The 70,475-nt window shown below is 52.8% G+C and overlaps 1 protein-coding gene across 5 annotated transcripts; it reads right to left on the bottom strand.

Moving 5' to 3' along the window:
* Positions 1-25,727: 25,727 nt before the first annotated feature.
* Positions 25,728-57,430, bottom strand: CHST1 (carbohydrate sulfotransferase 1). Of its 5 annotated transcripts, XR_007156451.1 has the most exons (5): positions 44,264-45,420; positions 43,272-43,398; positions 40,278-42,056; positions 26,044-26,218; positions 25,728-25,894 (listed from the first exon to the last, which is right to left on the bottom strand). XR_007156451.1 is itself a non-coding variant. In XM_047878979.1 (4 exons), the coding sequence occupies exon 4, from the start codon at positions 42,012-42,014 to the stop codon at positions 40,779-40,781; it is 1,236 nt and encodes a 411-aa protein (XP_047734935.1). In that variant the 5' UTR covers positions 42,015-42,056; positions 43,272-43,398; positions 44,264-44,385; positions 57,006-57,430; the 3' UTR covers positions 39,863-40,778. The 5 variants fall into 5 exon arrangements, 4 of the variants coding, with proteins under 4 accessions (XP_047734935.1, XP_047734934.1, XP_047734937.1 ...); XM_047878979.1 differs by lacking the exons at positions 25,728-25,894; positions 26,044-26,218 and adding an exon at positions 57,006-57,430 and having other exon boundaries at positions 39,863-42,056; positions 44,264-44,385; XM_047878978.1 differs by lacking the exons at positions 25,728-25,894; positions 26,044-26,218 and adding an exon at positions 57,006-57,430 and having other exon boundaries at positions 39,863-42,056; positions 44,264-44,603.
* Positions 57,431-70,475: the final 13,045 nt, after the last annotated feature.

Below are 70,475 nucleotides of genomic sequence, written 5' to 3' on the forward strand. Positions count from 1 at the left end.
CTCCTGGTGTGGTGGGCCGATTGATGAGTAATGGTCGGCCACGATCCATCCCGGAACTCTGGGCGCCACTGATGCTGTTACAGAAGCTGAAGCTCAGGAGGTCAAGAAGCAGGTGGAGAGAGGTGAAGAATGTATTGTGCCACAGAGCGTGGTCAGGGCGGGGAGTCGACAGGCCAGGTGCCTGGCCTTGGGAAAGTCCTCTCCCCTCTCCGGACCTCAGCCTTCCATCTGAGCAGCGAGGGCCTTGGACTAGCCACAGCTCCCAAAATGGGTTCAAGGGGAAAGGGGAGGGAGTTTCACTTAAAAAAAAAAAAAAAAGTTTTAACTACCAAAGTGATTGGAACCATTGAGCTGACCAGGTTTCTTTCTTGTAGGATTTCTCAGAACATTAACTAAGTTACTATGCATTATATTTCTCCAAAGGTGATCATAATAAACACTAGGCTTCATGTCCACGAAACCCTTTTTTCCAAGAGGCGTGGTACAATTTGGGACACACTGGAAGAGAGGGATTTTTTAAGGGCTCACGCAGCTCCAGCCTTCTCTGCTCCGTGAATGTTACCTGAAGACAGAGATTTCCTGCTCACTGAGTCACTCCACACGTCTTCCGGGACCACAAACCATCCGCGTCTGAGCCACTGGGCTGCAGGCAGAGTACGCAGAGGTGCACGAAATACAGATGCTGTGAGTCCCCACCCTACGCCCTCACTTCCCATGTATCCCTACCTATTCCCACCTCGCCTTGCCTGAACGCATTTTCCAATTATGGGAGCACGTTCTCCCCAGCCAGAGGCCAGCATTAACACCCCAGGCATAACCCTCAACTAACAAGGCATGCGAGCTGATGAATAAACATCCTGGCTGCCTTGCTTTTAGGGAAAATTTAGGGAGAGTTCTGCAAACTCTCGGAGGATCCCCAACGAGACTGAGGTCCAAGCTGCCCACAGCAGTCACCCCCTGACTAACGGATGCTTGGCTGACTTTCCTCCCTTCCTGACTCCCTCAGTACAGGCATTCTGGGATCACCTCCCAAATAAAATATTTGCACAAAAGTCCTTGTCTCAGGCTCTACCTTTGGGGGAAACCCAAGCTAAGACAGCCCCTACTCTCATAGATCTTACAGGCTGGTGGCGGAGACAGCAGGAAATGAACCCTTGAGGACACAGATGTATGATCCCAACTTGTAAATCGAGATATGTAGTGACAAAACAGTGGCGAGGCACAATGTGAGGTGAAGAGAGCTAATCCAGAGAGCTTCTCGTGATGTTCACTTTGGCCCAGCCACTGGGGATTGAAGACTCAGCAACTCAGCCTCATGAACGTGGCAGACATTTAAATTCTGCTGCACTGTGAAAGAAGCAATAACAGGAAAGGGGAACAGAAGAATAGAGGAAGGATCACCCAGGATGGTGATTCTGGGACATAGGATAGCCCACTGCCTGAGACGTCATCCCACCGCAAGGAAGATCTAAGGACCTCATTCATACTAATGTGTAAATGACTAACATCATCTGGGATCTTTAACTTTCTGCAAGGATGTGTGTCTCTCTCTGCACTGGCCCCTGGAGAGAGCTGGGATTTGCCTCCCACGGGATCTCTCCAGTGCCTTTCAAGGTATTTTATTTTATGCCTGCTTCACCAATGTGGATGTCCTTTGCCCACCGACTCCTGCCGGACTGGATTATGGCATTAGAGGACCTTCTCCTCTTAGCCTCCAATTTCAGATCTCTGCCTCTGCAGAAAGAGGGACGTACCAGCCCTACGTGCCCAGGCCCTGAAACACTGAGAGTGGCTTCCGCCAGAACTGAAGAGGAAATCAGAGTGTTTTTTCCATCTGTAAGTTGGGTCTCACTCTGGAAAATTTGGAAGGGGAAGAGGACCAAGGACAGCACTAGGGTCCTGATTGAAAACTGGGCTTGCCGACAGAAACACTGAGAGACAGAGAGGAAGAGAGGAAAAGGAGTGACTCACGGAAATTGATGTGCTTGGGTGGGATTATCTATGAATTTTACTTATTTCTTAGTGATTTTCTGTTTACCAAATTTTCTCCATTGAGCATGTGCCAATGTTCCTTTTGAACAAACGTACTATCTCAGACAGACTCAACTGGCCTGGGATAGTCACTCAATAGTGTTTTAGTAAATAATAAATGTTTGTTGATCTTTTTTTGAAAATGGGGGTCACAGTGCCCCCAGACTCTCAGCTCCTGCGCAGGTGCCTAAGTTTTGGAATGTTGGGGGTGGGGCAGGCAGGGAGGAGTTTGAGAAGGCACCTGTGTCCCTAAAGCTACCACACTTTTTCAGCCTTTGATTTCCTCAAACCAAACCTTCCTCAGAAGCCCAGAGAAGAGAAGAATAGGTCTGGGTAAACTCGAGGAAGGGAGAGGAAGTAGGGGCTCCCCGATGCCCTGAGACCCCACCTTGCTATTCCATGACCTCCGTGTGACAATTGCAGTCTTGCTCCCATCCGATCCCCCGGGACATACGTTTTTCAAATTTGGACTCAGGAGGCTCAGGCTGAAACAATGGGCCCAAGAGCACACAGTACATTGGAGGCCAAACGAAATTACAGCCAGAACTTGCCCCAGAGTGGCCTCCCTTTGGCCTTGACCGACCTGACTGTCCATCACGAACAAATCGTTGTGGCCATGGGAGGGGGGGTGGCTGATTACCTGAAGTCCGTCAGGGCCCGCCCTTGATGCCAGGGGTCGGTGAGCCTCTGGGGGTCAGTGACATTCTGACACAATGTCAGTGGACTGTTGGTTATGGAAGGGAAAGAGGCACCAGAGGGAGAGGTGACCGAGCCAGGACTATAGTCCTAGAAGCTCCTGTTAGTTCTATTGGACCAACGTCCCTGCGTCTCCGCGGCCATATCTACAATGTGGAGGTGAAGCAGACCCTCTACCATGGCCTCTCCCACCCTGGGGTCAGCAGGTGGCACAGGAAAGCCAGGAGACGAAGCTCTGCCACTTAGCTGTGTGCCTTTGGGCAAGTCGCTTCACCTCTCTGGGCTGCAGTTTGCCCAATCTGAGGAAGTAAGACTAGATCAGGGATGGCAAAGAGGTTTACTCACCTGTCAATAGTAGGTGATTGGTGGAGACTGCCTGGAGAGATTGCTGAAAAGGATACCGAGACTACATCTGAGCTCCCCGGGAAGGTGACGCGGCTATACCTTTCCCCAGATCTATAGCACATAGAGTTACGTGGACCATAAGAATCAGCGGCACTGGCTCAGGGGACTCGTGTGAACCCCCTGGAAGTGCCAGGACCTCTCAGAAGACCTCCCTCTCCCCTGCAGATTTTTCTCCACCCCCCCCCCAACCCCCGCCGGCATCTGCCTGACCCGGAGGCTCAGGATCATCCATCCAGTCAGAACGCAAAGAGAGGGAGCTCTTGAATGGAAGGGCCTCAAACGGTCACCTGTAGACGATCCCAAAGCTGCCCCAGGCCCTGTGCCAAGATGCAGGCGAGAATGGAAAGGAGAGTGTTGCTCACAGGTTGACCTTACTCTGTACGGTAAGTGTGTGTTCCCGAGAAAATTGCACTCAAATTGAATTTTTATAAATGGAATCCTATTTCGGCAATGATTTACAACACTATTTCTGAGATACTTTGTCTTCATTTTGAAGTAATGTTCCTAACATTTTAGTTTTAGAACTCCCCTTCCTTTTGTAAGCACTAAGAATGTTCCAGTTGGATGGAGCCACGGAAACCACCAAGTCCTACCTTTTCCGCTTCTGGGAAACTGAGGCTCGGAGAGGGAAGAAGACTAACATTTGTCAAGTACCTGCAAGGTCTCATGTGCCATTTTTTAGTTCTTTATATGCGTTGTGTTGGCCAATATTCCAATACCATGAAATGGCCTTGGCATCACCCCACTTTGCAGATGAAGAAACTAAGGCTCAGGCAGATTAAATAGCTGACACAGAGACACCCAGCTGGTAAGTGGCTGCTTCAAATCCTCCAAGGAGTTCCACTGCCTACCTTATTATGGCCTATGAGGCTCTGCATGGCCCAGCCTCTCACTCACACCCCTCTCTCCAACCTCATCGGCTCCCTTTTTGTCCTCCAACCACACCCCAGGGCCTTTGCATTTGCTGTTCCCTCTGCTTTCTCACTCGTTTTGTCCTAGCTGGAATCTCCTTCGTTCAGCTATCACTCCTAACTCCCAAGGGATCCTGCCTCCCCAACCATCCACACACCCTCCATTCCACTATTTTCCTTTATTTCCTTCGTAAACTTTCCACTATGCCCAATGATTTATTTAGTTTACTGTTTATTTATTTACTGTCTCCTCCACCAGAATAGAAGCTCCATGAAAACAAGACGACGTGCCTGTTGTTTCCTGCTGCATCTCTAATCCCTACAGGACCCGGGATCCTCAGTAAACACTTGTAGAACAAAAGAATGCAGTGTCTACACAACTCTGAAGCCCAGAAATATTGTCATTGCACCAGAAATGTCCTTCTTCCCGTATTTGTAAAATTGTTAGTATTGGCAAATAATTTCTCAATAGAAAAGTCCTTTTGTAAAACAAAAAAAACCTTTTTTAACGTTTATTTATTATTTTTGAGAGACAGAGACAGAGCACGAGACGGGGAAGGGCAGAGAGAGAGGGAGACCCAGAATCTGAAGCAGGCTCCAGGCTCTAGGCTGTCAGCACAGACCCTGATGCGGGGCTCGAACCCGCAGACCGTGAGATCACGACCTGAGCCGAAGTCGGATGCTTAACCGACTGAGCCACACAGGCGCCCCGATAGAAAAGTCCTTTGAAGTTGTCTTAAAATTTAGTTCTTTGGGGTTTTGTTTCTTACCACATATCTGGGCCATCGCAGAGGAGAAATTCTTGCTCAAATGAAAAAAAAAAATCCAAGTCCAGAGGTAACCATTGAGTCTTGAAAACCCAAGAGACTGACTCCACGTCCCTTGCAAGGACCTCAGAGAAAGCAAATGACTTATCCCCTAAACTTTTCCTGTGACCAGCTACTCACAAGCCTTGCCCACACTGCCAGGAATTGCTTGGATCATAACTCACCAGCCTGGGCTCCCACTAGCTGTAGAAGAGCCTCCTTCTAGAATCAATGAAAAGTCCGCGGAGTCAGCAACCCTTTTTCATGCGCCAGAGGGTGACGGCTGGCGTAAATAATCGTCAAGAGGCCCAGGGTGGGAGGCCTGAGAAAGAGAAGGGACTGTGCCCTGGGGAAGGGGTGGGCGCCACCCCGGGACTCATGTGTAACAGTAAGAACCGTGGAGATCACGCGACACCAGGCACACGCTCTGGAAGCTTTATACCAGTGTTGACCCTGCAAGGAAGGCAATCCATTTTACAGAAGAGGAAACTGAGGCTCAGAGAAGCTAAGAGAATGGCTCCAAGTCATCCAACTGGAAAAGCAGAGTTGAGAATCAAACCATTATCGTTATAAAATGTCCCTCTTTCATCCCCGGCAATATTCTTCCTTCTGACTTTGAATGAGTTATCTACTTGGCCTGATGTTAATATAGCCATTCCAACATTCTTACAATTAGTTTTTGCGCGGCACCCCATCTTTCATCCTTTGCCTTTTATCCTGTGTCTTTTTACCGGAAATAATGTTTCCGTACGCAGCGCGTTGTTTGGTCTTGCTTTTCCATCCAGTCTCTGAAATGCTGAGTGAAATGTTCGTCCGTTCTTTATTCCTCCTTCCTCTTTTCTCGCCTTCTTTCGGATTAGGTGAGCGTTTTTCTATTCCATCTTATCTCCATTGGCTGATTACCTGTACCTCTTTGTTTTATTTTTAGTGGTTGCTCTCAGGTGTAAAATGTATAGCTTTACATTTGTGTAAGAAAGCTTGAAACAATACACTTTCATTTCTCCCTCTGTCCTTTAGGCTGTTGCTGAAAACGCTTTATTTCTATCTGTACTATAAACGCCCCGATATGAACTGTCCTCTGAAGAAATTTTAAAATGAGAAAAAAAAAACACCTTATATTTACCCATATTTTAAACATTTTTAATTTTTTTTTTAATGTTTATTATTTATGTTTAAGAGAGTGGAAGACAGAGAGAGAAAGAGAGAGAGAGAGTGCAAGCAGGGCAGGGGCAGAGCGAGAGAGGGACACAGAATCCGAAGCAGGCTCCAGACTCTGAGCTGTCAGCACAGAGCCCGACGCGGGGCTCGAACTCACGGACCGCGAGATCAGACACTCAACCGACTGAGCCACCCAGGAGCCCCTCCCATATTGTTACCACTTCTGACACTTTTGGTTCCTTTATGTGGCTCAGCTTTGCCATTGTTTTTCTTGCATCTGAAGAACTTTCTATCACATTTCTCATCGTGCAGGTTGTCCAGAGACAAATTCCCTCAGCTTTTGTACGTCGGGAAAAGACTTTTTTGTGCCTCCGTTTCTGAAGAATGGTTTCGAGGGCTGTACAACTCTTAGGTAACGCAATTCCCATTATCTTCCGACTTGCATAGTTTCTGGCCAGAAGTCTGTGATCGTTTTGATCATGTTCCTCTGTTTTCTTGTTCTCTGGCCGCTTTGAAGATTTTCTTTTTAACACTGGTTTTGACAAATGTGATAACGATATACCAATAAGTGTGTGTGTGTGTGTGTGTGTGTGTGTGTGTGTGCACGCGCATGTGTGTGTCTTGTTTGGATTTATCGTACTGCTTGGATGTACGGATATGTACTTTTCATCACATTTGGAAGGTCTGGGGCCATAGCTTCCGATGTTTTTCTCCCTTCCTCCCTATCCTGTGGAATCCAAATGACACGTGGGGGTTCGCAGCCAGGCCGCCTTGCTCCTGCCGCAACACTTCCTGCCCATAGCGGTGTGGGTCCTGTCGGCAGGTGGAATGGGAGGCATCCGCAGAACCTCCACACAGACCAACCACAGGCCAGCAGCCCGCACACCCACATCCTGATGACAGCCCCGTCCACCTGCAGGCACCAGGGTAGGACGACTGATCTGCGACACCGGGCCAGGAAATCGTCCTTCAAGTCAGACTTGGAGGCTTGGAACACAGTTACCCTGAATAGAGGTTTTTCACGCGGGGCTTTCTTTACAAAGCAACTTTTCTTGCTCCCCGTGGGAAACGAAGACACCGTCGTGCTGAGCGCAGAAAATTGGCGACGCATTTCATTCCCAGAAGAACTCTGACACAGATATTGTTGACTACGTGACATAGATGGGGAGAAGGAGCTCCCCCAAAGTCACGCAGCAGGTCAACGGTGGGGTCTGGACTCGAGTCCGGAACTATCCGACGCCAAACCCATGGTCTCTATTACCTGGATCTTGGAAAGAGGGCTGGGCGAAGGCTCTGCTCTCACACCTGCCGTGACTGTGCCAGGCCCTCCTTGGCTTAAGGGTCGATACAAGAGGGGCCAAATAGAAGCAGTCCAAGATGGGAGAGGAAGAAACTTTCATTAGCATTTTTTTTTCGATTCTAAAGGTAAACACGTTTATCTTAGACGACTGAGAAAGTACAGAATGATGCACAGGAGAAAGTGAAGGTCACCCCCACACCCCCCTCCCTGGGGGATGATGATGTTGGGAGGGCGGAGCTGGCCCCGTGCTCCCCAAACACCTCCCCACCGACCCGCCCCCAAGATTGCTGTTTGCTCTGGGTGATCATTCCTCCACCACAAAGCCCATCTGGGCCTCTCTTAGAACACAAAGGCTTCATATTCTAGTCTGACAACAGCTCACTGGGACCTGTGGTGAGGGCAAACCCCTGCTTGAGACTCACAAGTGTCCAGAGGGAAACTGGAAAGCTCACAGGTGGGGCCCAGGTCCTTGCGATGGGGGGGGGGGGGGGTGGAACCCATCTGCTCCCCGGGATGGGGAGGAGGGGGAGAAGGACGCCTGCCCCGTGACAGTGTCAGGACGAGCTGGGCCGAGGGCAAGAAAGGAAGGGGAGCGGGTGGCTCTTGGGAGAAAATGAGCCTCAGAGCGGCCCTCTGTGGGTGCATGGCAGATGCAGGGGGGGGGGGGCGGGGGGGGGTGGGGATGGCCAGAGCCCGGACAGGCCTGAGGCAGGAAGGAGAGAAGCCAGAACAAAGCCAGCCAGCCCCAGGGAGGAGTTCAGATCACCCGGCACTCCTTTCTCAGGGCCAGAGGAGCTGGGGGCAGCAGGGACAGAGCCTGGATTCAGGGAAGAAGCCCCCTTGGTCCATGGATCCGTGTGTCCCACCCCAGAACTCCCCAGGCCTGCTCACAATATCTTCTCCAGGTAACGAGGGCGGAAATGTGGGCTGCCCCTCCCAGCAGGGCCCTAAGGCAGTCGAAGGGAAGAGGCAGGAGAGATGGGAAACAAAACCTCCCTCCCCCTGTTCCCTTCCTCCCTTCTTCCCTCCCTCTCGTCCTTCCCTCCCTCTGATACCCTCCCGTTCTCTCCCTCCCTCCCTGTGTCCTCTCTCTTTCTTGGCCTCTTAGGGGCGAATCCTTTTCTCCCAAGAGCTGGGAAGCCACCCTTGTTTCTCTCACTTTTGCCTCCTCCCTCAGGCAGGCCCCTGTCTCTGCTAGCCTCTAACGCGGGTGGACTGTTCACCGGCTCTTTATTTCCTCTCCCAGGTCTCAACTGCCCAGGCACACAGGCAATCCCGGGGCACACACGATTTCACGGTCTGCTTTTTCACGTTACCCCAACATTCTGCCACGTGTCTGCATCGTCATAGCTACGATCTCCTGGGCTCCCTTTCCCTTTGGCACAATCATCGCATAATTCTCCATGGAGAGGACAGACCCAGCTGGCTGACCCAATGCCCAAAGGCCCGATGCTTAAATGGTTTCCAGTTTCTTCACTGGTGTAGGGGACCCAGCTGTCTAGGATCTCGTGTGTTTTTCTCTGAAGCCTGATGAGCTGACACTGTCAGAGCGGCCACTTCCCAGCCTCCCCTCCGGCCCTCTGGGGGCGCCGTACTCTGCCCATGTCACCACCTCCCCCAGGAGACTTGGCCCAGGACAGATGGGGGCCTCGTTCATTCGCTCATTCATTCCACAACTCCTCCTGTGCCCAGACCCGAGCCACACACCGAAGGTGCGGTTCCCCCCGAGGGAGAAGGCAACAAGTCAAGGGGCAGTTCTATCCTAGGATGATACGTACCCTGATGAGAAGACCGTGTGCAGGGAGCAAAGAGGGGCTCCGGATCCTTCCATGAGCTTCCCAGGGAACACACCATCTAGGCTAAGAAAAGAGTAATGAGTGGAAGGCGGCCAGGTAAGTACACAGAGATGTCCAGGAAGAGAGAACTAGCACAGGCCAAGGCCCAGGGGTGAGTGTGCACCCCTCCAGGGGCACTAAGACTTTTGGTATGGACAGAGTCCAGGGGGTGAGGTGAGAAATGGCAGGACAGGAGACGAGGGAGTAGAAGGGAGCAGGTGCCAAGAGTCTGTAAGCAGTGATAAAGGGTTGGCTATTATCCTGAGGGCACTAGGGAGCCATTGAAGGTTCCTAATAGAGGAGACACCTGATCAAATTTGAATTTGAGTAAACTCATTCCTCTCACATTCTTTCCCTGGCAGCATCTTGGGCACGAGGGCAGTTCGGAAGGCCTCCGGGAGCATCCTGAGTCAGAGTTGCTGTGGAGGACACACAGGGAAATCATTGCGAGGTCTGAGAACAGAGCAGGGACCCGGGAGGAAGGACAGATCACAGCCAGGCTCCTGGTGAGAGACCTGTGAAGGACGAGAGCCAGGCAGCCGGGGCACCCCGGCAGCAACGAGGACAGGGGCCTCGGGAAAGCTGGGTCGTCCCTGAGCACCCTGGCCCTTCGCCTCACCCCCCCACCCCACAGCTGGCTCAGGCACCTCAAACCAGACCGCAGCGCTGCCTTGGAAACTCAGGCCTCCCAGCTCCAATTCAGGCCCGCCCTGCTCCTCCCTGGGCAGCGTTGCCATGGTAACCATTAGAGGTGGCGGAGAGTCTCGCTGAGGCTGCAGAATGACATTAATCCTGCCTGAGCGTGGGCGGGAGGGTGGGAATGTATCCTGGCATTCCCCATTCGGATGGAGAGTCCTGGCCCCACTCACCTCTCAGGACAAAAGGCCGAGGGCCCACGGGCTTGTGACGAGCGTGATGGGATAGGGGTTGGGGTGCAGAGAATGAGCTCTGTTGGGTCCATGACCCTGCCCCTTCTCTAGGCCACAGGCTCACCCCCTAACCCTGGCTGTCTGCTAAGAGGGGCAAGAATCATTGTGACCCTTCTCAAATGCCTGAGTCACATACCCGACAGTCCTCCTTCTGGGGATAATCTTAGGGCAATAATAACGATGCCTATGACGTGGTGAGCACTCACCGAGCACCGCACTTGGTGCTTCATATGCACAGTCTCCCGGAGCACTCCCTGCAGGGCCAGGAAATACATTCTTCTTTATCCCCATTGCACGGGTGTGGAAATCAAGGCTTTGAGGAGACAGACCCCTGCCCCAGGTCACACAATCAGCAAATAGTGTGCCCAAGGAGGGCCCCCGTCCGTTAAGAGTCGCTGAGGGATGTTTATCCGACAGCTACTGCTGAACGCTGTCTCTGATAGAGAGCTCACTGCCTGAAGGAACAGCCTTTTGCATTGTGGGGGAACCGAGAGACAGAAAGTCCTTCCTGACAGTGAGCAGAAGCCAGAAGCCGGCATCCCTGAGCATGCCTTCCCTGGACCCAGGTGTGCCACCTGGGACTTCATGGAGCCTGGCATGGTGCCTGCTGGGCTGCAGCCCCAAGGAGATGCCTTCATCCTCCATCATCCTGGAATAGGACTCAGCAGCTCTAGAAGTTCTGCCACATACAGCTGTCAGAGGGCTGATTAGTTGATTGATTGGTATTGGGGGCTCATTCTGCAACCAGACCCAGGGCTCAGTCTGTGCTCAGGGTTAAGGCTCAGCTGATGGCAGAGCTCAGGGGCTGTGTACCTGGCCAAGGTCAAGGTTACCATCTGTGCCTGGGTCAGAGATCTGTGAACAGACTTTCTGCATGTAAAGCTTCCAGGCCCTTCCAGGGGTCATGCTGCAACCTTGGCCTCATTAGCACGCGACTCTCACCAACCAGCTGAGCCCATCTGGTTTCTTATTAATCTAAAAGTGAGATGTAGCAAGCAGCCTTCTGGGGAGCAGGCAGCTTTGGATAAAACGGCCTGCCCAGTATGTCATCGCTTCCTCTTCCCTGCAGCCAGGAGAGTGTCCTGCCCTCCTCTTGAAGGTGGCCTCCAAGCCCTTCCCCCATGGCAAGACCACAAAGCACTGGCTGGTGACCGAGCCATGTTTCCTGTGGGTACAAAGGGGAAGCAGGTGGGAGGAAGAGCTGGGAGCCAAGGAAGGGCTCTGTGAGGGAGAGGCACAGTGGGGAGCAGAGGAAGTGGACATCATGAGGTCACCCAAGGTCCAGCTGCACCCAGCTGTCATACCTGCCTCTTCCCTCTGGGGAGATAATTCTCACTTTGCACACTACACTCCTTTGCACAGACTATTCCTGTTACATAAAAAGCCACTTTTGTTTCAATTCCTCGTAACCAAATTCCGTTTCCCACCACCCATCCCTCATGGCCTATCTCAGGTGCTACCGCCTCCATGAAGTTTTCCCTGATCCTCTCAGCCTGAACAGACCCCTCCTCATACTGATTTCCTTGTTGGAACTATTGGTGGATGGATCCAACCATTCCTATTAGACTGTGAGCTCTGAAGAGTAGGACCCATGTTTGAGTCATGTCTGTATCCTGTATAACGCCATACAGATAGCAAGTTCAAGGTAAATGCTTATTGACTGGATAGAAGGACATGTGGGTGGAGGAATGCATCTATCCTAGGCTGAGCTCCCCAGGAAGTAGACCCTGAGGCAGAGCTGAATGTGCAGGATGTTTATTAAAGCATGCCTCAAGGATCCACACCTGTGGAAAGGAGGTAAAGGAAGCAGGACTGGGCAGAAGGGAAGTCAAGCTGCAACGCAGGCCCCCAAAAATAGCTTTGGCTGACACATGGGGAGGCCTGAAGCAAGAACTCATGGTTATTCTGATGGGCCAGGATGGTGAGCCTTTAATACCCATGCATCCATCAGTCATTGGATGTGAGCTGCCCTGGGAGGGGACGTGACCTTCGGCAAGGCAGCTGTCTGTAGCTGAGATAATCCTCGAAGGAAATGACCTCTAAAGGCTCCTTAACACCAGCACTGCTAGCAGTTGAGGCAACAAGTCCCTCACTGCAGGGGGATCTGGGCAGCACATCACACTGTCCACCACAGCTGGACGTGACGGATGATGGATAGTGGATAAATACATAGTTTGGTAGATCAATGATTGGATGGATAGAGGATGGGTTCGTAGATGGCATGTGAATGGATGACTGGATGAATTAACACCTAGGTGCTGGATGGATGGATGGATGGATGAAGAATGGATAGATGGATGGAAAGATGGATGGATGGATAGTTGAGTGAATGGGTATCTGGATGATGGATGGATGAATAAATGGATGGGTGGATACACAGATGCGTGGATGATGGATGGATGAATTCATAAATACATGAACTTGTGGATGATGAATGGTTGGGTACATTATTGGCAAGGGATGCATGAATAGATGATGTTTTCTCAACATTTCGTGTCCTTTAAGTAACTGGATCCTCCCAGTTATTCACCTGTTTCTTCCTCTTCCCTTGGGCAGATTTAAGGAGGAAGCCCAAATAGCAACCTTAGCAAGTGACATGATCTAGAGGGTGAAGGATCACCCAGCATCCAGCACACAATGTGAGAGGCTCTTGGGGACTGTTGCCTGGATCTACAGACAATGCCTGTAACTTATTAAGACAGATGTGATCACTGGCCCATGACAAGCATGAAGGTGGGGAGATCAGCAAGTGAGCAGTTGGCAGCAACACGGACACCAGGGGTCTGCTGTGAAAGGCAAGTCCCTGCACTGCCAAGAGGAAAGACAAGTCTGACTAATACCAGGAGGGATTGGGGGGAGCGAAGGGGGAGGTCTTCCTCCTTCTACTGAAAGCCAAGCCCAAGTACTCTCTCAGGCTATATTATCCTTTTACCTGGAGGGACAGGACTGGCTTCTGTTGTCCATTGCAGCACAAAGCCAATCTTTATACTAAGGGCTTCTGCAACTAATCCCCACCCCGCTGCCTCTGTCTGTGACCCAGGCAGTGAGGAACACTCTAGGGTAGACTTAGGTCTCAGACAGCAATTGGGGGCCAAAGATCAGGGCCATCTATCAAGAACTGGTGACAAGACACTGACCAAAGAAACTTGTTGCTCTACATCTTTGGAGGTGGGGGAGAAAGGGTGGAGGGGGCAGCGTTCATGCACAGCAGAACAGAACCCACGGGTATTTGAAGTAGGGGACAAACCCATGGCTGGATACAGGAGCCCCAAGGATGGTTGTCTTTTCCCCTCCCCCTGGGCCACACTCCCCCTAGCTTAAGGTTCTTTCCTCCCCCTGTAGGATCCTCTTCCAATGCTAGGAGTGTTTCCTTACAGGGCTGTGAGCCTGGAGATGATGGAAGGTGAGGATCAGACAGAAGCATAGAAGTCATCTTGCTGAATTCCCCATACGTGTGTGAGCCCTCTGCACAGCCTCCCAGCCTCAGCTCACATGCAGCCCCAGTGACTACATGCCCAGAAATTACCTGGGCAAGCTTTCCATCCTAGAAGTGCTCTAATAGTTGAACAGTTCTTCCTTTTACCCCGCCTTCCTGCCTCTCACCTCTGGGGCTTGTGTGCAGAAGCAGGCTGGCTTCCTCTTAAAAACAGAAGCAGTTCTAGTGTCGCCCACGACCTCTTCTCTGAGCCACGTACCTCACGCACCCTCTTTCATTCTCTATGACAATGTTTCCTATCTCCTGGCCATCCTAGGCCCCTCCTTTAAATACGTTCCAGTTCATCTCCTTTCTGGAAGGCAGTAGGACTCCCAGAGAGGCAGACAAGACTGGAGGCAAGCACATCTCTCTCCCCCTATCCTGCTGTAATACAGGCCCAGACCATGGAGGCAGCTTTGCCAGCCACATCATACTATTGATTCATTATGACCCTGCTGACTGCAAAAACCCTAGGTCATTTTTATATTTGCTACTGATGATCTATCTATCCTCCTATTTAGTACTGCAATTTCAGGACCCCTCATTGATTCTGTTAAATTTTATCCTGTTTGGTTTAATGCCATAAAGGTCTTTTCAGATCCTGGTTCTGTTATGAGTGGAATTCATCATGTCTCCCAGCACTGTCTTCCCCCAATTTGATGGGCCTGCCATATGCTTTAAGGGCTCCAGAGGAGGCATATCATCTCCCCATTGCCTACTAACTGCCTGTTGTAGCCAATCTCCAAAATAGCCCCCACTGATCCCCACCTCTTAGTATCCACACCCTTGTATAGTCCCCTCCTGCATTGTATCAGGATTGGTCTGTGTGACCAATAGAATACAGCAGAAGTGACAATATTTCACTTCCGAGATTCCATCTGGGGCTCTCTCTCTCTCTCTCGCCCCGTCAGTCCCATGGAAAGGCCCACAGTGCAAGTAACCAAAGCCTTTATCAATAGTCAAGTGGGTAAATATAGATGGAAGTAGACCCTCCAGCCCCAGTCAAGCCTCAAGGGATGGCAACCCCAGCTCACATCTTGACTGTGACTTTGTGAGAGAACTAGAAATACCCAGCCAAGCCATTCCTAGATTCCTGCCCCTCAGAAACTGTGAAATAATACAAGTTTGTTGTTTTAAGCCGCTACATTTGGGGTAATTTTGTTACGTAGCACTGAGTAACTAATACACTTGCATATAGAGAGGAGGAGTTGACAATCAGGTTGCAGGTCCCAAAACATGAGCACAATGCATTTTAAAAGATTACTCACAGGGGATTAGTTCTTTTCTCTTCCTTTTCAGTCACGTATCTGCACAGTTAGCCTAGGGTCTTCCCCTCCTGCCTGCCCTCACCCTAGCCTCACTATGGGAGGGGGCCAGACCCTCTAGCTCTGTCTTTGGGGCTCTCCTCTCCTCCCACTTGTGCTACAGAAGCAAGAGGTTATAACCCTGTCTTGCATGGGAGGAGGTTTAGTCCCTAGGTATGTTTTAGAACTCTGGCACATTTTGGATCTGGTTTCAGGTGACTTCCTAGTTTGGGGTTTAAAAAGAGGGAAACCTCCTTACCCACTCCACTTAAGCCTTGAGTTTACTCCATGATAACGTGAGCCCCAGCCCAAATTGTCAGAGAGCTCTTCACTGGAAGTTCAGACACCAACACAGCAAATAATAAAGTGATAATTTGACTACCCATTTGCTTTCCTCCCTTGGGACCCTCAGGCGGGGAGGCTGGCTGTGATGTGAGGCAGATTTCTGGCCAATAAGCACCTCTTTAGACCAGAGCTTCCAAGCTGGTGAGCTGTGAGTAAGTTTTGGGTGTGTCTGGCAAATCGATCCCCTCAGGCCTTGAGGTATTGATCCCCTCAGTCCTCAGAGCAACAGAGCCCAGGACAGCCAGATTCCAGGCCAGCCCCCTGAGGCTGTGAGCAATCTCCCAGGGTTTCCCTAGAAGACTGTACAAATATTAATAATTTCCATCAGTGTCATGATGGGGGGGGGGGAGCGGGGAAGTCTGCAATGCTGCCCTCAACAAAAAGCTTTGAATGACTTCCACATATTCTGTCTTCATTCAAGTCATTAGTAAAAATGCTAAATAGTTCAGGGTCAAGGACAAAAACCCAACCACCAGAAACTTCCCTCTAAGTGGGCATTGAGCCCTTCATCAACACTGCAGGTGTTCATCTGACTATTACCCCACCCAGAGAGTTCTCCATCTATTCTCTATCTCTCCATCTGGGCCACAGAGATATCCTGACATATCTTGTCAAATAGGCTGACCTTGTAATCCCAAATGAACTCATGGATTAAGGTAATCATTATCAACAACTGATAACATATAAAAGAGAATCGTCCAAAGCATTATATACCTCCTGATGAATACATAACACTGCCTATGCAGAAGGATGCTAGTTATTCAGCGATAATCTCTCAGCTCCAAGCCCCTTCCCTCCCAGCTCTGAGAAGCCGGCACTGGATCTCTGGGAATCACCTTTCTTCTTTACAGGTTGACTTTATGTTCAGCTCTGCCTGTGCGGACACTGAAGGAGACTGGAATGCAGGATAAGGGAGAGAGAATTTACTACTCCTTGCTGGCCTGCTGCATTCTAACACCATCGCTCCGGCACTAACCCTTCATTGTCCCCCCTCAGAGGACACAGCAGCAGCAGCTGGGTGGTGGCCCCCGGGAAATCAGAGCCCCAGCTCTGCAGATCTAGATTCTGTCATCCCAATCTCTTCTCCTTGCTCCTTCTCCCTAGGGATGGTGACCGCATCCTACAATTATTACTTCTGCTGAAACGCCCGGTGTGGTCTCTGTTTTCCCTAATGGACCCCTAAATGGTACGGGACTTTGCCAAAACTTGATCTTAAAAAAAAGAAAAAAAAAAAAACAAAGAAAATTGAACCTGAATCTGATCAAGTCTCTATATCTAACCGTCATTTAAGCCACGACATTTCATGGTGTTTTGTTATATGCAGCAATAGACAACTGTGATAGTGTTATGGTTATGGTTTTCTGGGGGACACTGAAATATTTATACAGGGTCTAAGATTTGCTTCACAATAATAAAGGTGGAGGGAAAGAGTGTGGTGGGGAGTGAAACAAGATGGGCCACATGTAGAAATTATTGAAGCTGGGGGATGGATATGTTAGGTTCATTATGCTATTCTCTTTTTATATGTTTTCTGATTGTTAAAAATTGAAGTTTAAAAAAAACTTGCTCAAGTCCTGTAGAGTTGTCAGATGGAGAAATTATGTTATTTGACAAGATCTGTTCTCAGTGAACCCATGTTGGGTCCCAATGATGCTCACTTCCTTTTCCAGATACAAACCACAGATGTAATAATCCATCTTCAGATCTGCCATGAAGAAAAGCCTATCGGTCTGTAGTTTCAGAGTCCACATTATTCCCCCCTTTGAAAGACAGAATGGTATACACCCCTCGCCCATCTTCAGAAACACTGGCTACTCTGATTTCCCAAGGACAGAGACAGTGGCTCCGTGATCTCCTCTGCCAGTGTTCTAGGACCATGAGTTCTCTGCTCAGCCCAGAGCATGGAACCAGAGCAGCCCGGTGAGTCTGAGTAACTCTGTCACCTGTCTCATGCCTCCATTCCATGTTTGTATTGCCAAAGAGAAGGGATGGGAGCAAACAGGAGACAGAGAGCTCTGTTTCGTCCATCCCCAAAAGACATTATACCATCTTCCCAAGTTCCACCAAATCTAGAGCAGAAATATATCAGAGAAATGGGGCCCCAAAGAGAGAAAAAGGCAATATGGAACATGGACAGTGTAAAACTCGAGGCAAGGTACATTAAATAGGGCAAAGAGAGTCATTTGATATTGATAAAAGTTATGATCAATAATGAAATCATAGTCCGGTCCATGAACTTTAATGGACCGGAGAACATAGTATTGAAATATATTAAGCATAAACTCTTAGAAGTGTGAATAGAAATTGACAGAAACTCAATTGCAGTGGAAGACTTTAGCATACTTGTCACAATTCATGTAAGATCAAGAAGGCAAACTTAATAAAGCAATAAGAGATTCAAACAGTATCATTAATAGCTGAATGTCTAATTAATAGCTAATGTCTATTAAGACATTGAACTTATGTCCTGCACACAGACTGTATCTTTTTATCAAGTATCTGTGCAACATTTACAAAATTGATTATATACCACGTACCATGTCAGAGATCAAACTCTAGTAAATTCCAAAGAGCTGGAAGCATACAGATTGCTTTCATGTAGAAAACTAGAAACGAATAATAAAAGTTTAAAAAACAAATTTTAAACGTCACCATTTAGAAATACTTTTAAATATATCGTTTTAACTCAAGGAGTAGATCATTTATTCCTGATTCTCTTTTTTGCTGTAAATTTCACAAAAATTCCTTTCTGTTATCCTTGATGTTTTTTAGAAAGACTTAGATCATTTGGTCTTCTGTTTCCTAAAACTGTCCCCTCACACCTACAGAGCAAGCATTTGATTCTTGGACCACCTTGTATCCATTTTGCCTTCTTTTGGTAATGGTGCTTAATTTTCTTCTGGGGGGGGCCACCTTTCCCCACTCTCGCTTCATGGAGAGGGCTGGTGTTGACCTCACCCTGTCCCCATCCCCGGGGTGGGCATGGGATGCCCAACCTGGTCAATAAAAGCATTGCATTCCCTGACCACAGTGATCCTTTCAGGAATGGCTACAAAAACCAATCCAGGACTGCTGGTCTCCATATCCTGCTGAACTTGAGCCTAGGAGCCTGTAAGTCTGGAACTGTTGCTGCCTTCTGGCCATCATAAAAGAAGTTCCTATGTGACAATGGAGCCAACACAGACTTCTATGCTGTGCCCCATGACATCATTTGAGCTCCTGAATCCAGCCATCCCTGAACCCAGAATACCTCTTCACTTTTTGGCAAAGTCCCTTTTCCTTTAATCCAGCTTGAAGAGGGTTTTCTGTTTACTTGTATCTTTTCTCCCCAATTTGAACTTGACCGTTCAAGCCTAATGTCTGTAGACATCGTTATTTTTCAACTTCATTGAATTATGTGGAATCGAATGGCCTAAAGTGTGTTTTGCTTAGTTTTTAGAACTTCAAAACCCTTTTTTTGAGCACTCTTCCCTTCAGGATCTAATGCCATGAATCATTTGTATCATTCACCAAATTTGTCTATCATTCGCATCTTTTTCAGAACGTTTAAAATCTCAGTAAACTAAATCTAAATCAGTGTTTTTCCTCTGTGGATTGACTCAGGGTGGCTCTTCTGCAGCTGTTTGTTTCTCTGAGAGACAGACAGACAGAGAAGAGATCAGAATACAAATAGTTGGCCAGGCTTCCTTGACCAGGAAATTCTGCCAGGTACATATGTCATTACACTTGATCTTATAATAACCCCATCAGAGAAATATTTAAATGTCCATCTTACAGGTTAAGACAGTAAGTCATTCGCCTCAAGATCACTCCAAAGATAAGATAGGGAGCCAGAGATCAAAAGCAAGTCTGCCCAACTCCAAAACCTTCTCCATTCTTTTTAGTACACTAAACTTTCCCCTCTGGGCTACTAAAAGCTGCTGCCTGCTTTACCCCCACCCCTACCTGTCTCCACACCTGGGACCCGGCCATGTGAGAAACTTCCCACCCTGGATGGATATCACTCCCTTACTTCCATTCCCACCCAGAGAGCCAAAGCTCTTGGTTGGCCATCCCCAGAAGTAGGACAGAGATCACCTTCCAGCCACGGGCCCAGAACCCAAAGTCCAGCTCCTCACTGTCCTGTTCAAATAGGGCCTCTGAGAAAAGCACCCAGGATACCCTTTGTTAGAGCGAAAGGGCTGTCTTCTTTTGTTTTGTTTTTTTTACTTAATGACAATCAAAGTTGAAGGTTAACAATGAACAATTTGTTCTGTTAGTCCCAGGATGCCTTTGTCAGCCAAGGGTAACACATCCAGAATGCCCAAGGCAGACAGGCCCCGGACCCTCTTGTCTGTCCCAACCTCTCCTCCTCCCCCTGAAACACTGCATCCAGGCCCCCACCAAAAGAAGCCTCTCTTACCACGCTCATGCCAATAACCATAAAATAACTACCTTCTTTGGACGTCTATTACACCAGGCAGTTTACATACATTATCTTTAATGCCAACACCAGCCTTTAAAAAATTTTTTTTTCAACGTTTTTATTTATTTTTGGGACAGAGAGAGACAGAGCATGAACGGGGGAGGGGCAGAGAGAGAGGGAGACACAGAATCGGAAACAGGCTCCAGGCTCCGAGCCATGAGCCCAGAGCCCGACGCGGGGCTCGAACTCACGGACCGCGAGATCGTGACCTGGCTGAAGTCGGACGCCTAACCGACTGCGCCACCCAGGCGCCCCCAACACCAGCCTTTAAATGGGGCAGAGGAGGCAGGATGGGGTGGGGGGGGGGGGCGGTGACGGTTCTCATTTTTACATATGAAGAACCTGAGGCTCAGGGAAATTAAGAAATTCCAAATCATATGGTTAAGGAGTAAGAAACTTGAGACTTGGTTCCAGGCTGGCTGACCCTCCCTTTTCCACCGTCCCGCATCACCGCTGGAGAGGTCACAGATGTGCTCTCTGTCATACCAACCAGGTCACTGGAGCCGGGCACAAACACGCAGTGGATGGACGGGTGGTCCATGCCCCCGGGAGCCCCTCCATTCACCTGCCGTGTTACTCATGCAGATGTTTGCCCCACCAGACAGTGAGCACCTCCAAGAGCTGGGTCTAACCCCCCTCCCGTGCCATGCCCCCACATTCCCTACATGATGCTTTGGGTAGGGACACAGGGCCATCTGCCTTCTTTGTGGTCGTGCCCCTGCATCCTCTGCAAAGCTTTTCGTTTGGGGAAATTCCCTCTCAGTTCTGTCTTCCCCAGTATATTTCAGAACCCAGTTCCCAGGCTCCCTTGGAGCAAGGAAGAAGGCACGTGGCCTGGGCTCTGCCCCGGAAGTCCCTAATTCAGAACTGAAGCCTGGGCAGAAACTTCTGTTTTATGGCCCGGCTTTCCGGGTGGGCTTAGTTATAAGGTCACCTTCTGGTGGCAGAAGAGATCGTGGTTGCAGTGAAATCGGCTCCCGGCCCGCAGCTGGCCTCATTTCCCCCATCGAGCCAGCTCTGCAGCGTAATTCTGGGTCTCTCTGGGAGCCTCGCCTCAAGTCTGTCACTCCTGCCCTCCCAGTGACTCTGTGCGTTATCTCATACAGTTTCATAAGTCCCCTTTCTGCTTAAGCTAGCCCCAGTGGGTTCCAATATTTGCAACTCAGTAAACTCTTGGAAAAAAGAAAAGAAATTTTAAAAATCACCTCTCACGCTCGAGGCCGGAGAGGAGTTTCCTCCGTGTAGGGTCTTGGCCCCTCCGCCTCTCTCTGCCTCGTCGCTAGATGCCTGAGTCCCTCGACAGCCTCCACCCACGCAAGCAGGACACAGCCCAAGGCATTGTGGCACCTGGCACACGATAGGCACAAGGAAATAGTTATTGATTGTTTCATTTCTCCCCCTCGCCTGCATCCCAGGATCCCTTGAGCTGCTTTTTGAGATTCCCATCCATCACATCCTTTTCGCATGCCAGATTCTGCTAGAGGGCTTTACGACCATTGGCTCATCTAACCTTCACAGTACCTTGTGAAGTGGGTAATAGCGTTTACCATCTTGCAGGTGAGTAAACTGAGGCTTGGAGACGTGAAGCGGCTTGTCCAAGGTCACAGTCTGAAGCAGCAGGGTCAGGCTCGTCCCCAGGGCCGTCTGACTCCAGAACCTGAACATCCTACCCGCTTCACTCTGCTGTGCGAAGCGTGGCTGGGAGGTGGGCATCTGGCCTTAGGAAGTCCAGATGCCAGCAGGGGAACGTGGCCAACTCCTGTGAGCCCTCCTGGAGATGCAGGGATTAATAGCCACACAGGCTGGAGCCCCAGATGCTCTGACTGAAAACAGGAAGACTTAAAGCTAATATTCTTTTCTAAAAAGCAAATGTTACAGGGGCACCTGGGTGGCTCAGCCGGTTAAGCGTCCAACTTCGGCTCAGGTCACGAACTCGCGGTTCATGGGTTCGAGCCCCTGGGTCGGACTCTGTGCTGACAGCTCAGAGCCTGGAGCCTGCTTCAGATTTTGTCTGTCTCTCTCTCTCTCTCTCTTTCTCTCTCTCAATCTCAAAAATAAATGAAGATTTAAAAAAATATTTTTAATATAATTAAAAAAAAGAGAGAGAATGTTACAAAGAATTTCTGAACACCTGCAGCTCTTATGTAAGACCACACAATGGTTTGGACATTTCCCACTATTATCAAGGGCTCTTTCAAACTCAAGAGGTTCAGAGCCACAGTGATCTTTATTTTTGCTGGAGGGCCAGGGGCAAGCACCAGGGGTCCTTATTAAGGACGGACTGTGTCCCTCCCAAAAGTGCATATATTGAAATTGAATGCCCAGTGTGATGGTCTTTGGGGGTGATTAAGTCAAGAGCGTGAAGCCCCCAGGAATGGGATCGGTGCCCTCGTAGGAACAGGCCAGAGAGCTAGCTTACCCCCTTTCTCTGCCGCGCGAGGACACAGCCCGAGGGGGGCAGTCTCTCCAGAATCTGACCGTGTTGGCACCCTGATCTCGGACTTCCGGTCTCCTGAACTGGGAGAAATAAATTTCTGTTATTTGCAAGCATTGATGGCATTTTGTTATAGCACCCCAAATCAAGACAGCTCCCCCCTCCCCGGGTCTTCTCCCCTCCACCTTCATTGGCTGGAGGAGGGGCTGGCGGCAGGAAGCTGCGGCTGTCTAGGGCAGCACAGGTGGGGAGCACTCCCACCCCCCAGATAAACCCCATCTCTTCTGACAGCTGCTGGTCCCAGAAGACTGGGGCTGGAGAGAGAGGTAAGGTCAGCTGGGCCACGAACGTTCTTCCTCACGACACACAGAACCTGTGTGTGTGGCCTCTGACACAGGGACTATTGGAAGAGGGGCCAAAGCTCTGCTCAAGGCTGGTTAGTGTGAATGCAGACTCTGCCCTGGAGAGACAAAGGAGATGTCAGGAATGCGTGCCCTCTGCGTGCAAAGGCCAAGGTGAAGGCTACTTCAGGTCTGGGCGTCCGATTCACAGTTTATAAACTGGAGACCATGGGCTGAATCCATTTTCTGTGCTTTGTTTGGCTGGCAAGGAGCTTCGCCTGGAAAAAAAAATTAAATTATTTTCCAGCATCTTCTAATTAAGAGATTTCAAGGTCTAGTGAGCCCCGGGGCTTGATGAGTACTTGGTCCTTTCAGAGTGGGAAATGGGAGTCTATTTAGGCAAATTAAGCATGCATACATACCTTTACCAGAAACTCCCCCCTGGATATAGATTCAAGAGAGATGGTCACGCAGATCTAGAAGGAGAGGATGAGAGTCTCTGCTGTGGGGCTTTTTGAGTCAGGGGATGGGGAAAGAGGAGGCAAACTAGGCCTCCATTGCTGAGGGATGGATAAATGCGGTATAGATACAACAATTAGAAGCAACAATCTTGAGGTGTATACAGCAGCCTGGATAGATCTCTAAAAACATAAAATGCTGAGGGGGGTGGGGAATAGAATTAGGTTTTTAGCACAACACTATCTACATAAATTAAAACCCATGCACATAAAATAGTATAGGTTTCATAAAATCATAAAAATAAAAGCAATTAGGCCCAGCATACCGGGTGCAGAGGAAGGAGCCAGCAGTGGAACAGGGAAAGAAGAGAGAAATCCAGTCAGATCTCCCTGCACGGGCCGACGATGCACACCAGGAACCGAGAAGTAGGCTTAAATCACTTCTGAGTTTCCTGAGACGGAAGCCCCGGAAGCCTGGGAGTTCATCACTTAGGAGCAAGGGAGAGGGACCAAGGACTGAAAGAGGAAAGGCCCTGTTATCCCTCTCCAGGAGTGCCCAACGATGGGCCCAGATTCCGTGCGCCAGTTAAGGATCTTAACTAGGTCTGTGTACTCCTTTCTTCCTAAGGATAGGACTCCCAACACAGCTGTCTCGTTCATTGTCCCTGCTTTTTGGCAAACTCGGGGCCTGATGGGGAGTCTGGAAAGCAACCAAGCCTCAGGGCATACATACAGGAGCATCTAATGCAGCCCAGAGGGTCAGTGAGGCTTGCTGGAGGAGATGACATCCAAGCAGAGACCCAAACAAGGGGCACAGGCTGACTGAGTGATTCTGCCCCCCCAGGGACTTTTGGCAGGTCCCTTCCCAACCTGAGCTCATTTGCTAATCAATGGAAGAAGAAGGATGAGCTCTAACTTGGGGGGAGAGGGGGGTTGCTAAATTGGGACTTCCATGAATCTGCCTGAGGAGCCTCTACACTATCCAGAGTGACCCAGCAAGGCTCCAGGCCCCCATCCCAGCCTCAGTTTACTTTTTGTGATGAACACAGACATGTGCAGTCCAGGCCCTCCTCCAAGGAAGGGTGTGGTGTCCCTGATGCCCCTTGAGCATTCCCTTCAGCTGCAAAGAGCCATCATGCGAGGACACGCCCCTCCCAGGGTGGCCACATCCAAGCCTGACCAAAGAGGCTGGTGGGGGAAAGGCTTGGCCATCGTGGCCCCTTGAGATAGCTCTGATGGGCCACCATCAGCTACAGAGCCCCCCTCGGGGGTGGGCCTGGGCTGTCCCAGCCGGACCTCTCCCTCTGCTGCTTCCTGCTTCCTCCCCTCCTTCCCCAAGGGTTCTCATCCCACAGACCTTCCCTGATAAACACCCTGCACACAAAACTTGTCTCAGAGCCCCATGTCCTGGAGGAGCCAGCAGGCGCTATTTGATCATTAAAACCGGCCTAGAAAGTACCAAGAACAATAACATCAATGTTATTTGTTATCGGTCAGTTATTATTAGTCCGCGGCCAAAAAATAACAAACATCAGAACTAACAGACTAAATTCCCCTGTAGCCACAGCAGTCGGTGAGAACAGCCAGGGTCAGCCATGAAATGCCCGTGACCGACCGAGCACAGCTTCAAACCCTTGAGTACACCCGGGCATGTGCAGCTCTGAACGTTAGATAATAGGTTTCGTGTTATTTTCTGTAATAAGCTCTCTTGGGTATTTCCCAGTGGTTTCATTTATTAATTACTCTCACTTTGTGCAGAATTATTGATTTAGGTGCACAAAGTTTGATTTCCTTTTTTTTTTTTTTTCTGCTTCGGGATACTGTTTTCTTTGAGAGTCAGGTTTACACAAAGAGGTAAAGAGGTCACAGCCACCTGAACCTCAGGTGTCTGGCAGGATTTGATGTAAAGAAAATAAATAAATAGAAGAGAAGAGAAATGCAAGCAAGACGGAGGATCAGTATAGGTTTTTTTTTTTAATGCTTATCTATTTAAAAAAATATTTTTTAATATTTATTTTTGAGAGAGAGAGAGAGAGACAGAGCACAAGTTGGGGAGGGGCACAGAGAGAGGGAGACACAGAATCCGAAGCAGGCTCCAGGCTGTCAGCACAGAGCCAGACTCGGGGCTCGAACCCACAAATGGCGAGATCATGGCCTGAGCCGAAGTCAGAGGCTTAACTGACTGAGCCACCCAGGCGCCCCTGAGGCTCGGTATAGGAAAGTGACTTGCCCAATCTCCCAGATCTCGAAAGTGGCAGAGCCAGGACTTGAACCCACATCCTTCTGACTCCAAAGCCTGGACACAAGCCCCACACCACCCACACAGGTCAAGTCACACGACAAAACTCTGGAGACCAGACTCAGGTTCTAGCTGCTAACTGTGCTAGAGGTGAGGTCAGATGTACCTTGCTTGAGGCCCTAGAAGAAATGCCAGTTGAAACCAGTTGTGATCAGAGAGTGTGGCCTTAGGATGGCTTAACCTTTGGAGAGACCCTGAGGCTTTATGTCAAGTGTGAGAACCGGGGGTCTGAGGGACCCCAAGGAAGGGCGTGTCCCCAGCTGCTCTGAGGGCAGAGGTCCCACGATCCAGAAGACTGGGCCAGCCCCTGAGTGCCCTGACCCCATCTACCCACCATCATAATTCTGCCCCCAAAAGGAGGGACAGCTGTGTCATGGCAGCCCAGCCCCCAGTCAGGACAGCCCTGCTCCAGCCAGCCCTAGGGTTGCCATAGCAACCACTTGAGGCGGCTGGATTTTCACTAAAGAAGAAAAGGGAGGAAGGTGGCAGCGGGGAGAGGTGAGGAAGCAAAGTCTTGGAGGGTGTGGTGATTCACCTTGTTGTCACCCCCAGTGAGGGGGAGAGGGGCCCCAGTCACTTCGGAGAACTGGAAACACAGAGGGTTACTTCAAGTCTTCCCAGATGCCTCACGCTTCGGCACACAGAGAAGGTGGTCAAATTTGCACCGGGTCCTGGGGCAAACGGGAGGTAACTTGCAAGCGTCTATAGGGAACGAGGTGGAAAAAACTATTACGTTTTTTTTCTGTTATATAATTTTGATAAAAGTACGATGGAATAGGGGGAATGTTAAATATTGGATATGTATAAAACTTCCCAATAAATCCTTTGCAAAAAATTTAATGAGAACCTACGCTTTCTTCCATGAACATAGTTTGGTTTCTTTGTTGTTGGTTTTTTGTTTTTTTTTTTAATATCAGGCTTTACACACGAAATGGCCATACATAATTCTTGATGGGGCTTTTTAATGAGGATCTCTTGAAATTCTCGGAAGTCACTCTCGACAGGAAACTTTTGTTCGCACGGTACCTGATAAAAAATGTAAAAGCATTTTATAACCATTCAAAAATGTGTAACACTTGAAATTATATTAAAAGAATCTAACAGCTCTTCCTTTTCTTCCTTTGACAAATGGAATGTTGGAATTTCTTGTGATAATGTGAATGGATTGCGAATACAATCAAATGTTTCATACCCAGTATTTCAAAATAATGATGAAGTTCTAATTTGCAGAATGTGCATGTATTGTTAGAACTCTCTCCTTGCAGCTAATGTGGATGCCAGTGAAAGGGCACCTTACCAGCAAATAGGCTTAAGCGACGACCTTACATAAAGACAGGGGTTTGGAACCTTCTTCCCAGAGCAGCTCCACCCTGGAGATCCTGCCCAACTTCCTGATCGTCCCCTTCATATCTTGGCCTACACTGGACTAGACACTGGGCTTCTAGGACACAGGGATGTGAACTTCTCTTGTGAGTCCAAGGACCCCTTGTCCATCATGGGGATCACAGTGCTCTGCAGCTGGCTGCTGATACAAGTGTGCAGGTGACAAAATACTTCTTAAGCCATGCCCGGCCCAACATGGTGCCAGATGTCGCTCCTCAGTGTGCAGCCTAACGGAACCGCAGGGCCCTTCTCTGCTTCCCTCTGGGAGACCAGGGTGCCCTGTCTGGTAAGGGGACCAACCATCCCAGTTTGCCTGGGACTGAGATGTTTCCAGGGATGTCGTTTCTTCAGTGCAAAAATTGGGAAAGCCCCAGGCAATCCGAAAGGAGCTGGTCATCCTGCGAGCTACCTGAAGGCTGTAACAATCAGTTCTTCACTGCCTTATTATAAACCATTCTCTGTGCACATGCACACACACGCACACACACGTTGCAGAGTTCTGGGTAAGAGAAATGTCTGTGCATATAAATAACATGGGCATCTTATTGCAAATGAAGATTCCGAATCAGGAGTCTGGGTGGGGTTTAAGATCTATGTTTCCTTTTTTTTTTTTTTAAGATTTTATTTTTAAGTAATCTCTACACCCAACGTGGGGTTTGAACTCACCACCCTGAGATCAAGAGTCACATGCTTCACTGACAGAGGCAGCCAGGTGCCTATATTGTTCAAAATATTTTGAACAAATGCCTGGGTGATATAGATGCCATTGGTGCGTGGGTCACACTTTGAGCTTCAAGGGCTTGGGTCACAACACTGAAATCAAAGGCGATTCCATCACTGTGAGCAGATGTTTGCGGACAGCAGCCCCAGAAGAACCGGCAAGAGAGAAGAGAAGGGCCACTGAGGGGCACCTGGGTGGCTCGTTAGGTTAAGCATCCAACTCTTGATTTCAGGTCAGGTCATGATCTCACAGTTCATGAGATTGAGCCCCATATCAGACCCTGCACTGACAATGCAGAACCTGCTTGGGATTCTGTCTCTCTCCCTCTCTCTGCCCCTCCCCTGCTCACAGTCTCTCTCAAAATAGAAAAAAAAAATCTTCTGAGTATTTCAGCCCTTTAAAAAAAAGAAGAAGAAGGGCCACTGAAACCCTTCCCCTCCATTTGAAAACCAACCATTCCTGGGGGACATGAGTGGCTCAGTGGGTTGGGCATCTGACTTCGGCTCAAGTCATGATCTCGCAGTCTGTGAGTTCAAGCCCCATGTGGGGCTCTGCGCTGACAGCTCAGAGCCTGGAGCCTGCTTCAGATTCTGTCTCCCTCTCTCTCTGTCCCTCCCCCACTCGCACTCTGTCTCTTTCTCTCTCAAAAATAAAATAAAAACATAAAAAAAGAAAAAAGAAAACTATTCCCAAAGGCCCATGGATTTGGAAAATTGCTCTCTGTATTAGGCAAATGTCACTTATGAGGATGCATCTCCCATTACCCCTAGGTGGCTCTGTGTCAAAATCAGTTGACATCAAATGGACCCTGGCATGAGTCATTACAGAAAGTTTTAGGCAATGGTGAACTCATCAGGCAAGGTCCCTGACCTCCTGGTGTTTCTAAACTGACCAACAGTTCATGCAACCAAAGTGTGTGCATATGTCTTCATTCGTTCCCTTGTTCATTCATTTATTTGCCAAATATGCCTGAGAACCTGTGTTCTAGGTACTAAGGAAGGATGCTAAGGGTAACCTCAGCACTGCAGTTTGGGGTGATACAAAGTACTAAATACCTGGGATGACCCTCACATTGAAAACAACCAAAATATCTGTTATAGAATAGGAAAAATTTTCTTGAATGTAAAATAAGCTGGCAAGAAAATAAATAATGCACAAGACAAAAAATGCAGGGAATGAAGGCAAGAATCAAAACAGATAAGGAGAGTCGCAGCTGTGTTTACCCAGAGGGCATTCACTGAACCCTGAGAAACATAGCTTTGGTTTCTCTGGTGTCCCAGAGCTAAGCTGACAAAGCCCAGGGACTGCCCAAGGTGCAGAGTCTGATAGGGGTTTCTCCCCTCAAATAGCTGAGGCTTCAAAAGGCTACCCTCTCAGGTTAATGACAAAGGAGAAATACCAACAATCCCCTCCATGGGGACTGCAAGAAGAATGGATTGTCTTAAAACTGAGCACTAAGTAGAAAATAGAAAAAAATACTGAGAATTTGGAAGTTTCAGTCATTCCTTACACAAGTTTGTAACCTGAATTCACACAACCTGGGTGGTCCCCAAACTCCACAAACCAAGAATTTTATTTACAATGGTTTCTGCCAGTAAGTGCCCCCAGTGGCCTGGCAGATGCCAAAAAATGAAAACAAACATTCTTTGGAAAAACGTTCTGCAATCCCAGGTCTCACAAATTTCCATAAATAGAAATCCAAGGAAAATGAGCAAACCACAGTATAAAACTAACCAAATACACAAGGACACAAGGCGTCATGACTGAGAACCAACAGAAACAACTGGCAAAACAACAAACTTGCAAAGGTTGTAGGTACTGAACTTATCATAGAATTTGTAAAATAATTATGTGTGCTATTTTTTCAAGAAATAAAAAAACAATCTTGAAAATATGTGCAAGGAACAAGAAACAGTAAGGAACAACTAAGCAGATTTGAGGAAGAAACAAAGATAATGTCTAGAAATAAAAACTATTACAACTGAAATGAAGTACTTCAACTGCAAATTAGACACAGCTGAAGAGAGAATTGGTGAACTGGAAAATAATTACCAAAAAAATAGCCACGATTAAACACAACATGCAAAAAGATGTAATATTAAAGGGAAAAAAAGAATGAAGGACAGGGTAAGTAAGTGTAATGTGTGGCTAATTAGAATTCCAGAAAGAGAAATGTAAGAGGATGAAGCAGAGGAAATATTTTTAAAACTGATAGCTGAGAACTTTTCAGAACTGATGAAAGACACCAGGTTCAAAAGCCCAGTGAATCCAAGCAGATTAAATAAAAAGAAGCCTACACTTAGGCTCATTAGTAAACCTTCAAACTCCCAAGTTAATGAGAAGATTTTTTTTTTAAGCCATAAAGAAAATACTGATTGCCCTTGAAAGGAGCACCACTTGATGATGGCTGATTCTCATCAGCATCCATGGAAAACCAGAAGAAGACAGAATGTTATTTTTCAACATGCTGAGAAAATAAATAAATGTCAACTCAAAATTCCATACCCAGAGAAGATATCTTGAAAGATCAAGGGTTAGATAGAGACATTTTCAAATATACAAAAATTGAGAGTTTCCCACTAGCAGACCCTTACTGAAAGTTGTATAACAGGAGAAAATGAAAAGGAATTCCAGAAGTTCTGCGAGGAAAGATATAAAAGATAATGTATCAAGAAATTTTTTAAAAGACAGAATTAAAATACATGATACAGAAAGGGACTTCTGCTTCTGCTCATGGAGGATTAAACTGCTTCAGGGTTTTCTCCATCACCATAAATGATTAGGAAAATATACCAAAAGAGGGGGAAAAGAGAGAGAAAGAAAGAGAGAAACAACTGTTTTCAGACATTGGAACAGCACAGAACTGTGCCCTGAAAGAAGATAAACAAATGAGATATATGCCCCATGACTGTCCCAGCAAACTGCCTGGAGACAGTTTCCAGACTGCAGTTTGGGGACAGGTATTGCAAACAAAGCTCAGTGGTCTCACTGAGTTGAATAGAGGGATATCAGGGTTTAAGAAGACAAGTGAGGCTAAAATTTATGAAGCAGACTGCCAGAGAAAAGGGACATGCACAGAGAGAGAGGGAGAGAGAGAGAGACAGAAAGATTCAAGGAAATGCAGAGAGGTCTCTTTGAATCTTTGAATGAGTACTGATCTGCACATGCACAGAATGAAACTCTGGAAGGTCAAGAAAGAACCACTGGAAAGTAGCAGACCAAAGGAGCCCACACAGAGAGGAGAAGAGTTCATGTTCTCATTTTCCAGAGTGGTGACACCTCACAATACATGAGATATTGGATAGGGTCCTTGGAAGGGTCACATTTTTGTAGTGGCACTAAAATAGCTGTGCCTTGGGCCTACCATAACAAAGCTTAAAATTAAGCCCTGAAAGGATCAGAAGGATCCCCAGTAACTTAACTGTGTGCCAGAACAAAATCCAATACTCTATAAAAGAATCCACCCAAATCCAGCATTCAACAACAGAAAACACATAATGTCCATATGCCAGTTTATTGCTTCTTGGCTCTAAATGCACCCTTCTTTGCCCTGCTTTGTGACACTGGAGCTGGGAATTGAATACTTGGTGCTATGTGAAAGTTGGTCTTTAAAGGTGCTGAGGCAAGTGGGGAGGTTTCACTGCAAGATCATTGCTGCAGAAGAAGTTTCTCTTCCTGGCCCTGGTGTATTTTACCTCCACACATGTCAGTGTTGTTTAGGAGGCCTAGTGGCACTCATTCTCCAAGTTGTCCAAACACCTAATAGACCACTTCCTGAACCAGCACCGGCCCACTGGCACCCTGGCATATTGGCTACCTGACAGGTAGACCCTGCAGACCACCTAGGACCTATCTGCATCCTCTAATGGATGTCTCAGCCATCAGGTAAGTTGTGGCAATGGAAGTCTGTGGCCCAACCCTCTGGCAAGTTTCTTCTCCACTGGCAAGGCTGTGTGTTCATATGGCAGCCACACCCTCTCCAACAAGGTCTGCATTGAAGGGGGCAGGGGTGGAGTTGTCTCTCTCAAGCTCTTAATTCCTTCCTGTCTAATTTCCCTCAGCCCTAGAGGAAGAACAGCTTCCTGTATTTGTTATTCCTGTATTCCTTAGAGGTCTCCTGTAACCCTTATAGTAATTAACCACATCTGACTTGTTAATAATTACTTATATTAAATTGACCCTGTTCAAATTACTGATGAGATTTCTGTCTTTGCCTGGCCCTTGGCTGATATATCCAGCATCCAATCAAAAGTTACTCAGCATACAAAAAAAAAAAAGCTAGCATTGAGTAAATAGGACTCATAACCAGGAGAAAAAGAAATTAGTTAATAAAAAGAGACCCAGCAGTGGCTGAGAGGATAGAATTAGACATCAAGGGTTTTAAAACATTTTAAATCTTATACAAATGTTCAAAGATGTAAAGGAAAACATGAATACAATGAGGATATAAAATAGAATTTATAAAATAAAAGGACCCAAGGGCCATGTATAAAGATGAAAAATACAAGTGTGAAATGCAAAAAATATGCTGGATGGGATTACCAATAGATACTGCAGGAAACAAGATTAGATAGCTTGAGAATATAGCATTAGAAACTACCCAAAGAGAGGCACAGAGAGGAAAAAGGCTAGGGGAAAAAAATGAACAAATATCAGTCATCCATGGGGCAATGTCAGGGTGGCTTGCATATGTATTATCAGAGTCTCAGAAAGGAGAGGAAAGAAAAAAAATTTTTTGAAGAAACAAAAGGCTGAAACCTTTCCAGGTTTGATGAAGATTATATACCCACAAATCAAGAAGCTCCATGAACCCCAAGCAGAATAAAGAAAAACATACCAAAGCACATCATGATCAAAGTTGCTAAAAACCAGTGATAAAGAGAAAGTCTTAAAGGAAGCAGCCAGAGAAAAGAGATATTATATGCAAAGGAGAAAAAAATTAAGAATTATGGAAGACTTCTCACAGAAACAATACAAAGCAGGAGACAATGAGTCAAAGTCTTTGAGGAACGCCTGGGTGGCTCAGTCAGTTAAGCATTAGACTCTTGATTTCGGCTCAGGTCATGATGTCACAGTCTGTGATTGAGCCCTGCATCATGGAGCTGAGCGTGCAGCCCACTTAAGATTCTCTCCCCCTGCACTCTCTGCCCCTCCCCCACACGCACGGACGCTCTCTATCAAAATAAATGACTAAACATTTTTTCAAGATCTTGGAATTGGTGAAATGAAAACTACCCACTTGGAATTCTAAAGCCGATGCAAGTTATCTTTCAAAAATGAAGGCAAAAATACTTTCAGACAAAATCTGGGAGAATTTCCCATTAGCCTCCAGTGCAAAGAAAAAAGAGTGTTAAATAAAAAGGTCTTCAGGCTGAAAGCAAATGATACCAGGCGGAAATTTGGATTTGTACAAGGGGACGAAGAATGTTCAACAATGAAGAGAAGCAGACCACTGGTACATTCAACATGAATGACTCTCAAGTGTCACCTAAGTGAAAGAAGCCAGTCGCAAAAGGCTGCATACTGTATGATTCCATTTACATAAAATCCTAGAAAAGGTAAAAAAAAAAACTGTAATGACAGCAATCAGTTCAATGGTTACCAAGGGCTGGGAACAGAGGAAGTAAACTGGCTACAAGAGGGCACAAGGGAACTTTTGGGTTGATGGAGAAGTTTGGGATATTGTGATTGTGGTTGCCTAACTACACATTTGTCAAAACTTCTCAAGCTGTATACTTAAAATGAGTGAAGTTTATTGTGGTAAATGATAACCTAATAAAGCTGATTATTTACATCAGTACAGAAAACCGTATGTAATGCTTTCGTTTTAAAAAACGCATCACGCTGGGGCGCCTGGGTGGCGCAGTCGGTTAAGCGTCCGACTTCAGCCAGGTCACGATCTCGCGGTCCGTGAGTTCGAGCGAGGCTCTGGGCTGATGGCTCAGAGCCTGGAGCCTGTTTCCGATTCTGTGTCTCCCTCCCTCTCTGCCCCTCCCCCGTTCATGCTCTGTCTCTTTCTGTCCCAAAAATAAATAAAAAAACGTTGAAAAAAAATTACAAAAAAAAAATAAAAAACGCATCACAGGGGCGCCTGGGTGGCTCAGTCGGTTGAGCATCCGACTTTGGCTCAGGTCATGATCTCGCGGTCCATGAGTTCGAGCCCCGCGTCGGGCTCTGTGCTGACGGCTCAGAGACTGGAGCCTGTTTCAGATTCTGTGTCTCCCTCTCTCTCTGACCCTCCTCCGTTCATGCTGTCTCTCTCTGTCTCAAAAATAAATAAACGTTAAAAAAAAATTTTTTTTTTAAACATGCATCACAACAACCACAGAGAAGTTAAAAAGAGGGCCAATGGAATTAAAGGGTATTAAGGGATTAAGTGTGTTTTTCAAGAAAAGGGTAAAGATATTGATTAACTTCAGATTTGGATAAACTGAGAAAAGAATTTGCTATTTCTAAAGTTACCACTGAAAGAATAGAAACAGATATGTATTTTTCTACTCAGAGGAGGGGAAGAGATAAAATAGATAAAAAATATATATATACTGAATCAAAAGTAGGGGTAAAAAACCCCCACACATAATGGGTGAGACAAACAAGAAGCATGAAATAAGTTGGTAGCTATAAATTCAAACATATCAGCAACTGCAAGACATGTATATGAGCCAAAAGTTGGAATCGCAGATTAAACAAATTCTAACCAAAGAAGTCATGCGTTGCTCTCTTGACATCAGACAAAATGGACTTCAAAGCAAAAGCATTGCCTGGTAAACAGGAACACTTCATAATGATAAAAGGTTCAGATCGCCAGAAATGCATAACAATTTGAGAATTGTAAACATCTAAGGATGCGATCTAAAAATCATAAAGAAAGAAAAATGACAGAACTTACGTGGAAATAGATAAATCCACAATCATAGGGTAAAATCATTAACCTTTCTCAGTAATCACTAGAATAAACAGATTTTTTTTTTTTAAGTCAAGAAAGATATTTGGCCAATATGTTTAACTTGACTGGATGGACATATGTAATCCACATTGTCAATTAGTGCAGAAGCCACGTTCTTTTTGATCATTGTGCTCAGGCTATAGCTGGGACACTGAGGCTCAGGGTAAATTTCTGATTTGTCCAGCAAGATGCAGTGCAACAAGGTCTCAAGTTGAGTCTCCTGTCCCTGAATCCTTAATTTTCTGCTTTTCCTGGATGGTTCTAAATGCCTCCTGTTCCCCCCCCCTCCCCCCCCCCCCCCCCATACAAGGGCTTTGTCCCGAAGCCATATCCGGCTTCCCAAAGCCAGCTCAAGGCCAGGGTGACATTGCTGAAGGCTGAGGTGTTACCAAGGAAGGAAGAAAGCAGGAAGCAATGCCTTAAGAAGGTATTGTTGCCTGCGGCTGTGATACTATCGTTTGCCAGAGGAGGAAGCCTCCAACAGCTGGGTGTGGTTGTCAGGCTGTTCCCAGACCCCCTCCAGGAAGCTTGAATATTCAGGTTTAAGAAAACTCTATACCCTTTATCACTGGCAACCGTGGGCTTCCCTGGGCCTTACAGAGAAAGCAAATATTCTCGGTCCCCATGCTAATAATGGCCCTTTGTGAATGGAAAAAGAGCATGGATGCAGAGACCTTAAAGGGGGCAGAAAGGCCAAGTCCATCTGACCTAGAGGTGGTGGCTGAGCAGCTGGCTTGGGGTCAAAAAAAAAAATTTTTTTTTTTACCAAAAAAAAAAATTGCTCAACAAGTGTTCATTGAGCAGCTATTGTATTCCAGGCACCTTGCTGGGAACTGTGGGCAAAATGGTAATGATCGTGATGATGATGATGGTGACGATCGATCGATCGTGAAGACTAGATGCCTTAACGGCCAGCATTTCTTGGGCACTCCCTGTATATCAAAGCACCAGGCTGCAGTCTGCACTTGAATGCATTACCTTATGCAATCTCCCCATAGTCCTGTGAGGCAGGTATTGCAATGATTATCTCTGATTAGATAAGGACACGGAGGCTCAGAAGGTTAAGCGATGTGCGCGTAAGGTCACACAGCAAGTAGGGGCAAAGATGGGACTGGAACCTAGAGCCACGCTTTTTATCACAATGGTCCCCAAGGTGAGTACCACCCAACAGCAAATACAAGTCACCAGCAGGTGGCAATTCCCGGATGCAAACAGTGACATCAGAGGGGGAGACAGTGACAGATCAGTGACAGAGGGGGAGACAGGCAGGTTGGCAGAACTGAAGTTTCGATGGAGCGCTTTGGGGCTCTGTGAAGCCTTTGCTAGTTGTCTGCGTGTGCCCCGAGCGGGCAGACTGCAGGCCCCCACCCCAGCCGGGTCCTCAACTTGGGCATTAGTTCCTCAGTCTTACCTACACGTACACATGAAGCCCAGTCTGCCCCAGTGGCCGCTCAGCCCACAGCTTCAGCCAGACTCCCTGATGGGTCCCAACCTTGGCCACCTGCCCATGAGGCTTTGATGCCAACCTCTTTTCCAGCCCACAGGAAACCGAAACGTGTGTGCGTTCCCAATATGTCTGTGAACGTGTTTCCTCCACATCTTTCCCTTCCCGACAAGGGAAGTCATTCAGCAGGGAGAAATTCCTCCCCAGGGAGGGGACGAGCCAGGAAGGGCAGGTTTCTCCTAGACAGTTCCCTCTGGGATGATAAGTGGAGCCCAGGGTGCTCCCAAGAGCACCTGCTGTTGGCCAGAAGAGAAACGAGTGAGCAGGTGGGAACACCCAAACAGAGGCGAGCCGTGATGAAAAGAACCGATGAGACAAGTCCCCTAGAGCCACAGGGAAGTGGGGCCCTGAGCATGGGGACGAGACCAGGAAGTAACTCCTTAGGACCAAAGCCATCAAAGCGCTACGCACAGAAGAGGTGGGGCAGGGCCAGTCCTGCCTACGTGGTGCTGTGAGCACCCTTTCCTGGGTAGGAAAGCGTGCCTCTGCGTCAGCAGAAAACAGCGCTGTAGAGATGTGTCTAATAGGAAGGGAAGCACGCTTTGTAAAGCGTCAACTTCTGTGCATGTGTTTGTTCACTGTTCTCCTCCTTAGGAGCCGTTTACCTTGGAAATTGTAACAGGTGGCCAGGCAGGCGAGACACCCCAACAAAGAAACAGGAAAGTCAAAGTCCAGCTAGAAAGAATTGCTGACCAGGGTTGGGGCCCGGGGGGGTGGGGGGAGGGAGAAAGGTTGGACGTGGACTCCTGGAACAAAACTCGGCTCAACCTCCCTCCCCCCCCCCCCCCCCCCCCCCCCCGCCATAACTTTTCTCCACCTGCCACGCAGATCCCTCGGAGGCCTTGCTCACTGCTTCATGAAGGACCCCGGGCAAGCAAGTGGGGAGCACCTGTCTCGTTCATTCTTTTATTCACTCAACCAGTGTTTATTCGACACCTGTTGTGTGCCAGGTCGCGTCGTAAAAGGCGTGATTACAACTGTGGTAAACACCACACAGGAGAAGCACAGAGCGCCGTGAGGGCTAGAATCAGTTACATACCGGCCTCTACTCCAGACAGAACTGATCCGGTCAAACCAAGCAAGGGCCGGTAACTAAGCTGAGATGCAAAGGATGGGTGGGCATTAATTAGGAAAACAGGGGACCAGGAGTGACCCAGGTGTAAGGAGAGGTCTGTGCAAACGTCACAGTGAGACAGAGACTGGCGTTCACTCTTATTGCATAGAGAGTCCCTCCAAAACTTAGTGGCTTAACAACAACCACTTTTTTTTCTTCTTTTTTTAAACCCACCGTCTTGTGGGTCAGAAATCCGGGCTGAGTTCAGCCAGACAGTTCCGACGATCCAGGTCATCGAGTGGCTGACCTTGGCGAGGACTGCCTCGTGCAGCTGAGTCAGCGGCCAAGCCACTGAGGAACTGACAGGCCTTGCCCGGGAAGCTGTGGTTCTTCCCTCCGTGGTCTGTGCTCCCCAGCAAGCTATGCTGGGCCTTCCTTCGCGTGCAGCGAAAGGCTCCCACCGGGCAGCCAAAACGGACAGATACGTGCCATGTCTCTGTTCCCATCACGCTTGCTCTCATTGTCTCATTGGCCAAAGCGAGGGACGTGGCTAAGCCCAGAGTCGGGTGTGAACAAATTAGGGGTTATAACCGCAACCACCTACCTCAGTGTGTTCAAGGAATTGAAAGAAAGAGGAAGAGTGGAGAGTGAAGGGGGGGGGGGGCGGGTGCGGAGGTGAAGCTGGGGTGGGGGAGCCAGGACCCGCAGAACCTCCCGGAGCCCTGGAGGAGTTTGGTCTTTTCCCTAAAAGCAGGCGAGCCCTCTGTTTCCTGATTCTCTGTCGTGTGTATTTGGTCATCATAAATAAATCCCCCGAAGCCTGAACTGCCCTGGGTGAACTAGTAAAATGGATTTTCCAAGCCTGAGAAGCTGAGGACAGGATGTGGAGCGCCGTCTGCCCCCCCTCCCCCACCCCCCCCCCCCCACATCTCCGCCCACAGCCCACACTGCGGTAAATGCCTCATCCCATCTCACCTCTGGGCCTTTGCACCTGCTCCTCCCTCAGCTGGAAATGATCTTCTCACACCCCGAGTCGGGCCGGTGCCTGCCTCTCCAAGACTCGCTTCAGGTAACACCACCTCAAAGAAGCCCTCCTTGACTTCTCTAAGTCCCCAAGACCCAATACACATCAAATGACACCATAAGGCCTAGGGAATAAGCCTGTCACTTAGTACAGTGGCCTGGTGGTTTCTAGGACCAAGTGTGTATGGGGCCCAGGCCCGCCTGTGGGGCACACGCCTGGGGGCACAATGCTTTACCAATGCTGGAGCCATCTTTTTATGTGCGTGCCCCCCACTAGCCTGTCTTTCTTGAAGGAATACCCACAACCCCGGGGCCCGTACACAGAAGAGTCAGAAATACTCGAATGAATGAGTGATTCTGTCACCAAACAGGACTTTCCTCTAAAGCCCGGGTCAGCGTTATGAAAGTCTTGTCACAGCAGTTGAGGGGAAAGTTTCTCCAACGAGGCCAGCAGCTCTGGTGTCTTCCAGTTCCTCCAGGAAACCACCCTTCCAGAAGAGAGAAACCTCCCAGCTCTAGGACAATCCAAGGCAGGGCGGTGGGAAAGTAAAGGGAAGGGACCTCCTTGGGAGAAAAGTGCCACAGCACCATTTACTGTAACTGAGAAAGAACCGGCCGGCCATGGCCTCCATTGGAGCAGGCCTTCCCCGGGTGCTAGAACAACTGGCCGGGGGCCCTGAGGGAGGTACTGATCACCCGAGCACTGATGCCCGGAAGCCAATTCATAGGTTGGCTCACTCACCACAGATTGGAGAAGCAGAGCCTGTGAACCAGGGGCTGAAAAGCGGGCCTCGAAAGCTCCAGGCCCCACCCACCCATGCTGACAGACTTTTCCAAACTAGCCTACTGTTCGTGGAGCCTGAGAGTGTAAATCACACTGTCTCCCTTTTGCAGGGAGGAAACTTGAAGCCCAGGGAGATAAGCCTTTGACTCATCGGCCCCTTTCAGAAGTCACAGCTGCCCAGAGAGCTGACTACCCTTCCCAGCCTCCCTCGTGGCTACAGGCGGCCATGCTGACCAAGCTCTAGCCCATGAGACGTGAGGCAAAGTGATGTCTATGACTTTGGGGGTTTGCTCCCAAATGGCAGAGCTGCGGCCTCCTTTCTTGTTCTTCTTCCGAGGCCTAGCGAGCCATCTTGGACAACACAGCCGAGGGCAGCACCTCAGAAAAATGGAGAAGCAACAACATGGAAAGAGCCTGGGCCCCTCATATCTGGGCGCACGGCCTGGGGCCACCCTATCAGCCCTGACCGGCTTACGCTGCACACACTGTTGATAAAACAGCCCGTCTCGCTGAGGCTACTATTACCTAAGCTATTTGCTGCAGCCACTGAATCCGTATCCTCCTGACTCACCACATAGCCCAGGAGTGAGTTTCCTCAGGAAGCCCAGGACCACTGGGACTGCCCAACCCCAGGGGCTCTCATTGTCCCAGGACAACAGAGCTGTGACCTCCACCCCAGGGCCCAGCTGTTTTCTTGAAGTAAGAGCTGGGGAAGTTGCTCGGAGGAAGCTGCTAGATTGCCAAGGATAGGAAGAAAAATAAACACAGCTGATATTCCACCAGCATAGACACCAGCGCACCTGCACGACTTGTTAAAACGCTGAAATTCTTCCAGGCCAGCTGATAAGCAGCCCCGGCCCTGAGCCACCCCACCCCTGGAAGGGTCCCCTTCCCCGGCTATCCAGGCCCCAGACCCAGAAGCTAAAGGGGCAACGCCCGGCCCGGAAAGGGGTCACCAGGACCTCATCCTGACCCCTGGACGTCGATTCGGCAAGCCCTACTGCTTGTTAAATGGTTTGAACCTGACCCCTGGCCACCAGGTGCCTGGTCTGAACTGACTGCATGGAAATGAACCACCGAAGTCAGCACTGAGGGTGACGAGGGTGGCAGGAGATCTGAAAGCCGGACACTGGCCGCTGAGTCCCCTCCTCCACCTCCCTGCGTCCCTCCCTGCCTCTCCTCCCCCAAACCAGAAACACTTGGCCCACCAAGGCCTGCCCTTGCCGATTCAGAATGTGCCACAATCACGCCCAGATATTATTGCGCACTTTTATTTACAGAAAACACAGATAAAGCATTTCAATGTTCATTTAGCAAACTGATCCACTCTTTTTTTTTTTTTTTCTTTTTGGCACAAAGAAATATCACTGATGGACCCCAAGATCAATCGGAAACCCCTAAGATTTATCAGCCGTCACTGGTCCAGGGGCAGCCACGAGACTCAGACAGACAGACAGACAGCATCGCCACAGACTGGAAAATAATAAACAAGGTCCACATTCACCTCACAGTAAAAACCTGCTCACCGACAGGCAAGGGCGGGCAGGAGGGGGCAGTTTCTCTGCTCCCAGGGGGGCAGCGGGCACTGGGGGCAGGCAGCAGGGTGGGGAGGGATTAGACACCATTCATAAATTAGAGAGAGGTGGCCTTTTTTGTTTTTAACCTCTTACCTTGTGGAAGTAAGACAGTGCAAAAACTATCATACCCGGACCACTCGTCCGTTGGAGAAGCTTCCGAAGTTCTGTGGTTTGGGGCACGTATCTCTCCTCGTGGGCGCCTGTGTGTGTGTGTGTGTGTGTGTGTGTATGTGAGTGTGAGTGCGCGCGCGCGCGCGCGCACGCGCGCGCATGCGCTCATGTGAATGTGTGAGTGTCGTGCTTGTAAACATTGTCACCATCCACGCAGAGACCCAGCATCCTTGTGTCTGAATGGGGTGGGGTGGGGGCTCACCCCACTTCACGTCCCCTCTGCCCCAGTGATTCCTGTCCAAGACATAGTGCAAATTTCAGAGACGAAAAGGGGGGGCAGAAGGAAGTGGAGGGTGGGCAGGGGCCAGGAAGGACACAAAGGCAGGGTGGGGGCGGGAGGGGGAAATAAGGCAACAGTTAGAAACGGTCCATTTTATCAAAACCGACGCCACGTGCCCCTCACCCCCACCCACGGCGCCCTCGTCACGAGAAAGGGCGGAAGTCCCGCTCCTCCACCAGACTGATGGAGGGGTTCTTGAGCTCCTCCTCCGACGTGGCCATCTTGTAGCCCAGCTGCGCCAGCACCCGCTGGCAGGCGTTCTGGGCAAAGGCCACGATGTCGTAGGAGAGGCGGAAGCGCCACTTCTCGGCCGTGGCCGCCGAGTTTCGCACGGTGCCGTATTTGTGCTTGCCCAAGGTGGGGTCGCCCCGCGTGTTGTTCTGGATCCAGCGGGCCACGTGGCTGTCCAAGGGGATCCCCAGGAAGCCGTAGATCTCCTCGGTCTTCTTCATGGGGTTCCTGGCCAGGTCCTCGTAGCGCACCAACATGTACTTGCCCTTGAGCCACGCGGGCCGCGTGAGGCCGGTGGACACGGAGTTGGAGAAGTCCTCGCACACCGTGGTCAGCTGCGTCACGTCCAGGTTGTAGGGCTTCCTCCCGGTGCCGTACCAGAGGCGCCAGAGCCGGTACGTGTCGCGGAAGGTCTCGCTGCGGGAGGCCAGAATGCCACGCGGGTCCCGGACCAGCTGGATGACCTTGAGGTTCAACCGGGGGTCCTCAACCAGGGCCCGAAGGTCGTTGACCTCGGGCACCCGCACGGTCTTGATGGCCACGTGGCTGCGCTCGCGACAGGCCTCGGCGGCCACCGTCAAGTTCAGCACGCCGCACTTGCGCACGCAGTCCCCCTCCTCCAGCACCAGGTCGGCGGAGCCCGGGGGGTCGCACACGGGGCGAGAGCACAGCACCCTGCTGGCCCCGCGGCGGAAGATCCTGTCGGTGGTGTGGTTGACGGGCGGCGGCTTGATGTAGTTCTCCAGGAAGTAGAGGTCACAGTCATAGAGGCTCCTCAGGAGGTCGCGGCTGGCGCCCAGCATGACCCGCCGGTCCGCGGGGCTCTTGCCCTGGGTGAAGCGGGGGATGAGCGTGTTCTGCACGTGGTAGAGGGGCTCGAACAGGTAGAAGACGTCCAGGTGCTGGTTGAAGAGCTGGCCCACGAAGGAGGAGCCGCTGCGCGTGGTGGCCAGAATGAGGATGTGGGTCTTGCGGGAGAGGTTGTAGGTGAAGGTGGGGCCCTCCTCGCACAGCCGCTCGGCCAGCCCTGCCTCTGCCAGCCCCGGGCAGGTGTGGAAGGACTTGGCGGTGAAGGTGCGGATGGCCGTGTACTGGATGGCGATCGAGGCCAGGGCAAGGAGGAGGACAGCCTTCCAGGAACATTGCATGGCTGGGCACCTTCATGGGGCTGCTTCTCCACCATGCGGGGTCTGTGGGCAAAGGTGGGCCAGCCCTCAGGAAGCAGCCAGGCGTGGGTGCCTCGCTCGGCGCCCTTAGAAGGGCTGGCCTCCGGGGGGGGGGGGGGGGGGGGGGGGGGGGTTGGCCCTGGCACCTACCTGATTCCCTCTGCCCTGTGCTCACACACACACCTAAGGGCTGAGCAGCTTCCAGGCTAGACTTTCCAAACTCTGGGGACTCCTGGGAGTTTCTTGGCACTGAACAAACGGACTCCCCACACCCCCGGGGTTTAACCTACAGAATGCTGCAGGGGACTCCCGCCGGGACCCTTGAGTTCCTTAGTGGGGCTCCGCGGTGCAAGAAGCTGACTTCCCCGGCTCACACACTCAGGAGCCCACCACTCCCTGCCTCCAGTCATTCTCCTGCCACTGCCTGTCACCCCTGCCAGCACCTCCTGGGCCCGCCTGCATCTTCCACCCCCCGTGAGCAGGCACCTGGTCCCCCCACCTGGGCATCTTTCCTCCAGCCCCTGCCCACCCCTAGGAGGAAAAAGAGCTCATGTCAGAGGCTTCCTCCTGTGTCTAAGGGACCCCTGTACGCCCTACGTATCCACTCACCTCTGCCCCCTGGGCCCAGGAAAGGGGGACAAATGTGTCAAACCCACCTCCCCAACTTAGGGATGTAGGTGACCGGTTTACTCTAGCTGAGGACTCCTGGGATCCCCGGGTTAGGAGAGCCAACTGGCCCAGAACAGGACAGTTCCAGCGCTGCTGAATAGCATCCCTTACCCAGGCCCCAGCACACTCCAGGTTTGTTTCTGGCCACAGGGGCAAGGGAGGGGTCCGGGGAGAGGGCAGATGACCCCCACTGACAGCAGGGTGAACCGGCTCTTCCGGGCCCCCCATCCCAGCCAATCCTTAAGGGCCTCCGCCATTAGGCTCTCAGCCCTTCTGTCCACAGGGGGAGCTCAGAGGCCCCACTGTGACCCAGCAATGGCCCCAGAGAACCAGGCAGGACAGAGAGGAGAGGAAGGGGTGGAACAGAAGGGACACCTGAAGGAATGAGAAAGTGGGTGGGGTGGGGACAGGAGAGCAGGGAAAATGAAGGGTGTGTCACAGGTCTGGAGCGAGGTGCCAGCCTGAGCATCTGGAAGTCCCCCCCCCAAGAGAGGCTGGCTCAGCTCCCAGGCCCTGGGGGAGGGCTGGGGCTACTCCAAGAGTGAATGCAGGGAGGGCTCCACCACTCACCAAAGAGGGGCTGCTCCGAGCTAGGGAGTCCACAGCTGCCGGGGCTCCTGGCCTAGCTGGCGGTCCCAGCCTGTGCAGATGCCCTGTGGCCAGCAGACTGCAGAGAGAGAGAGGTAGGGGAGGGGTTCTGGAGGGGGGGGGGGGGTTGATCTGTCAGCACCGCCCTTCCCACCCCTTCTGTCCTGTGTCCTGTGCCCCCACAGATTACCTTCCAAGGCCATGGGACAAGGGCCCTGGCTGCTCTCCCAGATCACTGACTCAGGCCTCCAAATATCCTAGAGCCATCTTTTATCTCCTAGATCTGGTCCTGAGTCCTGGGCCCTCCATCCACCTCCCCACCCCCTAGCCATCCTCTCCTAGCAAGTCACTGTCCCTCACACCACGACCCGATGGGCAGGCCTCCATCACCAGCTGACCAAGAGCTGGTGCCCCACATGGGGAACCACCCCGGGGAGGACCCCCAAACTCATCACCCAAGGCAGCTGCAAAGAAATCCACTGGCCACAAATACCCCGAGGCCTAGCTAGCTCTGTTCAGCTCTGGTGGCCAGACTGACCCACCAGACAGATGCCCGGCACCCGAGAATGGAACGGCGACAGAGTCAAAGCTGTCCCAGAGAATTAGGCCAGAGCACAGCCCCGGCTGGTTCTGCATTTTATTTATTTATTTATTTTTTAATTTATTTTCTGAAGGAGAGAGAGAGAGACAGAGACAGAGCATGAGTGGGGGAGGAGCAGAGAGAGGGAGACACAGAATCCGAAGCAGGCTCCAGGCTCTGAGCTATCAACACAGAGCCCGACGCGGGGCTCGAACTCACGGACCGTGAGATCACGACCTGAGCCGAAGTCGGACGCTTCACCGACGGAGCCACCCAGGCGCCCCTGATTCTGCATTTTAAAGCGACAGAACCACCTGACCCTTCAAAGTCTGACTCGTTCAGTGACTCCCCAAGAGAGGTTTAGAGAAGTCAACAGGGCCGCCGGGGGGCTCACCTCAGACCTCCCGGTGGAAATGGCAGCTCTGTCTAGACAGCCCAGATGCCGAGGCCCGCACGGAAGGGACAGCCGGGGAGGGAGGTTCTTCTTCCAGCCACAGCGGAGAGAAGAGCGGCTACCTACAACTCAAAGCAGAAGTGGACCAGGGAGCATCCCTGACCTTGACGCTGCTCGCGGATTCTAAGTTAAAACGTCAACACCGTGGCGAGCGTTGTTTCGGTTAGCATCTTCGGAGTACTTCCTAAGTGCTAAGCCTTTGACCTGCATCCGCGCGTTTATTCCTCACAGGAACTTCACGTGGAAGCCAGTTCTCAGCTCCGTTTCACACTGGAGAAGGCTGAGGCACAAAGAGGCGGAGTCACCCCCCTGAGCTCGCGTGCCTGGCTTAACGCACATCTAGCAGGTTCCCAAAGCCCTCGCTCTTTCCCTCTGAGGAGATTTGACCTTGTTCCTCCAGCTTACGCGCACTTGGCCTTCAAACATGCATTCGATTAATGTCCCCAGCCCACTTGTGAATCGGCAAGAGAGAGACGGGGCATAAGAAGGGTACAGACGATCCGTAAGACTTACGGCATGTTCCTTCCCTTCGCCGTCTGGTCTTGTTGATCTACTGGCTCGTGGCTGAGGGGGTGAACTTGTGCCTTGTGAATATTCTGCCCACATCCCGCTATTTGGCATGACTCCTTTGGGGGAGGGGTTCGCGGATCCTCACGTCCCAAACCTGCCGTGCTGCCTGGCCCGGCCAACTCTGAACACTATGCGGTTCCTTACAGCCCCCTTTGGGAGGGCAGGGTCTTCACTCCCATTGTTTAGATGGAGAAACTCAGGCTCAAAGACTAAGCAAATGGGCATGGGCAAACAAGGAGTAGCAGAGACTCGAATCCCCCTGTGTCAGACTCTTAAGCCAGTGCTTTGAACCCTTTACCATCTGCTTAGCGGAGTAGAAACAGACTTAAAGAGTCTGGGTGCCTCAGGGAGGGGCACAGAAGCTGGGCTGAGGTGACGGTGGGCCATCTGAGGCTCTGGGGGTACTTAGTACGTACAGGGAATAGTACCACGTCACCAGGTGGCAGTAAATAGGAGAACACAGTCTAGATTCTTGCGAACCCCCAATGTGATCAGAGAAAAACCACACCCCTGACCACACCCCATCCCCTCCCCCCCACCACCTCACTCCCCTGCGGTAAAGAATGCTGACTCCATCAACAGGGTTGGGTGAGGTGCCCAGCAGAACCGCCTCTCTGCGTTAAATTAGATCCTCCTACAAAATGCAGGCCCACCCTGCCTGAGTGCCCCAAGACAAATGCCTTTAAAGAACAGGTAGGGAATACCGTTAATAACAGTGCTCGTAATATTTTCTTAATGTCTTTTTTAAACTTATTTTTGAGAAAGAGAGTGCGTGCAAGCAGGGGAGGGGGGACAGGGAGAGAGGGGGACAGAGGATCTGAAGCAGGCTCCGTGCCGACAGCAGCGAGCCCGATGCGGGCCCCGAACTCACACATGGTGAGATCATGACCCGAGCCAAAGTCAGAGGTTTAACCAACTGAGCCGCCCAGGCACCCCTGCTCGGTACGAGTTTTAAGTTATTTAAGGGTCTGCAGTTGCAATGCCATTGCATTAGGTGGCGCTCCCTTTGCTCTTAACCCGTGAAGATCTGCCCAGATATCCAGCATGACCCGGGCTCTGTTCTAGGAATCACGGAGGGGAGAAAGCATGAAGGCAAGCACTTCCTGGGCATTCACGATGTTTATTCCAGGCAAATGCTCCTCACGCCTTCACGCCAACCCTGTGTGGTCGACGTTGCCATATCCCCATTATACAGATCAGGAAGCGGGGGGGGGGCTCCGCAAGGTTAAGTAACTTTCCCAAGCTTACACTCCGAGTAAGGAGCAAAGCCAGGATTCTAGCCCAGGCCCTACTCCCTGGAGCCCACGCTCGAATCCTCCTCCCTGACCCATGACATTAAACCCCTGGGGTCCCCACCGAGACAGGAAACAGACGTCTTGAAGAGATTTCACTTAACTCTAAGATTCTGGCGCCAGAAGGAGAGGTCACCCATAGAGGGGACCGTTTAAGTTTCTCCCCCCTCAACTTCCCCCCCACTCCACCCCAGAGAAACTTAAGGCCAGGATTAGCAACTGTTGCCTTGGCTAATAAATCAGAAGTAACTGAAGCATCCCGACGCTACAAATCCCTAAGAAAGGGGGACTCAGTGTCGCAGGTATAGCACCAACAAGGGGAATGCGTTCAAAGTCCCAGCCCCAGGCCATTCCCCTGTCTCCCAGGAGGGCAAAGCTAGGGCATGGGAACAGGAAGATGAAGAAAGTCAGACCCTCCTAGAAAGGCCCCTGCTCTCCTGCCAGCCTGGCAGAACTGGGCTCAGGGCTGGCCAAGCTTCCTTGGTATGCTGGAGGCATCTGCCCTGGAAACCAGAGGCCCCAGGGCCAGGTCCCACTGTTCCCAGGGGAGCCCTGGCCACGGCAAGGAACTCTCCAACGCCCTTGTCCTCCAAGCCAGACTGTGAGCCCCACGGCCCCTCCCTGGGCTTGGAGCAGGGCCTTCCTCCACCCCTGGTTAGTCACAATCCAGACAAACCCTAGACACAGGAGCCCAGAGTCTGTAACTTCTGTTGGAAGGCAGGGGAGTTGATGAACTCCCAGCAGGAAGCTCAGATTTCAATGTCAGCCACCGTCAGATTAGGGCACAGATAAGGGCACACGGTGGAAGTGAAAAACGCGTCTACGTCAGAGAACTGTAATCCAGAGCTCAGAGCTCAAGCCACGGAATCACACCCGTCTGGATTATCACGTAGCAGGTGTGTGGACCGGGATTCACTAGCTTTTTCTGGGCCTCAGTGTCCCTACCCATAAAGTGGGCATAGCCATAGTAGTGAATGTAAGAATCCAAGCATTGAGTCAATGCCAGGCATAGAATAACAACCTCATGCTTGGGACACGGGCTCTGGCATGAGCCCCATTGGCGGCCAGGTTTCTTAATCTCTCTGGGCCTCTGTTTTCTCACCCAAAGAATGGGGACAATTGTAACAAGGCTGTTGTCAGGACCAATTGGTTAACACAGTGCCTGGCATAAAGTAAGCCCTCAATAAATAACGATACTCGTATCATGAAATGTCTTGTTTGCTTTTTGTCTCAGCTGAGCACCTCAGAACAGATCTCACTGGCTCTGAGAGTGAGGTAGACACTCTCCCTGACTGCGGTGTCCGGACCTCTGCCAGGCAGGCCTCTGCCCACGTGGCCCCTTCTTCCCTCCTCGCCTGCCCAGCCTGAGAACTTTCTGCCGCGGAGCCGCCGCAGTGGCTTGCCTGCTGCCCTCTAGTGGCCACATCCTGTAGTGCAGCCTCTTAGCGCCGCGTCCTTGTGTGTGTTCAGAACTCCTGGCCGGCTGATGCAGCTTTATGGGAGGATTCAGCCCGCGGGAGGTGATGTTGCAGGGTGCAGTGAGGTGCGATGATGACACCCCCACCTGAGCTGTGGCCTCTGCTCTGTGCATCCTCTCTTCCTCACCCTCACCCCAAGAGACAAGCAGCAACAAGCGGCCTCACCTCATCCAGGGGGCCTCTCCTCATGCCTCTCTGGCAGGGGAAGGAACGCTGAACTTAATATCACAGGCGGGGAACGTCCTCTGCTTTCCCTGGTTGGGAGACCTTGGACTTATCCCCTGGCCTCTCTGTGCCTCGATTCTTCCACAGATCCAGCGACTCTAAGGGCCTCCCAGCTCTGATCCTAGGAAGGCCTGGCGCTCCATTTTCAGAGTCAGGGCCACCCTGGCTGCAGGCAGAGGGATGCTCCTTTGGGAGCCAGAAAGCCCCAGTCATCTTCCAAGAGGATATCAGGGCTGGCAGCTGGGCCCCATCCCCCTCAGCTTGGTCCACGGCAGCCCCAGCGGGGGCTAAGAGCCAAGGGGCTCTGCCCTCTAGTGAGTTCGCCCCCGGCCTCCTGCTCTGTGAAACCCCATGCAACCCAGAGCTGTGGCATTTGCCTCTTCTGGGCCACAGGCGCCTTGGAGAGACACAGTCCCTCTTTCCAGAAAGATTCCTTCGTATCCATAATTTTACACACACAAGCAGACGGCTCCAGGACCCCCTAAAGCCCACCCATGGGCCCCTTAGAGGCTTCACCCCCTCTATGAGCAGCATTCTCCCCTGCCCCAGGATCTTCTTCCCAGCTGACCATACCAGAGAAGCCTCCACAGATATGTATAGACTGATGTGGGGCTATCACCCAAGATAAAGAAGCTAGAGCCAGAAAACACATGTGCTATGGTATATACTACAGCTTGTTTGTAAAAAGGGGGTGAGGTGGGGGGGGGGAGGGTATTTATACACATGCATATACAACCACTGAAAGAACTCTCACTGAACTGGTAAACTGTAGATGCCCCTGCCGGAGGGACTAGGAGACCCGAGCGGGAGGAAGGCAGTTCACGCTGAGCCTCTCAGTTCCATCTGAGTTTATTAACTTTCTGGGCTAGGGCAAAGCCACGCCAGGCAAGACCTGGAGGGGTGGGACACTGAAGTCAGCGCTGGTAACTCCCTGCACCTTCTGTTCTGCCCCCAGGGCACTGCCTGCCAGCTCCCCCCCTCCCCCACTTCCAAGGCAGCGGGGTCAAGTCACTCACTACCTTTGGGCTCTGTCTGTTCAGGCAGGCCGCTAAGGGGAGCAGTCAGCTGGTGCTGCTGAGACAGGGCAGGCGCTGAAAAAGAGGGAGACCTCCAGGGGGACCCGGGGCTGCGGGGAGCAACCGAAGCCTGAGTTGGGGAAAGGACTCCCCTCCCAGCTTTTTCTTCCCAAAAACAGTTTGCAAAGCTCCGAGGAGATCGGGAGAGCAAAGAATAAAGATCCTGAACATCGCATTTCTGACCAGCCCCGGGAGCCAGGATGGAGGGGCCCAAGGCTCTGAGGCCCCAGGAACTGGAGCAAGGGGCCCAGGGAACTGGACAGGGAGGGAGGAGTTGGCACACAGACCTCTGGGAGAGCCTGCAGAAAGGAAGTGCTTAATCCCTGGGTCTGCGGTAGCCAGCGCTGACCCACCATCGATGTTTGTTTAGTTAAGACGAAACCATATAAGAGAGCAAGGTTGGTTTTTTTTTTTTTTCTTCCTTAAAAGAGTGAGGTGATGGAACGAGCAAGTGGAAAAACAAGGGTACAAACGAACGTCTGAAAGAACCAGAAGCCAGATTAGCATACAAGAGCCAAGACACTTCTGGGCCGGCATGGGGATCAGGGCTACCCGGCAGCCAATGGGAAAAGGGAAATATTTCATTTCATGTTTCATAGGAGCCATGAGATGAAAATGAAAACATCTGCTCAAGAGATGCCTGACTACTCCTGACATTGACTCTCCTAGAGAACCCCGAGCATAGCCTGCCATTCTCAAGACCTCGTACCTGCTAAGCCTGAGGACAAGTTTCTTGGGGCTGTGTTCTAGAACATCCTTCAAGGTGAGCAGCATGCCAACCCATAATTCAGCCAGGGCAGCCTCCCAGGGGGAGGAGATTTCGTGGGGTCCAGAATCAGCCCCTGTGGTCTGGGTCAGCCCAAGGGAGATCGGAGGCTTTTCTCTTTGCGGTCAGGCCTCCTCGAGTTGAAACACCGGGAGGCAATGGACCTTCTCCCCAGAATCTGCACCAACACAGGCATGGTGTTTGTACACAGTCCTTAGAGTCCCTGGGCCCCATAGCTATCCACAGACCCCACAGGCAGAACGCGTGCATTGTCAGGCACCTTGACAATGTCAAGTTCTTGCAGCCAAGGTTCCAGAGAGTGAGTGCCCACCAACTGTTCACCCTCAGCAGAGACACTCGGCTGCCTTTTATGAGCTCTCGTATCTCCGGAGCAGGTCACTCCAATGTCCGTACATAATGACACGGGGGGACACCCATCAGTGTCTCAAGCCTCCTTGAAAAGTTACCCACAGGGGCGCCTGGGTGGCTCAGTGGGTTAAGCGCCCGCCTCCTGATTTCGGCTCAGGTCATGAGCTCACGGTTCGAGATCGAGCCCCGTGTCAGGCTCTATGCCGATAGCACAACCTGCTTGGGATTCTCTCTCTCTCTCCCTTTCTCCCTCTCTCTCTCCCGCCCCACCCCCGCTCATGCTCTCTCTCCCTTTCATAATAAATAAACTTAAAAAGAAAAAATAGCTATGAGAACCTGAGCAAGACACTTAACCTCTCTAGACCTCAGTTGTCCTCATCTACGAAATGGGAAAGACGGTCGCAGAACCTTCCAAATAGTCGGGTTGTGAGACAGCACGTCGATAAATACCCAGAGCCTAGCACAGCCCGGGCACAGAGCAACTTAAGAACCGTGTGATGTGCAGGGACGACTCAAACCTACGGGCCGGCTGTAATGGCCTGACAAATGTGGAAAGAAGTCGGAACAGATGCCACAGCCTCCTCCCCTGAAGCTCCCACGGCCTGTGTGGTGGAAGACACTTGCTGTGGGGGCTGCAGAGACTGCCTCCCGGTCCTCCTGTGGGCCCGGCGGGTTGGCGGGGTCCTGGCCCGTCCTGAGGAAAGTTTTCTCCGGCGGTGGGGAGAGTGACTGACCTCCTGGCACAAGGCTCCAGTGTGCCCAGTGCCTCACGGGGGAAGGATGAGTCAGAAGGGCCCGGTTCCCTCAGGCCGGTCCTACCACAGCCCGGCCTGTGGTAGGCGGACCCTTCTGCCCCGACATTGGGCGGAAAGGCCCCGGTTTCCTGTCCCCCCCCCACCCCTCCCCAACAGCCACAGGCAGAGAAGGAACAGTACTGAGGCCCCACCCCCTGGACACCGGGCTCTGGCCCATTCCCCCAGCTTCAAGGACGGAAAACGTCCAGCAGAGGCTAAAGCACCAGCAGCTGCTGCTGGAGGGGCTGGCAGGGGGCGCCACCCGTCCCCAGATCCGGGAGTCTCCAGCCTGGACCCCGGCTGGCCCCTGAGGATGAGGGCTGGGCATGGGACAGGCTCCCCTGAGCCTCTGACACAGGATGGAGGGGCCGCAGGAGCAGACACCCAGAGGTGACCCCAGCCCTGGCTCACATCAAGTGGGTGCTACAAGCCATCCTTCCCAGGTGAGGAGCAGCGAGGCACAGGCAAGTGAGGGCGTTCATCTAGGTGTGCGGAAGCTGGTCTGTGCTGGGGTCAGGGTTCGAGCTCAGCTCTGAGGACCCTTACCACAAAACAGAAGGCCCCAGGCCTCACCCGAGAGTAAGAGCATCACCCAGTACCTGGAGACTAGAGGGCAGGGGCAGGGAGTGCTGGGGCCAAGGTGGTCCCCAGGGACCCAGGCATTCACCCTGACCCAGACAGGGGCCCATCCAACACCTACTGACCATCTCTAAGGATCAGGTCCCTGGGGTGTCAGCTGGAGGGATGGGGCTGCCTATGGCCCTGCCTGCCTGATCCCCAAGCACAGCCAACAGGTCTGTGCCATCTCGCCACTTCCTGGGGGGGGGGGGGGGCGGGGGGGGGCGGGGCGGCTCTCCCTCCCCAGACTAATAACGAAAGGACGATTATCAGGAAGACTGTAAGAGATGATGGGTGTGGACATGCCTGGTGCAGTGTGGCACCTGAGAGAGAGCAGGTGCCACAGACACTCTGGCTAGGCAAGGAGAGGGAGGTGTGAGTGTGTCCTGGGCCCAAAAGCTCAGGACTGTCCAAATCCCGTGAACCCAAGAGGACACCAAAGGCTGTCTTTATTACTACCTGGCCTGAGATGGTCTGGAATGGAACTTAGGGTTTGGGCTCCAGACCAGGATAAGGTCTCCCTGCTCCCTAATCCCAGAACTCACTACCAGCCCACAGTTGGTTACATGGACGCCCCCCCCCCACCCCCCGCCCGAAGAAGGGCCCCGCCCCCTTCTCATCCACGTCTCCTGGATGAGAAGTGTTAGGGAGAGCCACCCACTGGGAACGTGAAATCGGATGAGTGTCTCTGCCCCCACATCGACAGGGGCCTCGACAAGACACAATGGCTGCTCGCTGAGGGTCTACTGTTATGTTATGAGCCTTTCATGCACCACTTTATCTGACCCTCTCCCCAAGCTTGGGAGTCAGGACTACAGCCGGATCCATATCCCCGTGACAGACAGAGGCTCACAGAGGTTGAGTGACTTGCTCCTACAGCTCAGAAGCGGCTGGATGGAGAACTGGATTAAGCCTTCAGGGCGAATTGTGTGTGGGGTCCTCACCTCTCCCAGGTTCTCCCTGAAGGCTTCCCCTCCTGCCCTCTCTGACCTCCGAAAACCCTGTCTGAACCAACCCACTTAGCTCTCCTGACCCTAGACTCATGCCAACACGGCAGAAGGCGAAACCCAGACCTTGGGCCCTGGACAGGCTTACGCTCCCTGAGCCCCAGGTACCCGGGGAGGGGAGCCCACACCCACCTCCCAGGGCAGGTGAGGGGCTTAAATGAGATCCTAGTATTGTGCCTGGTTCCAGGCAATCACTCGATTGACGATACCTTCAGAACGTTGGCTTCAGACTTGTCTGCCTCCCTCCTCCGCCTGCAGAATCCCCGAGGGAGAGCCCCAGGCCCTCTGTCAATCCCCACCCTCGGTGCCCAGCCGGGGGCCCGCAGCACGTGGCAAGGACTTGATCGGGCACTAAACAAGCCGCTGGCCCCCCACAGAGACCCGGAGAAGGAGAGAGCTGTGCCCCATTCCCCATCCCAGAGGAGAAGATGAGCTCTCCCTCCAATTCCCAGCTCACAGCCTCCCAGCTCTAATCAAGGAGCAAACACAAAGAGGGAATCTCTAAACATTTAGAAAACGCGGGAACTCTGTGCCCCACGTGGCACCATGGGGATTTATAAGGAACAAATCATGCCTGACAAACTTGATGGAATTACAAGACCGGTAGATGAAGGAAATGCAGGCAGGGTAATATATCTTGATTTTTAGCAAAGCATTTGATACAGCGCCTCGAGTAATCTTACAAAATTAATTCAAACAGACTTGGCCCTAAGCACTTGTCATGGGGCCGAAAGCGGGAGGGGGCAGGTCCCAAGGGTCCTGAGTGGAGGAGGCGACCCCAGGGGGAAGGGGCGGAGGGATGGGGTCTGGGAGCGGGGGCAGGGCTGCCCAGACCCAGCACTGGGTCAGATCTTATCTGACATCTTCATTAATGATCCTGAGAGAGGGAGTAAACAGTCCGTTAATGAAATTTGCAGAGGATATTAAATTGGAAGGTGTTGTGAACACCAATGAGGACAGCAAAGTGGTCCAGAGAGACCTGGGTGGGGGAAGAACCTTGGCAGGAAACTGTGATTTTGGTGGGGGCTGGGGGCAGGGTGCTGGACCTGTGGGCTGGGCAGCATCTGGGGCTACCTGGAGAGCCAGGGAAGAGAGGAAGGCATCCCCGGGGCTGGTGTGGAGCTGGCAGTGATGAGATATGCGAGAGGGAGTGCCTTTAGGGAGCTTGGAGCTGAAGCCCACCTTACAGGAGGGAAGGAGGGGCTGTCTGCAGGCCAGGGAGAAGAGGGTGGCAACGGAGAGAAGGGCTGGCTGGTGAGGGAGACGCTGGCTGAGCCATCCCCGGTGCCCAAAATGTCCCCGAGGCACCGCTCTGACACTGCCGAGGCCGAGGCCGGTGCTGCAGGGTAAGGACAGGCCCCTCTCCCAGCCAGCTGGGCAGTCACACATCAGCCAGTGGCTCAGGCTGGAGCCCCTCGCTGTCCAGACTTGGAGGGTGTGCTGGGAGCACTTCACCAATAGATCTAACCTGGGGGCAGGAGGAGGAGGGCAGGGTCCGTTATCTTTCTGGAGAGTTCCCGATCCCTCTTTCGTCAGGAGGGAGAGGCCCCTCCAGGATCTGGAAAAGTTGCCCCACCCCAATCTCTTCTCACAGTCCTCGGAGCCTGGACCTGTCCTGTCCCTCTCCCTCTGGCCCAATCCCAAGGAGGCTGAGGCAGAAAGCTGCCCATCCATCTGGACTTGGAGGATTTGTTCCCACAAGGCTCCTAGACAGGTGGGGTTTGAACAGGAGCCAGGGCTCCCTAGCACGGGGACGGGCCCTCAGCAATCTAAATAAATGCTTTGTGGGAGGAAGAAATGGATGGCTGGTTCCCAGCTGGGGCGGCTGGGGGAGGCTCTTCCAAAGCAAGAGGCCAGCCCTACCAGATGTCAAGATCACCTGCACAGAGGATAGACCCAGGTGACCACACAGGGGGTGCTCCTTCCGACCCCCAGAGTTAATAATAAGGACACTTCCTGAACAGTTCCGCTGGTTCCACTGCAAGTGCATTCCCCGTATTAACATATTTGACCTTCACGGCAACCCTGCTGATAGGTGCCCTTTTCTCCCCATTTCACAGAGGACGAAACAGAGGCACGGCGATGAGCCTTGGCACTGAGTCAGGAGGCCCAAGGGAGAAGGAGCAGTCGGCCAAGAGCCTCAAGGAAAGCCGAGCAGCTCCTGATGGGAGGACCGCAGGGGGTGGGGAGAGGCAGCCCCTCCTGTAGGGACCCTAGAGCCTCGCCCAGCCTCTCCCCACCCCCATCAAAGGGAGTTGGCCCAACTCCTGCCACACTTGTGGAGCCCGATTTTACTATATGTTTCCCTTCTCCCCCACCACCGCCGCGCTACACCGAGTCCTCAGAACAAGTCTGTTTCCATGGAAACCATACAGTGACTCAGGGCTTCGGGACCTTCTCTGAACCAGATTATGAATATCAAATGCTCCCTCCCCGCACCAATGCAGAGTGAGTTAGAAAAGTAAAGAGAGAGCCACGGTGGGCAAGGGAAGGAGACAGAGGCGTGGGCAAGGGGAACTCGGGGGGGGGGGGTACAAGTCTGTTCCCCCACCCCCCCACCCCCGCCCATGAGAGCCTGGCTCCTGGGCCCCTCTGCAGACTCAGTGGAGCACAGATGTATACCTCTGTGCGTCTGCAGCCAGCACACATGCAGCCCCTACATCAGCAGCATGAGCACCCCCCTTTCTCCGGAACTAGGATCCTGTGGGTGGGGGCAGGGAGGTAAGGGGGATCTGCATCATCCCTACTCGGGCCCTGAATATGGCAGAGGGGGCTGAGAGGCCAGGAAGGAGGAAAGCTGTCTGCAAGAGGAGCTCGACTTCCAACGCCGAGGAGGAAACCTCTGGCCAAAAGCATTGTAATGTTTAGCAAAGAGGGAAATTTGGATTTTAGGGGGGGGAAATGTGTTTCTGCTTTAAGATGAGGAGGCCGTGTTAAGTATATGTGCCCGGGGCGGTGGCGGTGGGGGGGGGGGGCGGCGCATGACTATTATTTCAAAGGCCCCAGCAGGGCTGGGGTGATCATTAACAGAAACTTCCTCTCAAAAGCCCCCCACCCTGGCCTGGCTTAGGGCAGCTCACCTGCCCTAATGGAGACAGTATCCGGGAAATCAAAGTTTACAGAGCAGGCTCCTGGCCTCCCACAGGGGGCTGAGACCCAAAGGCAAATCCGCCCCCTCCTTTCCCCAGCAGCTCCCTGAAGACCCAGGAGGGAGGGGGAAGAGAACAGGTTGGAGGCTTGATACCTCCCTGGTGAATCCAATGTGTGAGTCATGACGGTGAGAACACTTGGAAAAAGAAACAGGGTCATGGTCATGCCTTTGAGCGTCCCCGCTTGCTGAGGACTGGAGCCTGGGAACCGCCTGCCCAGGTAAGGTCTCTGCCTAAGGCAGCTGGCCCCGTCAATCGAAAGGGGTTGAGAAAGCCCTGAAGGCAGATACCTGGGACCTTAGTCCCCACCTGCTTGCCTCTCAATACCTACACTTTCCTTTGGCTTGCCAAAGCAACTACTTTCCCAACCAGAGTGCCTGCTCCCCTGCCCCTAATCCTAGGTCCCTTCTCTGCTCTCTGCCCTACGAGTCATCCAAAAGATGTCAGGCTCAAGTCTGTCCTGCTTAGGAGCAGTGTTTAAGTCCATCGGTGGGAAACGCGCACCAGAGGTGAGGTACCTAATCCTGGGAAACGGCAGGCTTGGGATGGGGGGAGGGGGCACCCTGTGGCATGGCAAATCAGGCCAAGGTGCCACCCTAGGATGATCCTCAGGTCTTACATTTTAACCCCTAGCTTCCCAGCCAGGGCCACTCTCGGCTGTTAACTGTGAAAACAAGCATTGGGTTCCTGGAGCCTGGGAGAGGCTGTGCCCGGGGTCCTACCCAGAGAAGAGCGAGAGGGTGGTTCTGCCTTCCCATGGGGGCGGGGGGGGGGGGAGGGCTCTGCACCATCCGGCGGCCGGGGCCCTACGGGGACCCGGCTCATCACAGGGTGATCGGTGCGGGTTCGGAGCCAAGCCGGGGAGTTGGGGGGGGGGCGCAGGAAGGCACCCCCCTGCCTCTGGATGCAGCTCTGGTTTGGAAAGTTGGTGCAGGCGTGGGACCTCGGGGTCTCGAGGCGTCTCAGCAGCCCGGAGCCGGGCAGGTTGTGGGACGGTAAACCCGGGGCAGCCCCCGAGTGCGCTCCGCAGCCGCGGGGAGCTGGGCGCCTCGGGGCCGCCGCGCGTCTCAAGTTTGCTGCCCTCCCCGAATGGGGGCGGGGAGGGCTGGGGTGGTCGCGGCGCTCGCCCGCCGCCGGCCCGGGGAGCCCTTCCTGCGCCCAACGCGCTGCCGTCCTTCCCGCCGCTCCCCCCCCACCCCCGCCCCCGCCCCCGGCCCGCACCGCCGGTAGCGACTGTCCTCGAGCGGAGGGGCGTCTCCCACCGCGCCCGCGCCCCTCCCGCTGCTGCGGCGAGGGTCCGCTCCCGCCCGCCCGGGGCCCGCCGCGCCCGGCCGATACCTGGTGGGGGAGCGCACCGGGAGCCGCTGCAGCGCCCAGCGCCGGCTCCATCCTCGGGTCTGGAGTCAGGCTCGCCGGGGGCCGGCGGGCGGCGGCGGCGGCGGCATCGGCGGCGGCATCCTCCGCCTTCCGCGCCCTCCTCCTCGGCCTCCCTCCTCCCTCCTCTTCCACCGCCTCCGCGCGCCCCTCACGGGCCCCTCTGCATGGCCTGGGGGCGCGAGCCCGGGGCGGCCCGGCCAGCGCAGAGCGTTCTCCCGGGCAGGGGCGCGGGACCGGGGACGCGGTCGCGAGGGCCCGAGGGGCGCCGGGCCAGGGGCCGGGACCCAGCGCGCCGCAGCCCCGGGCGCCGGAGGAGAGCAGCAGCCGCAGGCGCCGGAGCCTCGCGGAGCGCCCGCCCGCCCGCCAGCCTCTCGAGCCGAGCCGGGAGCAGCGGCGGCGGCGGCGGCTATAGCGCCGAGCGAGCGGCGGGCGCTGCGGTCCGGGCTCCACCCCCCCGAAGCCGCCCGCCCCTCGGCGGCCGCCCGCCCCCTTCTCCTCCCCACCCCGCCAGCGCGCGCCCTCCCGCTCCCCGCGCCGCCCAGCGCTGCCCCAGCCTCCGGCGCCCCGGACGCCCCCTCCGCCGGCCGGCTCGCGTGCCAGCCCCCACCCACTCCCCTGGAGGGAGCCACACCCACACCCCGGGGTTGAGGGGGTCAGCGAGGGCGCAGACCGCCCACTGGCACCTCTTCCCATACCCTCCCGGCCCTCCCACCGAGGGCGCGCTCATCGAGGGCCTTCATCCGGAGTGCCGCCCGCCCCCCCAAGAAGTCCGCCGGAGCCGCCTGGCCCCGAGCCCACATGTCCTCTACCCCTTCCCCGGCCAGCGCAAAGGAGGGACACCAGAACCCCGAACGGGAGCCAACCACCTTTAGGGGCCAGTACCCCCAACACACCCCTAGCCCGTTGCCCCCCATCTTTACTTCTCAGATGTGGAAACGAATCATTTGCCCTGTTCCAGTTGTGTCTCTCGGGCGGGGGGAGGGCACCCCTAGGTGGATTTGCTGGGGACCGTCTCCAGGCCAGTCCCACCCCCTTCCCACCAGCCTACCACTGGCACTCCTAGGTGGCAACGTGCAGCCACTGCCGCCCATCGGGAGGGGAGATCTGCCCTCACGGCCAGAGCCGCAGGCCAAGCACCTCAGTCGTTCTTTGCACAAATATTGACGGAGCATCCCCCGCAAGCCAGGCTTACATGGGCACCAGGGACTCGCTGGTGACAAGACAAACAGACCCCTGGCCTCTCCGAGTGGAATGGAGCAGCAGAGTACCACGTGATCAGCGGCCCCTGGGCGGAAGAGGACCGCAGAGAATCCCTGCTCCACCGCCACGGCCATGGGGTCTGACGGTGCCAGGGCAGGTCACCACCGAGGCCTGTTTCCTTATCTGCAGAGGGTAGGTGGTTGCGGTGCCCGAACTCCTGCTGCTCCTCAGCTCTGACCAAACAATTATCTTCTCAGGCCAGGAAAAGCAGTCAGCTTCCACCTGCACCCATATCTGAACCTCCGGTTTCAGGCCCAAGCCTCCCCCCATCACTCCTGGCCCGAGAGCCCATGGAGGACTTGTAAGCTTCAGGTACCCTGAGAAAGGCTTTGGGCCTGTCTTCATCCCGAAGTCAGAGATACTGGTCCTCACTTCTCCGGGCTGCTGTGGAACACCAGATAGTAAAATGCATGTAAATGCACTCAGCACAGGGGCTGCTGGCACTTGGTAAGTGCTGAATAATTGCACCGTGTTGTTACTGGTATTGGCAGGTTGGTGTTCAGGGCAGCCATCACTCCCTCATCCAGAGGATAATGTGGGTCCTGTACTTCTCCGGGGGACTCAGGACTCAGACCATCAAGAAACTCTCTCCACCTAGAACCAGATGGTTAGGAAGGCCCCTCCCCCCACCCCGGGGCCCCACCAGACCAAATGGTCACTTATCTTGGTCACAACTGCAAATTCTTCATCGTAAACTCCCCTGCCCCGCCTCGAACCTGGCAGCCGATCCCCATCAAGCCAGGGTGGGACCCGGTGTGGTCCGAGATCACCTCTAAGTGGGTTTTCCCGCCCTGCCTCTGCCCTGCCTGCCCTCCACCCCCAGCAGCCAGGGCAGCACCAATCCTCCGTCGTGATTTCAAGGTGACCAGATCCGTTCCCCAGCCTGCCCCCCACGGAGTGGCAGTGCTGGGGGATGCCTGACAAGAGTGCTGACCTTCTAGAAGCAAGGACTACGTGTTTCAGAATCCCATTTGTCCCTCCGTAGAAAACCAACCTCTAACACCCCAGAGCTGAGCCATCAGAACCTTCCCTTTCGCCCAGAGCTAATCCCTCCCCAAGACTTCGGCCTGACAAGAATAGTCAGGGTTTAGAGAACACCTTCTCTATCTCACACTTCCAGACCCAGTGCCTCATTTTCAAATTCTGGTGTATTTTGGGTAGAAAGGAGGGAAATGTACATCTGGCTGACGTGAAAAGATCGGTGTGGTTGTAATGTAAAGATGGAGTGGAATTTGAATTTGTTTTTTTTTTGAAGAATATTTAAGCTCTAAAAATAGACATAGGTCTTGGTCTCAGGACCACCGGGATTCTGTTTGCAGTTTCCCGAAATGTCCCAGCTGGTAACAAGCATGACTGTTTCATGAGCACCTACTGTGTGCACTGTACTGTGGCGAGTGCAGTAGGGGGAAAAGAAGAGGGTGAAAACTAAAACAGAGGCCTTTGCTCAGGGAATTTGGATCCCACACAGTGAAGTGGGGAAAGAGCCATTGCCGCAAATGAGATCAAGTACAGAATAGGTAGCCTTGAAAGCCGGAGGAGGATGAAGCCTTGGAGAGTTGTTCAGGGAGGGCTTCCTGGAGGAGGTGGCAGTCAAACCGAGGCTTGAGGGATGGATAGGGTGCAAAAAGGCAAAGACCAGGGGAGCCTGTGAGAAGCAGCCGCCGCCGCCAAATTGAGCTGATTTGTGTGATAATAGGAAGGTTAATATTAACCACTAATGTTTGAGGTCTTACCTCCCGTGCCAGGCACTGTGCTGTTTGCTTTGGGTGGATTGTTTTGTCTCACCTGCAAAACAACCCTGTGAAAGGGGTGTTCTCAGTCCCGTTTTACAGATAAGGAAACTGAGGGCCAAAGAGCTTAAGCAGCTCGCCCCGGGGCCGCAGAGCTGAACAGCAATGCAGCCAGCACTTGAGCGAGCAGCTCTGCTGTGCCACATTCCGTGAGTCTGGCTGGTGGGGGTGCCTGCAGGGAAGAGCAGGAGGTCTAGTGGGCCAGGGAGGAGGCCCTTCAGAAGCCCCCAGATGGGGGGGGGGATGGTTCCTGAAATAGAGCCCCCAGACCCTCCTGGAGGACTCTAATAAGAAGCATGCCCTTTCCTCTCCCCAGCGTGCGGGCCCCTGGGGTGTTTGGAAATTGGTTAAGGGATTTGGGGGCTCAAGATTCCAGTTTTTTAATATTGCTTGCCTGTCCATCCAGTGGCAGTCTGGGCCACCCACCTTGTGATTTCAGTCTGTTCTGGGAGATTGATGGCCCGGGCTTTGATTTAAGATGTACCGCTGTGGTCCTCAATTTCCCCTGTCTCACCAGTGACTCTGACAAGGCAGCGAGCTCAGAGAGGATGGCTCCTGGCTCTTCCCCGGACAGCAGGCCTGGGAGCCCACAGCACCTGTAAAGACAGTTCTGACGAGAAGATTTGGGCAGAGGTAGATGGGCCCAGTGGACCCGTCCTCTGCAGCCTTGGTTTCCCCTACAGATCACGTGGAAACCCTCCTGCTGAGGAGGCCCATTCGAGAGAGAGGGGGAGGAGCCCTCCGAGGCAAGCGTACCCAACCCCCCCATTTCATAGATGAGCAAACTGAGACTCAGAGAAGTGGAGAGACTCCCCCAAGGCCACACAGGAAATGAGCTGCGCCTTCGGTTGGGTCTCCCCACTTTTCAAGAAAAAGGCCTCTTATCCCCCACTGTTGCCCTGTTCTGGATGAATCCCTCTTCTGGATAAATCAAGGGACCTGGACTTCTTTGTGGTTGAAATGAAACAAATATTTGAGGACCTTACCTCAGGCCAGATGCTGGACTGGTCCCTCAGCTACATATGACCCATTTCTTCCTCATAAGATCCCCGTGGGTCACTGAGCCCAGATGTTGCCAGGCCTTACCAGCTCCTGGAAGCAAAAGACCACCTTATTGTGGCAAAACCTCAAAATTCCTGCTCTTGCCTTTTCCTGCCCAATCAAGTCCTTAGCCGAAGCCCCTAGGAAAAGCCACCACCCCCGCTGGCCTCCCCTTCCAGGGTTTCTGTAAATCCCTCAAAAGGATGTCGTGTTGCTCCCAGACCAGCCTACCTGCTGCAGTCACCACTGGCCTGTTTGCCTGCTCTCGCTCTACAACTTGCCAGAGGCCATGAGGCTGCTCGAAAGAACGCCCCACCCCCTGCCATACCTCCCTGACGATAACCCTGGTGGGGAAGCTAATGTCCAGGCCAGCGGGTGACTCCTGATGCACCCCCAGCCCCAGACGTTGGGCTGTCAGAGGCTGGGAAAGCAGCGTCTTCCCAACACAGGGGCCCTCGGTCCCCAGGGCCCTGACGCAGATCTGCTTGGGCCTCAGGACCTCCCAACAGAGACGCTGTCCTGCTGGTGTCCCACTCACCACTGGCCTTGAATGCAGGCCGAGGGGCTGGGGAAGAGGGCACCGTTCCCTCCTTACTCCTCTTGTTGGAAACGCTCCCAGCAGACAGTCTCTTTCCTTCTCCAGTTACAGAACAAAATGCCCCAAGTAAATTAGAGGATGTCAACAAATCTTGGTGGAGGGGAGGAAACAGGGAAACGAAGTGATTTACTCCTGGTAAGTAGCCAAAAGCCACAAAACACCTGCTGCCCAGACCACCCTCGCCTGCCCAGGGCTCTGGGCCTTCTGGGCCTGGCGGGTGGGAGGCAGGAGTGGTCTGTGTTGGTCCTCGGCCAGTTCCCCCAGGCTTCGTCGTCCTTTCTCTGGCTTCATGTGGTCCAGCCCAGGTCTTGCCAAGGCCAGTCTCATCCAAGTCTCCCAAAGTTTCCTGGAGGAAGGAGAGGTCAGAGAAGGCCAGATGTCCATTTCCTGCTGAGGGAGGAGCCTGCCCCAGCGGCCCTCTGAGGAAGAAGAGGTCCAGTATAGATGTTGACCTTTCCCTAAGCCACTCTGCTGGCCATTGCCACGCTCAACCCTGGAGGCCCAGGTGGTGCTTTCGAGATCCCGAGCTTGCCCCAGTGCTTCCCAGAGCCTGCCTGCTGGGGGAGCAGAGACATGGCCACAGGGCCCGTGTTCATCTGCAAACTTCCGCCTCAGGCTCCCCACCCAAGGGCACCCCACCCAAGACACTCGGCCACAGAACTACGAGGAGACGGACAGACTGACCAAAGGCAAACAAGGCCTGAGGAGGGCTGCGGACCCTGTGTCTGATCTAAAAATAGGGCACAGGGAATATCTCACAGGCCCTGGGGCTAGGAAGGTGGTGGGAGTCGGGGGGGCGGGTTGAACAGGATCACGGGCTGCAATTAAAACTCCCATCCTGGGTAATTCCCAGGCCTCTCTTGGGCTGTTTCCATGGCAAGGGAGGCTGGCCCAGAGAAGACAGGATCTTGGCAGGGTTGGGCTCCCTCCTCTGCTCCTGCCCGCAGAAGCCTCAGCCCTTGGATCAGACGGTTCAGACGAGGGTGCGTGGTCCAGCTGAGACCTGGCAAGGCACAGGTAGAGGCCCAAGCCCTATGAGGCAGGTGTCTGGGCCCAGGAAGCAACTGATGGCATGTTCTGGGACTTTGGGAGACCGCCAGGAACCTGGCCCAGACTCTAGGGACGAGGGCTGCCTAGAACATACCCAGGAACTCCAGTGTGGTCTCTTAACTGAGACAGGAAGAAAGCAAGCTCCCAGGAAGCCTGGATCCTTGTCTGGTGAACCCTTGCCCCCACCCTCCAGTTCCCCCCCCCCCCCCCCCCGCTCCCTCACTTGCCTCCAGGCCAGCCCCTCCGTGTTCTGCCTTCTATCCTCATAACCCTCACCTGCCCCCTTCCTGCAGCCCCCATTACCTCTTCCTTATGGGGGTTCCCTTCATGTTGGCCCCCAAGGCAACCCCTTCCCCAACCCTAGCTGGTGCTGAGAAAGTAGGAAGCCCTTCTGGCACATTCCCTGCGGGCAGATGGTGATAAGCAGAGAGAGAGTGGGCCCTACGCTGGATCTCACAGGTGGGCATTAACAGGCATGAGGTCAAAAGATAGATGCCAAGACTGTCCCTAAGCCAAGACTGCCACCTCTGTGGAATCTAGGAGAAGCCCAGCAGGTAGGTGTACAGATTTATCTTTCACACCAGCACACAGAAGTCCTACACCGGGAAGTCTGGTTCAAAGGCAGCCACAAGTCCTGCCTCCTGGACCATTTCTTGGGGTGTGAGCCACCTGGCAGGGGAGGCCTGCCTCTAGGTGGTTCCCTATGGGCCAGTTCATCCCCCAGACCCTCAGGGTGCCCACATTCATGCTCACCAAGAAGGGAAAAGGGGCAAGTGAGCATTCAATGTCCACTTCCCTTTTCTCACCTTGTCCCCATCCCTCATCTGCTGCCCCCACCTCATGGAGCCAAGGTGCCAGCTCAGAATGTACATCGGCAGGTGCCCCAGGCGCTGGCATTGCAGAGCCAGGAGGCCAAGCAGAGAATGGGAGGCATCCTCTAGGCTCCCCCTGACCAGCGGTAGATCAAACTGAGGTTCTTTCCCTCCTCCCTCTGGCGAAGGAGGGGAAGTGGGTGTCCTGCCAGGTGTGGTCAGCCCTTGGTCAGGAGCCCATGGGCACCTCCCACTGGACAGCCCAGCCCTGGTCAGTGCCGTACCGGCTGGCTCTGGGAACTCAGACCTGGAACAATGGAGCCATTCACATAGACTGGACTTTGCACAATAACCCTCTTGGTCTGTTTCTGTGGCTAGACGATGTGTGAGGGTGTGAGTGAGTGAGTGAGTGAGTGTGTGTGTGTGTGAGAGAGAGAGAGAGAGAATCTGAAGGTAACTGGAGAGCCCATGCAGAGATGAGAGAAAGAATCCCTACCTGACATCCTTCCTTTGTTGGACAATTACCATGTGCCAGGCAAGTTCCAACATCGAGCCCATTTTAAAGATAAGGAAACTGGGGTGAGTTGAGAAGTTAGAAGTCAGAATAATGGGGACTTCTTGGGGGGAGGTACTGACTGAGAAGGGGCCCAAGGGAACTGTCAGGACAACGGAAAGTACTCTGGGTGGTGATCACACGGGTGTAGACGTAGGCAAACATTCGTTGCGCTGTGTCCGCTGAAGATTTGTGCAGTTTGCTGTATGTAAATTATATTTCATTTTTTTAATGGAAGTACATCCATAGAATGGAATATTACCCACTGTAACTAAAGACCAAGGAAGCTCTTTGTATACCAATATAGATTGCCAAGATACGCCGTTGAATGAAAAATTGCAAAGGGCAAAACCATGTTTCCCAGATAGTACGCAAGCATGTTTTAAAATGCTCTCTATACATATCCATTTGTGTGTGTTTAGATCATCTCTGGAGACACACAGAAACCACGGCTGCCCCTGGGAAGAGGAGTCACACTGCTGGACACATAGGCTGGAGGAAGACCTTTCGCAATAAACCCTTTCCTTACCCCTCGGGAGTGCATTACTTACTCAAAAAGCGAGAGAAATTAAGTGGCGAAAGAGCGCCAGAGTTGCTGATTACGTCCATTGCTTCGGTGCATTTAATTCCAAAGTCAAACGGCCCTGTCTCCGGCCTGTCTCCACTCCTCCAACTCTGCCAGACTGCAGCCGGCTGTGGCTGCCCAGCTGGGGAAAGTTCATGGCTGGGCTCCACCATGGACTGTGCAAAACCCGCTGTGGCCTGAGAGTCAGGAGGCTGGCCCCACTGGGCCGCAGAGTGGCAGCTGACATCACAGAGGCCAGCTCCCCGCTGGCCCCTGAACGAGGTCGGGTGCTGTAGGCCTGCCCTCCAACTGAGGGCTCCTGTCCAGAACTCCCCCCCCACCGGCCCTGTCTCCTCCCTCTGCTGTCACTGCCTCGTATGTTCTCCAGGGAAACCCAGGAAGGCCCCTGCCCAAGGAGGCCCACAGGTGCACCCAGGTCATCTGCCCAACTTGGCCGCAGGAGGGCAGCGACAGGCAGCCCTCTGTGGAGAAGTGCAAGGCTGTGGCTCACTGCCGCTGATCAGTGCCGGCTCCAAAATTGCCTGGGTTCAAATCCCAGCTCTGCCATTTCCTGGACGTGGGACCTCAGGCAAGTCCTTTCATCGCTCTGTGTTTCAGTTTCCTCATCTTCGAAATGGAACACGATGAGGCATCCTGGCCGCCAGGATGATTGTGGGGGGAATGAGGTGCGGAGGTGCTGAAGCCCTAAGCCTGGGGAGAACTCCTCACCTCCACTGAGTGGCATCATCCAGGCAGAGCCATATAAAAAGCTATCAAGTGCCTCCCAGAAGGGGGTGACCCAGAGGGAGGATGTCGAGGGGCTTGGAAAACTGGTTTCCAGATCTCAGTGCCAAGAGGTAGGAAGGCTCATGGGGCGCTGGGGCCACCTTCAGGTCTCCAAGGGTCACCACAAGGAAGAAAAGGCAGGACAGGTGTCAGTGTGGTGTCTCAGCAGTGTCACCCACTTGATTTTCCCTGTCTTACCTGATCCTTTGCGCTCCGGGTTTTCGGGCGCTGCTCACCCTCCCACCCCCTGCCACCGCATTAGACCCCTGAGGCTGGGACGGACGGCAGGTCTAGACCGAAAGCTCAGTGGCTTTGGGAAAGTCACTGGATCTCTGAACCCCATCTTTCCTATCTGTAAAGGATCACACAGGTGTCCCGCCTCCCTCGCTCCTGGATCTAATCCCTGTAAGAGGTGAAGTTCGTTGCCCACTGCAGCCTTCACTGGGCAACGTTAAGGAGCGGTCACCTCCACGTCCCTTGTCCAGGGTGTATGCCAGGTGCAGGGGAGGCAGCCACAGGCAGGGGGCAGCCCTGCCCTGAACGAGCTCCCCTAAACGCCGGGGACAAGCCAGAAAGTGACAGACCAGGCCACACGGTGATCAAAAGTGGAACACGGAGGAAAGAGGTTCATTCTGCTAAGAAAAGGGGTCCCCAAGTTCCCTGGCGCAGGTCTGCTCTGAGTGTCAAATCAATGGCTTCTGTCATCTCCGGGAGCCACAAGAGGAGGCAGGATGGAGGGCCAAATAGTAACACCTCTGTTTTATAGGTAAGCACCCCACGACTCCAAGAGGGAGCTCATCACAGAGATGGGTGCCCAGAGCCCCCACTCCCAGGACAGGCTGCTCCCCAGCACTTGGTACATCCCCACCCCAGGATGCCACCCCCCCCCGCATCCCCCCCAACTGTCACTGGCCCGGCCCTGCCTCCTTTGTACGGGTAAGAACTTCCTACCACCTGAGGTCATTCCTTGGCAGGTGAGAGCCATAGGCGGTCCCTTCGCAGGGGTGAGTCTCCCCAGGCCGTAAAACAGCCCCACTTCTCATCTTTACTCACCCCCTGCTCAACTCCACACTAGAAATGCTGTCTCCAAAAGACCCCTGTTATGATTATCATCAAGCTTCACTGAGTGCCTAGCCCCTGGGGAGGCTCTCTCTCACTAGGTCTAAGCAGCCCCCTAGAGTCCGAGAGGCAGGGGGAGCGGTGAACACCCAGGGTTATTGCAGCCAGCCCACCTGGTTTTCTGGATATTCCAGAAAAAAAATCTCCCCTGGAGGTGAGTTACCTCTGCCCCTCTCTGAAGTGGTTCAACTTTGCTCAACCAGTCTCTGAGCAAGCCCAGAACCCATCTGTCCCTAGAAGGGTCTCTTCACATTCATGATTGCCTCCTCACCCTCTCAAAGACAGACATCTTTTTAACGTTTTTTTTTTTTTTTAATTTTTATTTTTGAGACAGAGAGAGACAGAGCATGAACGGGGGAGGGGCAGAGAGAGAGGGAGACACAGAATCGGAAACAGGCTCCAGGCTCTGAGCCATCAGCCCAGAGCCCGACGCGGGGCTCGAACTCACGGACCGCGAGATCGTGACCTGGCTGAAGTCGGACGCGTAACCGACTGCGCCACCCAGGCGCCCCTGACAGACATCTTTTTAAAGGGCAAACCCTTCCAACTGCAGCCCGCGGGGCCCTGAGCCAGGCTGTAGAAACAGCAGAGAGGCACCCACTCTGGGGTACAGAGTGCCCCAGCAGCTCCCCGCCCCAGTCCTCGGGCCAGAGAGCGGGCACTGCTGGCCTCCTGGCCGGCCCATGAGTGTGGAGGGGACGGGGCGCCCCAGGCCTGGGATCCAGCTCCCGCCGCAGAGGGAGGACATCGGGGCCAAGGGGCGACCCCAAGGAAGAGCGTTGAGGTAGGGTCCCCGGGAAAGGTTTCTGAGGTACAGACCCCTGCTGCCACCCACTGAGCAGGTGGGGACCGAAGTCAAGAACCTGTTAACGGAAAAAAGTGCTGTCCCTCCTTCCAGTGGCCAACCCAGGCCCTGCTGGCACTCCGGGAACATACTGGGAGGCGGGAGAAGGGTGTCAGGCCACAAGAACAACCTTCTGACAGGGACCGAGAACAAGACACCAAAAAGGAGTGAAGAAACAGCTTTTACACAAGACCCCTCGGCCTGGTCCAGAGCGCTCCCCAGCAGGTTTTCCCGAGGCAGTCCTGGCTGCAGGCAGAGGGAGGCCCTCGGGGGCCTTCAGAGAGCGCTCCCCTGCGCGAGGAAGCAGGTAGACAGCTCGCTCTTCTCACCCCGTCTGGGCCCCCATTTTAAATGGGGTGGTAATAGTATATACCTCCTTGGGTTGTTGGGAGGAGTAAAGGAAGTAAGTGTATTAAATAAAGCATTCAACAAAGTAGCAAACACAGGGCAGATACTCAAGAAACGCCAGTTATTATCATTATGAGCTTCATTATTTAGCTTCCGGACTGCCTGAGAAGCGTGTCTCAGCCACCTCCTTCCCCACTTCCTCCCAATTATTGACACCCACCCACCAGTGACATGTCTGCTCAACCTTGCAAACAAACAAACGAACAAACAAGAAATCTGGGCCTCTGGGATGGGGATTTCAGGCCTTGCGTGGAGATGAGCAAGGCCTGTGGAGCCAAAAGCGGAGAGTGGAGGAGAGGGGGTTGGGAAAGAGGGAGGCTGGGTCCCCAGGGACCTCTGCAGGCAGCAGATAAGGGCCAGCGTCCAGCATGGCAGGAGCTGGGTGAGCAGCGCGGGGCTCAGACAGGTGTATGGGAGAGAGATGGCCACAAAATTAGAAGACCAGTCAAAGCCAGGTCCGAGGAGGCGCACACAAAGGCGCGCTCCAGCGCGGCCAGTGGAGGCCTTGGCTTCAAGTCTGTCCCGCGGGGAGGGGAAAGAAAAGAAGTGAGCCTCGACAAGGGAGGAGCGGGTTATGGTCATGCAGAGAGAATTGTGAGCACCTGCTGCGGACGGCCAGAGAACGAGGGGCCTGGTGACGGGGACCTTCCTGGAGCCTCCCAGCCAGGCCCAGCTCTCATGCTCCCTCAACAACGTCTGGAGGAGGCAGCGGGGAAACCCCTCAGGGCACGCTCCTTAAGGCAGGATGAGCTGCCTCCCGTCTGGTTTGCTCGCATTCTGGTGCTCCGGGACAGCACAGGGACCCCAGGGCCCGTTGCTAGGCTACCGTCCCCCAGAAGGCCAAATCCTAAGTCCCATTGCACCCGCTAAGCAGCCCAGGGACCAGAATAAACGACAGGCAAGCCCTCGTGCTCCATCTGCCTTTTTAAAATACGAGCTTGAGCACTCCGGCTTTCAGTAGTGACCCTGGCACCTGTTCTGACCCCGGGCTAACCCTGACACAGCCCCCAGGGCTGTCCTTGGCTCAGGGCTGAGTCTGGGCTGGCCCACTGCTCTTTTACACCGCCTCCTGCTCCAGGCCACCCCTTCCTTGTGTCAACCCAGGCCCCGCAGCCTGGCCTGGTGACTTCCCCGCTGTGTCTACCTCTCCCTCATCCGTCTGGAGAGCAGCTACTCAGCTTTGATATCTCACTTCGGGTCACCTCCCCTTCCAGGCTTTTGCCCCAGCTCCCGCCTGAGTAGCATTCATTGTACCTTGCACACCCCCCTCTGTTACCATTTTGCCCCTTTCGAAGTCTGGGCACCTGCCTCTCCCACTAGACTAGGAGCATCTGGAGGTCAGGGCCCTGGCTTATTTCTCATCTCTGGAAACCCCAGGCCCAGTTCAGCACCGGGCTCATGGTAGGCAGGCACTAACCCGCCAAGTGACCTGGAACATGACCTCAGAATGAGAGGTCCACGTGACCTGGTAAGTGAGACCTTCCAACTGACCCCAAAGCAGAACCAGCACACCCTGCCGTCTGTCCATCCTTCGGGGCACCGAGAGTCCCAGCCTGACACTTGCTGGGGGAGAAACCCTCCTGTCCCAGGGACAGAACCCTGTACCCAGGACTGCAAACAAGCACGTCTGTTATTCACCACGCCGACCACTGCCTCCTTCATTTCAGGGAGACAGAAAAGGTACAGACCCAAATGCCAGCGTCTGTGTTGCTGTCCTTCTGAGGCCCCAGCAACCCCCGCGCAGGCTCCAGTTCTCCAAACGGCACTCACTCACCCACACTGCCACCCTCCCTGCAGGGGCTGAGCCTGCCAGGCTGGCCTCTGACCCACCTGCGGAGCGGGAGGTGGGCTAGGGGCTGGGTGACTAGCTGCCCTGTGCTGACCTTGGGTCATACCCTTTGCCCAGAAACAGAAACCAGCAGGAGGAGGCAGGGAGGGAGAGGGGACAAGGCTCCTACAAGGCGGGGGTTTCCAAGGGCAAGATGGGGGAATAAGGCTGGGGTGAAACCCAAGAGAAAACACAAGCGTGGCCCCCAAGTTCACAGACTGCTTCCCTAAGAAGAGCCCCGGCTGGTGGCTCTGGGATTCCCAGGGCTGACAAATTGAGAAGGACCCTGTGTTCGGGCAGGAAGTGGGCACTGAGTTTTCAGGATGAATCATTCACACATTCGACACAGAGGAAGTGCCCAAAGAGGGGTCACAATCCCGGCCCTGGGTCATTGTCCAAGGGGACAGGCACAGTCTTAGAGGTGAGCAGCTTGTGCTTCCGGAGGGCAGCAGCTGGGACCTGAATCTTGCTATGCTTTTCGGCAAAGCATGCACAGACACTTGAGGCTGCCTCTGGTCAGAGGCGGAGACCAGCGTTTTCCAGGGACTGATGTCAAGTAGGAGGAAGACTCTGAAAGAACAAAAGAAAGAAGTTCATTTTTACCAAACACCTGTAATGGCCAAGCGTCAACATTTCATCCACACGGGAACCCTCTAAGGTGGCTTCCTCCATTCCCCGGCCAGGGGAATTGAGAAGCTGCCTTTATTTTATTGAAGTTTGGAAAGTGCTGTTTGCACCTATCACTGCATTCACTCTCACTAGATCTCTGCGAGGAAG

The sequence above is a fragment of the Prionailurus viverrinus genome, chromosome D1, assembly GCF_022837055.1.
Source record: "Prionailurus viverrinus isolate Anna chromosome D1, UM_Priviv_1.0, whole genome shotgun sequence".
Lineage (NCBI taxonomy): Eukaryota > Metazoa > Chordata > Mammalia > Carnivora > Felidae > Prionailurus > Prionailurus viverrinus.

What these genes read in the sequence shown, in the direction of transcription:
- CHST1 (XM_047878981.1), bottom strand. Translation starts at nt 42,014, where the DNA reads ATGCAATGTTCCTGGAAGGCTGTCCTCCTCCTTGCCCTGGCCTCGATC.